Here is a 72,089-nt window from a genome sequence, read left to right on the forward strand (position 1 = left end):
CTTGGACCCCCACAATCTCCAGAATGGGGCTGTGAATCCCCCTGCAGCAGTGAGCGCTGGCTCAGCACATGCTCCATGCATTCTCTATATGATACTCAAGTCTATTGCTTGTGTATCTCCAGTGCTCCAATTTGAGAATGCATGCCTACATCACATTCCATGCAGAAGGGAGATTCAGGTAGTGTTGCTCGCGAATATTCGAAATTCGAGTTTTATTCGCGAATATCGCATATTCGCGAATTCGCGAATATTCGCGAATATAGCGCTATATATTCGTAATTACGAATATTCGTTTTTTTTTTTTTTTTGTTTTTCACAGTACACATCACAGTGATCATCCCTCTCTGTTTCCAGCTTATGTGAAGTAAGAAGGCTCTAATACTACTGTGTGAGACTGGTGTGCGATTTTTCGCATATGCGCAAATTTGCATATGCTAATTTTCCGCATATGCGAATTTTCGCGCATGTTATTTTTTGTATATGTAAATTTTCGCATATGTTAATTTTCGCACGTGCAAATATTCGCATATGCGAAAATAAAACGAGATTATTACGAATATGCGAATATTCGTCCATATATTCGCGAAGATTCGCGAATTCGAATATGGCCTATGCCGCTCAACACTAGATTCAGGCCCTCATTCAGCAGATCACGGGGGATTGGACCTCTAGAGCCGGAGGCATTATTACTAGAGATGAGCAAATCAAAGCAGACAAACCCGAACTCCTTACGAATTTCTGGATTTATTCGATTCGCAACAAATGCGAATATTGCCGCGATTCTATTGCACAAATAGCTTCATTAAACTCCAGTTTACAGCGGTCCAGGTCCAGGACACCTAAAATGGCGGATCCACATGTCATTACATGGGGCAGGGGATGTTGGGAAGGTGGGAATGCGAGGCGGGAAGCGAGGTAGGCGTGATGACCCTGAATCACATGCAGGATGCAGCCTATCAGCATTCATTGACCCCTGTGATGTTACAGCCCTATATAATCGGCAGCCATTTTGCGGCTGCTCATTTCATGCCATATACACTGCAGAGATAGCACGGACTGCGTGTCTGTGCGTGTACTACAGAGACGCTGAATTGATTATACTGCAGCGTTCCACTGCCAACTGCTAGTAACATCAGCGTTGTGGACAGTAGTGTTGCTCGCGAATATTCGCAATTCGAATATTATTCGCGAATATCGCATATTCGCGAATTCGCGAATTTCGCGAATATAGCGCTATATATTCGTAATTATGAATATTCGTTTGTTTTTTTTCTTCACAGTACACATCACAGTAATCACTCCTCTCAGCTTCCAGCTTGTGTGGTGTAAAGAAGGCTGTAATACTACTGTGTGAGACCGGCGCGCGAAAATTCGCATATGCAAAAATTAATATATACTAATTTTCGCATATGTGAATTTTCACATGTTAATTTTCGCATATGCGTATTTTTCGCATACGCGAAAATAAAACGAGAATATGCGAATATTCGCGAATATATGACGAATATTCGTCCATATATTCGCGAATATTCGCGAATTCGAATATGGCCTATGCCGCTCAACACTAGTGGACAGAGAGAAGTGCAGTGCTTGTTCTCACTGAGAAGGATTTTGATGCCAGCCATTTATCTCCCAGTCACTTTATTCAGCATTTTATCAGAGAGGGGCAGATAGCTTTTTTGTTGCCTCATATATATCAAGAAGCTGCCTGAACTTCATGAACTTTATCTGCTGCTTATACTAGTCTGTAGACGGTATAAAAACCAGTTCACACCATTCTTAACACTCTGTGACAGAGTGCAATTTGGGGTTTAATCCCTTTTTTTTGTGTTGCTGACACTGCTGGTGCTGTGCAAAAATAAGTTTTTTCAGCTGACCGTAGTGCTTTTTTCTGCCCTTATACGTGCATACCACATACCTACATCAAAGCAGTCTACTATTTTGTATCTGTAAATCTGTGACAAGTCTAGATACTGGGAAAGTAGATCCAGGCAAAAGTAGTCACCGGCTGGTGTTTTACGAAAATACGTTTTCCAAGTGTACTGTAGTGCATTTTTCTGCCCTCATACGTGCATACCACATACCTACATCTAAGTAGTGTACCATATTGTACCTGTTAATCTGTCAAGGGCCTACATACTGTGAAAGTCCAAGCAATAGTACTCTTCGGCTGGTGTTTTACAAAAATACTGAGTTTTTAATGCGTATTGTAGCGCATTTTTCTGCCCTCATCAGTGCATTCCGCATACCTACATCTAAGTAGTGTAGTATTTTATACTTGGTAATCTGTCAAGGGCCTAGATACTGTGAAAGGACAGCCAATAGTACACACCTACTGCTGTTCTAGACAAATGCTGTTTTAAGTGTAGGGAAGCGTATTGTACTCTCCTTATATACGCAATAAGTATGTCAGGAAGAGTATTGCCAGAATGTGCACACAGGAGTGGAAGAGGCCTAAATGAATCAGGTGAAGCTAGAGGTCGCAGCAGAGTAGGGGTGTGTGCCAGCCAGAGTCGCAGCGAGAGGTCTGAGCTCCCGGTGTCAGCTAGCAGTCGTGTTGCGACCAGCAACCCAGCAGCCGTGATTGTTTGGTTCATTCGGTCATCCACTTCATCTCAAATGACACTAGACACCCCCAGTCAACAGTCTGTTGGTTCCTCACACTCATCCCTCAGTTGGTATGGCCCTCATGCTGCTGCCACCTCCAGGCTCTTCCATTGTACTGCTCTATGGTCTCCTCATGCTATTACTACCACCTCCAGGCTCTGTCATTGTGCCGCAATATGGTCTCCTCATGCTGATGCTGCCACCTCTAGGCTCTCTCATTCTGCTGCTCTATGGTATCCTCATGCTAATGCTGCCACCTCCACACTCTGTCATTATGCCGCCATATGGTCTCCTCGTGCTGATGTTTCCACCTCCAGGCACTGTCATTGTGCCGCCATATGGTCTCCACATGCTGATGCTGCTACCTCCAGGCTCTCTAATTGTGCTGCTCTATGGTCTCCTCATGCTGATTCTGCCACCTCCAGGCTCTATAATTGTGCTGCTCTATGGTCTACTCATGCTGATGCTGCCACCTCCAGGCTCTATAATTGTGCTGCTCTATGGTCTCCTCATGCTGATGCTACCACCTCCAGGCTCTCTCATTGTGCTGCCATGGATACTGCAAAACATAATTAAAGGGGTTATCTAGGAAAAAAAACTTTTTTTTTAAAATATCAACTGTCTCCAGAAAGTTAAACAAATTTGTAAATTACTTCTATTAAAAATATTAATCCTTCCAGAACTTATGAGCTTCTGAAGTTGAGTTGTTATTTTCTTTCTAAGTGCTCTCTGATGACACGTGTCTCGGGAACCGCCCAATTAAGTAGCAAATCCCTATAGCAAACCTCTTCTAAACTGGGCGGTTCCCGAGACACGTGTCATCAGAGAGCACTTAGGCAGAAAAGAACAACTCAACTTCAGAAGCTCATAAGTGCTGAAAGGATTAAGTTTTTTTTCCTGGATTACCCCTTTAAGGTGCTGGTCCCCAGTTTCAGAAATTGCTTGCATTAGGGTCACTATCAGGACTCCTGATGCCACCTCCAGGCTGTGCCATTCAGCCACTATATGGTATCCTCATGCTTCAGCCACCTCCAGGCTGTGCCATTCAGACACTATATGGTCTCCATATATTGACTGTGTATTGTAGGAAACATGTGGCTATCCTTGAGTTACTCTCCCAGCATTATTGCCACGTTGATACCAGACCAGTAATATAAGGAATATTGCCAAGGACTAGCAGAAACAGGGAACTGTGGATACTGACCACCGGCTATTGGAATTGACTGACTATCCCAGGTAGTAGATTTAGCATTTTGAAGTTCCTCAGTTCCAGTAGGCTTTAAGTTGTTCATTCTTTGTTGTGGTTCTTCAGTTGCAGAATTAAGTTGTATCATGTTTTCCTGTTCCTCCGATGAGCTAATGTCACTGGAGCACACAATACTCATCTTGTCATCTAATGAAGGATCCTTTTCTTCAGGGAACGTATCTATCATTTTATTATTTTGAATGTCAGGTGGTATTCTGACAATTTTTGTGAAGCACTGGGGTCTCCCCATGCTTCAGCCAACTCCAGGCTGTGCCATTGAGACACTCTATGGTCTCCTCCTACCGATGCCACCTCCAGACTCTGTCATTGTGGTGACATGGGACCCCTTGTTAGATTAGTTCCTTTGTACCCACACGCCGGGGCCCAGGCCACTAAAACTTGAGACGGCAGGGACGGCGGTGTCGCGCTGTTCTTCACATAGTTTGCCTAAGCGCAAATGGTTGGAAACAATGGCTGGTCAGGGCAATGGAGATGCTGCGCCTACATCTCACGACCACATGAGCCCTGTGGTGGCTTGTTAGATTTGGCCCTTTGTACCCACATGCCGGGGTCCGGGACACTAATACTTGGGAGTTAAAAGTTCAATTTCAAAATCATTGATTTAAATTTCAAAATCTTAAATTTAAATTAAAAAATCATACGTTTCAATGGTCTCCTCATTCTGCAGCCAACTCCAGGCTGTGTCATTCAGGCAATATATGGTTTATTGATGCTGCTGCTGGGCCTAGGTCTGGGACTGAACATTTTGTGATGGTAGCACTAGCTTTCCAAAATCTTAATTTAAAATTTCAAAAATTCTTGTGTTTTTTCTTGGGGATTGTGAAGCCCTGGTGTGTACTCATGCTTCAGCTAACTCCAGGCTGTGTCACTCAGGCAATATATGGTTTACTGATGCCGCTGCTGGGCCTGGGTCTGAGAGTAAAATGTTGTTATGGTAGGTAGAAATAGCTATCCAAAATCTTTGGTTTAAATTTCTGAATTCATCTTCAGGGATTGAGAAGGCCTAGTGTCTACTCATGCTGCTGCCAACTCCTGGCTGTGCCATTAAGCAACTATATGGTCTCCTCATGCTGCCAGCACCTCCACGCTGTGTAATTCAGCCACTATATGGTCTCCTCATGCTTCAGCCTCATCCAAGCTGTGTCATTCAGCCACTATATGGTCTCTTCATGCTGCCAAATTCTCCACGCTGTGTCATTCAGCCACTATATGGTCTCCTCATGCTGCCAACACCTTCACACTGTGTCATTCAGCCACTATATGGTCTCCTCATGCTTCAACCTCATCCAAGCTGTGTCATTCAGCCACTATATGGTCTCCTCATGCTGCCAACACCTCCACGCTGTGTCATTCAGCCACTTTATGGTCTCCTCATGCTGCCAACACCTCCACGCTGTGTCATTCAGCCACTATATGATCTCCTCATGCTTCCAAAACCTCCACACTCTGTCATTCAGCCACTATATGGTCTCCTCATACTGATACCACCTCCAGGCTCTGCGGCAGTGATTCTAAAAGCGATGCCGGTAATCTGCATGTGCCGGGAACCAGCACACTCCATATGCGTGTTAGAACACAGCAAAGTGTTCTATACCCCTATTGAGGCTCTCTGTAGGCCAGAAATAGCTGTTTTTAATAAAGATTCACAGCGAATTAATTTTGATCGAAACAAATTTTTTCGAAAAATTCGGCAAATCGGCCGAATCGCATTTTTGAAAAGTTCGCTCATCTCTAATTAGTACTTATACAATGGATAGGGGATACATTTTTAAATGCTGGATGACCCCTATAATATTTATTTACATAGTTTTGAATGATACCCTTAATAATCCATCTTCTCTATAAGTCATGTGATCCCTATTTGCTTATTATGATAAATAAATATAAGACAATATAGAATAATTAAGTGCTATTGGTTGAAGGGGGTCATCTGGTATAGAGAGATCTCTGGGTCTGGGACACGTTAAAATTGCTATATTCCGCAGTCTCCCCTATGCTCAATGCACTTTAGACATTCAAAGATTGGTTGGTGACTGGTTTACGCACATTTATGTAAGCTACACTATTTCTAAAACTTGGCTTAAAGAGATACTTAAAGGGGTCTTTAGGATGAAATTGGGAGAAAAATGAGGGAGCGTCTAAATGTGAACTTAGTCTAGTGATGGTTATTTTGGGTAATACTCAGGGAATAGAAGGTGTAAAAATGTTATTGGTGTCTAAACTTGTTTTTATTGGAGCACTCCTAATAGTTAGGAATTGGTTTTCTAAGATTTTTCCCTCTAATAAGGTATGGGAATTTCAAGTAGAAAGAGACAAAAAATATGAGATTATACTATTGAAAGATAAAGGGGGTGGTTTCAACATAAAAAAGAAACTAAGATCTGGGAAGATTGGGGAGGATAAGTTAATTTAAAGGCATATTCCACTGGAAAACATTTTTTTATAAATCAACTGGTGCCAGAAAGTTAAACAGATTTACTTCTATTTAAAAATATTACCCTTTCCAGTACATGTCAGCTGCTGTATGTTCCAGAGGAAGTCCTTTTCTTTTTGAATTTCCTTTCTGTTTGACCACAGTGCTCTCTGCTGACACCTCTGTTGGTGTCAGGAACTGTCCAGAGTAGGAGAAAGTCCCCATAGCAAACCTATCCTGCTCCGGACAGTTCCTAAAATGGACAGAGGTGTCAGCAGAGAGCACTGTGGTCAGACAGAAAGGAAATTCAAAAAGAAAATTACTGGAAGGATTGAGATTTTTAAATATAGATAATTTACAAATCTGTTTCTGGAACTTTCTGGAACCACTTGATTAAAAAAAAAAAATATATATATATATATATATATATATATATATATTCCAGGGGAGTAACCCTTTAACCATTGTAGCAAGAAAGCACTTTCTGCCTGTTGTCTCAACCTCATCCTCATAGTCTGTAAGCCCTCACTCCTCCTGTTTGAATATTTAGTATGTAATATTGTAATGTCTGATACTTGTGCAGTGGAATCTGTTGGTGCTATATAAATAAATTATTATTATTAGTAGTAGTAGTAGTAGTATTAGTAGTAGTATTACTACCCTATTAAGGAATTATAAGTTGTTACTATTGACCAAACAGAGGGAAAATGAAACACAGGCCATGCACGTGCAGTGCTTTCTATTTACATGGTAGACAGTTTTCCTACTTTCTTGTGATCAATGGGGGTCCCGCAGACAGACTTCTATCAATCATCTTTTTATCCACTATGCTATGGTTACTCCTCACTCTCTTTACTATTTCTCTACTCTGTAATGTATGTTACAAAATTTTGCATGTTGGAAATACCCCTTTATTGTATTCCTCACTTTTTTATTAATATCTGAAAACATTTCTAAACATTTATATTGACTCTTCCCATAGAGAATAGAACTACAGGCTGCAGAAAGGTGTGCAAGGTCAATTGTCCATTGATGGGATACATATTACAATATATTGCAATACTAATATAGCGTATATTCACACATACTATTGATTTATGAAATTGTGATTAGCTATTTTTATGAATAGAGTTATATAAATTATAATTCTTTTGCAGTTTTCATCAATGTAAATAACGGTTGAGACTTAAAGGAAAACTGACAGATGGATCATCCCCCACTAACCTTAAATATATAAGTGATTAGTGTGGGTGATCCACACTAACTACTGATGTTCCCCAATTTAAGAAATAGCACAATCTTACAATATGCAAATTAAGTCTTAAATGCACTGGAGGTGGGTATGAAGAATATCTGCACTTTCAATGCCATCCCCATCTGTCAGTTTCCCTGTAAGTTACAACAGCCATTATTAAGTTTTAAAGCAGTACTCCGCTACTCAGCGTTTGGAACAAACTGTTCCGAACGCTGGAGCTGGCACTGGGATGTCATAGTCCCGCCCCCTCATGACATCACACCCCGCCCCTTCAATGCAAGTCTATGGGAGGGGATGTGATGGCTGCCACGCCCCCTCCCATAGACTAGCATTGAGGGGGCGGGGTGGGATGTCATGAGGGGGCAGGGCTATGACATCACCAGCTCCCGGCGCCGGCTCCAGCGTTCGGAACAGTGTGCGCCAAACCCTGAGCAGAGGAGTACTGCTTTAAAACTTAATTTACATTTTGCAAATTGTGCTTTATCTCAGGAATTGCTGAATGGATTTGGGGTAAGGAATACATCATTCTACTCAGGATAACCCGCACTAATTACCTTTATATTCAGGTTAGTGGGGTTCATCCATCTGTAAGTTTCCCTTTAACCCCTTGCCGCATATGGATGTTTAGAAATGTCCATAAGCAGCTCCCGAGGTATGACGCACGCTCAGCAGGTGAGCGCGCATCATACCCGGTGGGTCACGGTTGCTATAAGCAACCAGGACCCATGGCTAATGCTGGACATCGCCGATTGCAAGTTGATCGTCATGTCTAAAGTGAAAGTAAAAGATTCCTGGCAGCTCAGTCGGGCTGATCGGGACCATCACGGTAAAAACGTGATGTCCCCAATCAGCTAGAACGCAACAGGAGGGTGTCTTACACTCAGTCCAGGCTTGAGCAATCAACCGCCGATAACACTGATCCCTGCCATTGCATTGCATGATTTAACCCCTTCTCTAATAAAAGTTTGAATCACCCCCCTTTTCCCATAAAAAAAACTGTGTAAATAAAATTAAATATAAACAAATGTAGTATCGCCACATGCGTAAATGTCCGAACTATAAAAATATATTGTTAATTAATCAGCACGGTCAATGGCATTTGCGCAAAAAAATTCCAAAATCCCCCCAAAAACATACTGTTGGTCACTTTTTATACCATAAAAAATGAATAAAAAGCGATCAAAGAGTCCGATCAAAACAAAAATGGTACCGATAAAAACTACAGATCACGGCACAAAAAATTATCCCTCATACTGCCCCTTACATGGTAAAATAAAAAAGTTATAGGGGTCAGAAGAGGAGAATTTTAAACATATACATTTTCCTGCATGTAGTTATGATTTTTTTCAGAAGTTCGATAAAACAAACCTATATAAGTAGGGTATCATTTTAATCGCATGGACCTACAGAATAAAGACAAGGTGTAATTTTTACCGACAAATGTACTGTGTAGAAACGGAAGCCCCCAAAATGGTGTTTTTTCTTCTATTTTTTCGCACAATGATTTTTTTTTCTGTTTCGCCGTAGATTTTTGGGTAAAATGACTGATGTCATTACAAAGTAGAATTGGTGGCACAAAAAATAAGCCACTATATGGATTTTTAGGTTCAAAATTTAAAGGGTTATGATTTTTAAATGGTAAGTAGGGAAAAACAAAAGTGCAAAAATTAAAAATTGTCAAAGAGGGAAGGGGTTAATTATTTTTTACTTAGCCTTTAATGTTTTTTTTATCTTTCCAAACTTTCTTTGAACACAGTGTTTACCATTTCATGCATCGCATGCACTATAAAATAGAATGTACACAATTATTTTTATGTGTTCTGTGTGTCTGACACTAAGAATTCTAACAGCGTTGTGCCAATGGATATGCATAAGGATTTTCCTCGCTGAATGGAGCTAACCAATGGCTTTTTTGCGAATAGAAGTGAGCGTGAGAACAGTGCAGAAGAAAATCATCAGATTTTTCTCCAGTGCATGTAAATGGAGTATAAGATACCCAATTCACTTGCATTGGATGTGGAATGTTAGCGGATAAGGGTTTGTTTACAGAATGCACAAGAAGTCCTCATCAGATCCTGAACGTATGGGCATACCCTTGTTTCCCCCAATGGCTAATAAAGCATGTAACAGAAGCTAATTTTTTGATAATATTTTGTAGTCTACAGCTCGACTCCACATGTGTCCAACTGTTTAGTATGAATGCAGTAACTACTTTCAGATTTTTTTGAAAGTACAACTTATTATCTCCAGATTTACATTTATTTTAATGTTACATCTAGCAGATGTCTTTGTGTCTTTCGCATGTTATGTTTTGTTTTCATGCTCAATTACTTATAGACATACTGACCCTATGTTATATATTGTATGGGATATATAACTATGTATTTCTGTTTGCAAAAAAATAATAATGCCGAAGTAGAAATTGTTGGAATCAAATTAACTATGTGTAAACGAACAGATTTAAAAATATATATATATTTCTTTATTGAAAAGATAAACCAGTGTACATATATGGAGAGCTTACAATTTCATGAAAGAAACACAATATCACATACAGTTAACAATAGTATAGACAACTTTATAAATAATTGTCTATATTTTCCCCTGATAACCAATCCCATCCTCCCCCACAGGATGGAAAAGAAAAAAAAAGAATAAAATACATTTTTTTTATAAGAATTAAAGGGGTACTCCAGTGGAAAACAATTTTTATTAAATCAACTGGTGCCAGAAAGTTAAACAGATTTGTAAATTACTTCTATTAGAAAATCTTAATCCTTCCAGTACTTATCAGCTGTTGTATACTACAGAGGTAGTTGTATTTATTTCTGGATTTCTTTTCAGTCTGACCACAGTGCTTTCTGCTGACACATCTGTCTGTTTCAGGTACTGTCTAGAGCACGAGAGGTTTGCTATGGGGATTTGCTTGTTATCTTCACAATTCCTGACATGGACAGAGGTGTCAGCAGAGAGCATTAATGTCAGATTGAAAAGAACTCCAAAAAGAGGTATTAACCTATTAACCTATCAAAGTTGATCACAGCATCTAAAACGGGAGAAAACAGTTGCTGGTTAGCTCAGTGGGATGTCATTTTTAACCAAAAAGTGCACTGCATAGAATTGTAAGCCCCAAAAAGTTACAAAATGGCGTTTTTTATTTTATATTGTACCACAAATATTTTTTTTCTGGTTTCGCTGTAAATTTTATGGAGAAATAATTGATGTGATTACAAAGTACAATTGGTGGCGCAAAAAATAAGCCCTCATATGGGTCTGTAGGTGCAAAATTGAAAGCGTTATGATTTTTAGAAGGTGATGAGGAAAAAACAAAAGTGCAAAAATGGAAAAAACTCTGCATCCTTAAGGGGTTAATTTTCTTCCTTCCCCATAACAAAGAGTTAATCAGACTATTAATTTTTTTGAACCAAATTTATTTGATAGGAATTGGTGACTGTCAGCCATGGGCAAAGGTAAACTCAACCGTACATTAAAAAAAAAAAATGTCTTCAATTTTTTAATGGCCAGTTTTTAATTTAGCCCCCCAAAAAAGTCATTGACTAGAGTAGATACCTTTACACCCTATTACTCTATGCTATCTGTTTTTAAAGTATCTTAAAAGGACCAAAATTATCCTTTATATAGTTCTTGAGAGGAAGTAAATTTGATTTATTCCAATTAATTACTATCCCCGAGACGCTACCAACACGTTCAACTGCTGCAAAAATTGTGTAAATGTCCAGCTGGGGATTTTTAATAAATAGCAAAATGTAATCTGCATATGCAAGAACTTTCTGACGGGCACCACTCAGACCAAACCCTTTGTAGGGGACTATATCCTTCAACAAAATCTCCAGAGGTTCCACAAATAGTTTAAAAAAAGCAAAGGGGAGAGTGGGCAACCTCAACTGGTTCCTTTGTGTACTAGAAAGCTTTCTGTTAGATCCCCATTAATACGAACCCTTGCAATCTGATGGAAATATAAGCTTGTAATCATACTGACAAATTAAGGGCCCATTCCTAATTTATCAAGCATTTGCCAAAGGAAGGGTCTCTCCACCCAATCAAAGGATTTATCTTTATCCAGTGACAGGATGGATCACCAGGTCCATCCACCATCTGAACACCCGCAAATACCTAATGGATATTGTCAGATGTTAGCTGCAAGTCAATGGTGAACTGCAAAATGCCAGATCCACTTGGCGTTTTTCAGTTTGCCGTTTTTTAATCCTTTGGGCATTTTTCAGCTCTTTTTGGCTCCTTGGCAGTTTTTCAAAAATGACCTCTTGTTGAGACTTGGCATTTTTTTTGGGAAAATCTTGGCGTTTTTCTCCCATAGAAGTCTATCGGAGTGAAAAAGCGCCAAGAAAAACAACATGCGGGTTTAACTTTGGCGTTTTTGCTGGCAGTTTTTATTGTCTTTTGGACTTTAGCAATCCAAAAAAGTGATGGAGATGCCTTTTTTAATAAAGTTTCGTAGGGTACCATTAAAAAATATATATAAAAAAGATACAGTAGTCATGGAAAATTTGTATTTAATGAAATTTATCTTTTTTATAACTACATTTTTATTCATTTTTAAACAGGGGTCAATTAATTTTTTAGATTTTTTAGGTAGTACTACTACTCCCAGCATGAAATAGACTGTTCCATGCTGGGAGTAGTAGTACCTGTACTAATAGACAGATCGCAGCAGGTGTCACTTCTGACACCTGCTGCAATCCTCTGGTATAGGCTACAGATGGGGCGGGACACGGCTGCACTTTTCTGGTCCCCTGCCCGGCACTATACTCCGCTGTGATGTGATGTTCTCTTCACTTCACAGATTCATATTTCCTGCTGAGAGCTGTGATTGGCCAGATAGTGTTGGCCAGATAACCCTTTGGGCGGTATACACTATATACAGCTATATATAGATAGCTGTATATAGTGTATACAGAAGATGTAGTCCACTTACTTCCCTTCAGTCCTGGCTGGGTCCGTGTAGCTCCACCCCTAGTTATGATGTAATTAGGGGCAGAGCTACAGACAGAAGCCAGGCTGGTAAGGATGTGAAGCTCTCTTCATATTGGACGTTTTGTATAATGTGAACAGACCCTTCTGGCAGTGTCCTCCCAGACAAGGAGACTCCAGCTGTTGCTAAACCATAACTCTCAGCATGCTCAGACAGCCAAAGGCTGTTTAAGCATGCTGGGAGTTGTATGTAGTTTTGCAACATTTGTTGGCTCCCTGTCTGGGAGGAAATTGTATTATGGACGCTCTCCCCCACGGAGAGCGCCAAAAATGCACTAACCAATTTTTTGTGTTTTTTTTTCTTCTCGTTTCAGATCCGTGTATGCAGAGGATTACGGTAATTCAGTGGATTACGGCGGATGAACTGGATTTTTTTTCTTTTTAATAAAATGGCTAACAAGGGCAGTGGGGGAGTGTTTTTTTTAATATAATATTTTTTCCAATGTGTCGTGTTTTTTTTAGATTGAATTTTTAGACTAAGTACTGAAGGCTATCTTATTGATGGAATCCATTACTAAGCAGGGTTTAGCTTTAGCCCCAAGAACAGCTAGCATTAACCTCCAATTATTACCCCGGTACCCACTGCCACAGGGGTGCCGGGAAGAGCCGGTACCAACAGGCCTGGATCGTCACAAATGGTGCTCCTTGGCCTAGGTGGTAACAGGCTGGCGTTATTTAGGCTGAGGAGGGCCAGAAACAATGGTCCTCGCTCACCCTGGTAATGTTTTCCTCTAATTTTAGGTATATTGCCTGGCCTCTCTTGTCACATGGAGAATCATATCTCTATCAGATTAGCAAAGATATTTACTTAAATAGTTCTTGGGGGAGCACACTGAGGTGTTTTTTTTCCTTGGTATTCAATGTACCCTGACTCCGATAATCATGGTATCAGTAGATACACTACTTATTTGACTCATTGAGTCGCCTAGTGACTGGTTTGTTTTCTGTACTCCTACCAGGATCTCAACTAAGACCCTAAATGATATACTGTCTTTAGATCTCCTATCTGCATCCTAAACTTCAAGCACAGAGTACCGGGAGCCAGATGATACCACTGGCAATGTATCTTTTTTTACTTCTCCGTTTGGTGGTCATAAGTGGCGACTTTACATATCTATCCAACCTCCCCCAGTACCCTTAGGGGAGGCACCTATCCCTCCTGACTTTGTTGTATTTGCCTTAGAAGGCTTGTCAAGCCCATCAATTTAAATAATAAACTTTCCGAAGTCAGGTCTTCCCAGATGAATCTTAAAGCAATCGAAAGCAGTCTCCATTCCCAAAGTCTTGGATGTGAGGTGCAATAAAAACAGAGATTATAAAAAAAATAAGCAAGTATGCAGAGGTCACAGAAGGTCTTTTATCCTTCCTGGGAGTCACAGATTTTTATTCCCTGTTCAGCAGTTAACTCCAACAGTGAATGTAAAGATGATACACATCATACAATATTAGAGTGAAGGGATGCATTTTTGGGAGAAAAGCTGTACAATTGAAAAGAGACTCAAATACACTGTTGGGCCACCTCTAGCCTGAATACAAGATGAGATACAGTCGAGCATGGAGGTATATAGGTTTCATATGACATCCTGCAGCACATTTAAAAACCCAGGGGCTGCCGGGAGGCAGCGCACACAGGGACATCACTGATATCCCATGTCATGTGCCCATAGGAGTGAAGCAGTGAGTCATCTGCCACACAGGTGCAGCGGATCTACATACACCGGAGTTCCTGTCTTCAGAAATGTGAGTGTTAGAGTAAGATCAGGCCATGGATCCTGCTGAGGTACCCCTGCCTGATGTTGTGGATCTTTCCTGAATGATGCAGCCTTGAGCAGGCAGCAGCAGGAGTAGACACTAGGGCTTCACAATCCCTAAGATTAAAAGATGAATGTTAAAATTGAAATTGAAGAATTATGTTAGCTAGTGCTACCATAAAATATTTGTAGGTAATGTTCTAGGTCCAGCAGCATCAGTAAACCATATATTGGCTGAATGACACAGCCTGGAGGTGGTGAAAGCAGGAGGAGACCATATAGTGTCTGAATGGCACAGCCTGGAGGTGGCTGAAGCATGAGGAGACATATAGTGGCTGAATGGCACAGCCTGGAGGTGGCTGAAGCATGAGGAGACCATTGAAATTTAAGATTTTGAAATGTAAAATTTTGAAATTGAAATTTAGGATTTTGAAATTGAAATTTTAGCTAACAACCCTATGGTTTTCCCGAGCCTCTACTACACAGTGATTCTGTACTGCTGCAGTTGGTTGTACAACAACTGTAAAGCTAACAGGGGCCAATTAGCGTGAGTACAAAAAGCCGTAGTCACCTGATTACAGTAGTGGCTAATATAGGTTGCATACCAGAGCTTATTGTCCTCTCATAAGTGTAACCTGTGCATATATAGGTGGTGTACGTTTTCTTTTCTCTTGAAAAACTAATTTTGGCCTAGTTACTGTGAAAGGCCAGCCAAAGCTATACTCTTGTTTCTGTAGTCTTACACAGTTTTAAGCAGAGCATATTGTCCAGCTCTCATAGTTGTAAACTGTACGTACACTTACGTGGTATACCTTATTTTTTTCCTGAAAAAATTATTTTGGCGTAGTTACTGTGAAAGGCCAGCCAAAGCTACACCCTTGTTTCTGTAACTTTATACAGTTTCAACCAGTGGAAAGATGAATAACATGGCACTCTGGAAACTTCATGCAATATGCAGCTTTAATTCTGGGAGTGGGGTACACGAGGATGCACAACCAACAGACAGCGCTGTCTGTTGGTTGTGCATCCTCGTGTACCCTGCTCCCAGCAATAAAGCTGCATGTTGCATGAAGTTTCCACTCCACAGGTGAAGTGGTGCTGACTATTCATTTCACTTTGATTTATTATACAGTTTTAAGCTGAGCATATTATCCAGCTCTCATAAGTGTAAACTGTAGGTACACCTACATGGTGTACATTTTTTTTTTCCTGAAAAACTAATTTAGGCCTAGTTAATGTGAAAGGCAAGACAAAGCTACACCCTTGTTTCTGTAGCCTTATACAGTTTTAAGCTGATAATATTGTCCAGCTCTCATAGTTCAGGTTCAAAAAAGTATTTTATTAAACATAACTGCATCATAGACAATACATTTAAAAACACTAAAAAATTTGTCAGGTAAATGTGTAAACAGAGACTAGTCTGCCGAATGCAGAACAGGAGGTCCACAGAGTAACCTATGTAGGAGCTAAACAAAGCACGCTCTGGGGTATGTATAGGATGTACCCTAAAAAATACTGCAATTTGAAAAAAGTAATAAACCTAAGTAGTATACAGCAAGTAGGGGTAGAACAGTATTCACCTAGTGGGGACACAGCAGGACCTCCGAAACAACCCAACGTTTCGCTAAATCCGCTTCTTCCACCACAGCCTCTAGAATCGGATTTAGCGAAACATTGGATTGTGCCAGAGGTCCTGCTGTGTCTCCACTAGGTGAATACTTGAGGTATACTACTTAGGTTTATTACTTTGTTAATATTGCAGAATTTTTTAGGGTACGTCTTATACATACTCCGGAGCGTGCTTTGTTTAGCTCCTACATAGGTTACTCTGTGGACCTCCTGTTCTGCATTAGGCAGACTAGTCTCTGTATGTTTATTTGACTAAATTTTTAGTGTTTTTAAATGTATTGTGGCTATGATGCAGTTATGTTTAATAAAATGATTTTTTGAACCTGATCTACATACGCTTGTATTTCCCTTGTTTATTAAGCTATTGCGTAGGATCATTTATATTTGGCATATCTTGTATGTAAAAACAGTTCTCATAGTTGTAAACTGTACGTACATCTATGTGGTATAGTTTTTTTTTTCTTCCTGGAAAACTAACTTGGGCCTAGTTACTGTGAAAGGCCAGCCAAAGCTACCCACTTGTTTCTGTAGCCTTGTACAGTTTGTAGTGGAGCACATAGTCCTCCTCTTATAAGTTTACACTATACTTACACCTATGTGATGTCCTTTATATATTTTTCTGTTAAACTAATTTGGGCCTAGTTACTGTGAAAGGCCAGACAAAGCTACACAGTTGTTTCTGTAGTCTAAGACATGCACAGAGGAGTAGCAGAGGCCCAAATTCATCAGGCGCAGGCAGAGGTCACAGCAGAGTAGGGACGTGTGGCAGCAGGAGTCACAGCAAGAGGTCTGATCTCCCGGTGTCAGCTAGCAGTTGTGTCTCGACCAGCAACCCAGCAGCCGTGATTGATTGATTCACTTGTTCATCCACTTTATCCCAAGTGACATCCGACACCCCCAGTCAACAGTTGGTGGGTCCCTCAGACTCAACCCTCAGTTGGCATGGCCCTCATGCTGCTGCTGCCACCTCCAGGCTCTGTCATTTTGCCACCATATGGTCTCCTCATGCTGATGCTGCCACCTCCAGGCTCTCTCATTGTGCTGCCTTATGGTCTCCTCATCCTGATGCTGCAACCTCCAGGCTGTGTCATTGTGCTGCTATATGGTCTCCTCACGCCGATGCTGCCACCTCCAGGCTCTGTCATTGTGCCGCCATATGGTCTCCTCATGCTGATACTGCCACCTCCAGGATCTGTCATTGTGCTGCCATATGGTCTCCTCATGCTGATTTTACCACCTCCAAGCTCTCTCATTGTGCTACTATGGATACTGCAAAACATAATTAAGGTGCTGGTCCCCAGTTACAGAAATTCCTCCGCATTAGACCACAAGTAAGTATTGAGGATATGCATTAGCTAAAACTTTTCTTAGGATAAAATATATGGACCCAAACATTTTTTTAAATCTAACAAAAGGAAAAGTGTGCAAAAAACACCATGTGCCACCTACACCACCAAGTATTGATGCGATGTAAAGACCACTAAAAGGTGGAAGGGAACAACGTATGGTTCATTGTAAGAGGTGGGGGTAAAAACTTCCCCTGTAAGGCTCTACTCTCACATTATCAATTCCCTTCTTGTCAAGTGTTACTTGTCCTTTAAAAGGCAGTCCCACACAGGAACCTCTAACTATTTACAACTAAAAACCCTGGGAAATGGCAGTGCTTTTAGGTGCAAATAGGGAGAGGTTCCTGTGTGGGGCTACCCTTTTTAGGCCAAGTAACACTTGCCAATAAGCGACTTAAAGGTGTTATCCAGGACAAAACTATTTTTTATAAATCAACTGGCTCCAGAAAGTTAACCCCTTGGGGATAGAGCCCATTATAACCCAAAGGACGGGACCTTTTTTTGCAAATCTGACCTGTATCACTTTATGTATTAATAACTCTGGGATAGAACTATGTAAGTAGAAAATTTACCTTGATACTTGCATCATTTCTTGGTTAAAAATTCCCAAATTTCAGGAAAAATTTGAAAATTTTGCATTTTTCTAACTTTAAAGCACTCTGCTTGTAAGGAAAAGGGACAAATAAATTACATTGATTCAGATATACAATATGTTGACATGTTTTTACTTTTTGAAGACATCAGAGGGCTTCAAAGTATAGCAGCGATTTTCCAATTTTTCCCGAAAATGTCAAAATCCGAATTTTTCGGGGACCAGTTAAGTTTTGAAGTGAATTTGAGAGTCTTTATGTTGAAAATCCCCTATATTGGACCCCATTATGAAAACTGCACCCCTCAAAGTATTCAAAATAACATTCAAAAAGTTTGTGAACCCTTTAGGTGTTTCACAGGAATAGCAGCAAAATGGAGGAGAAAAATCTAAATCTCCATTTTTTTACACTAAAATGTTATTGTAGACCCATTTTATTTTATTTTTTTCATTTTTGCAAGGGGTAAAAGGTAAAAAGTCCCCCCAAAACTTTCTCTTGAGTAAGGAAATACCTCATACGTGGATGTAAAGTGCTCTGTGGGTGCACTAGACGGCTCAGAAGGGAAGGAGCGACATTGGGCTATTGGAGAGCAAATTTTGCTGAAATGGTTTCTGGGGGGCATGTCGCATTTAGGAAGCCCCCACGATGTCGGTACAGTAAAAAAAAAAAAAAAAAGAAAACACATGGCATACGTAACAAGGGGTACAGTGATCCTTCACCCCTTAACAACGCAGGACATAAATGTACATCCTGGTGAGCTAGTACTTAACGCACCAGGACGTACATTTACGTCCTATGCATAAGCATGCGCGGTAGGTCCCGGCTGCTGATAGTAGCTAGGGACCTGCCCGTAATGGCGGACATCCACGATGTCTGCCATTAACCCCTCAGATGCAGTGATCAATACAGATCACGGCATCTGCAGCATCGTGGTACTTTGAATGGATGATCAGATTGCCCGCAGTGCTGCCGCTGCAATACGGTCATCCAGCATGGCAGCCGGAGGTCCCCTCACCTGCCTCCGCTGCCTCCCACGTGCAGACCAGAGCAGAAGATGACCGATGATAATGATCAGTGCTAAGTCCTATACATAGCACTGAACAGTATTAGCAATCGAATGATTGCTATAAATAGTCCCATATGGGGACTATTAAAGTGTAAAATAAAAGTTAAAAAAAGTTTTTAAAAAATTTTTAAAAAATGAGAAAAATCCCCACCCCCAATAAAAATATAAATTGGCCCATTTTTCCTATTTCACCGCCAAAAAGTATAAAAAAAATATATACATATCTGGTATCGCTGCATGCGTAAATATCCCAACTGTTAAAATAAAATGTTAATGATACCGTAAATAAAAGTCCAAAATAGCTGCTTTTTTTTATAACATTTTATTCCCAAAAAAATTAATAAAAAAAGTACCGTATATAAGCCGACCCGAGTATAAGCCGAGACCCCTAATTTCAACCCAAAATCCCAGGAAAAGTTATTGACTCGAGTATAAGCCTAGGGTGGGAAATACCTCATCCCCCCCTGTCATCATCCAGACCCGTCATTAACATCCTCATCATCATCCCCTTGTCATCATCCCACACATCCCCCCTTCATCATCCCCTTATCATCCCACACATCCCCCCCTTCATCATCCCCTTGTCATCATCCCACACATCCCCCCTTCATCATCCCCTTATCATCCCACACATCCCCCCTTCATCATCCCCTTGTCATCATCCCACACATCCCCCCTTCATCATCCCCTTATCATCCCACACATCCCCCCTTCATCATCCCCTTGTAATCATCCCACACCCCCCCTTCATCATCCCCTTGTCATCATCCCCACCCCCCTTCATCATCCCCACACCCCCCCTTCATCATCCTCTTCTCATCATTCGCCCTCAGTGGTCTTCAACCTGCGGACCTCCAGAGGTTTCAAAACTACAACTCCCAGCAAGCCCGGGCAGCCATCGGCTGTCCGGGCTTGCTGGGAGTTGTAGTTTTGAAACCTCCGGAGGTCCGCAGGTTGAAGACTACTGCGGCCTTCAACATGCGGACCTCCAGAGGTTTCAAAACTACAACTCCCAGCAAGCCCGGGCAGCCATCGGCTGTCCGGGCTTGCTGGGAGTTGTAGTTTTGAAACCTCCGGAGGTCCGCAGGTTGAAGACCACTGCGGCCTTCAACATCATCCAGCCCCCTCTCACCCCCTTTAGTTCTGAGTACTCACCTCCGCTCGGCGCTGGTCCGGTCCTGCAGGGCTGTCCGGTGAGGAGGTGGTCCGGTGGGATAGTGGTTCCGGGCTGCTATCTTCACCGGGGGCGCCTCTTCTCCGCGCTTCCGGCCCGGAATAGAGCCGTTGCCTTGACAACGACGCATCTGCGTCGTTGTCAAGGCAACGTGACTATTCTGAGGCCGGGCCCGAAGCGCTTAGAAGAGGCCTCCCCGGTGAAGATAGCAGCCCGGAACCACTATCCCACCGGACGACCTCCTCACCGGACAGCCCTGCAGGACCGGACCAGCGCCGAGCGGAGGTGAGTACTCAGAACTAAAGGGGGGTGAGAGGGGGCTGGATGATGTTGAAGGCCGCAGTGGTCTTCAACCTGCGGACCTCCGGAGGTTTCAAAACTACAACTCCCAGCAAGCCCGGACAGCCGATGGCTGCCCTGGCTTGCTGGGAGTTGTAGTTTTGAAACCTCTGGAAGTCCGCAGGTTGAAGACCACTGCGGGTGGGGGAGTTCACTCGAGTATAAGCCGAGGGGGGTGTTTTCAGCACGAAAAATCGTGCTGAAAAACTCGGCTTATACTCGAGTATATACGGTATTAAAAGTTTTATATAAGCAAATATGGCATCAATAAAAAGTACAGAAAAATTTGCCCTCATACCGCCGCTTATACGGAAAAATGAAAAAGTTATAGATCTTCAAAATAGGGGGATTTTAAACGTACTAATTTGGTTAAACGGTTTGCGATTTTTTTTTTAAGTGTAACAGTAATAGAAAAGTGAATACCAAAGTCCTAAAAAAATACACCATACACTCCCATGTGCCCCAATGGCACCCATAGGGGAGTGTGTACTAATCCTGTCAAGGACAGGGGAACTCCATAAATGAATGTATACAGAGAAATTGGAGTTATAACACCACCTTAAGTATAAACGTATAAATCTTTATTGAAAATGTTTTACATAAAAAACATATAGATGCAAAAAAGTGAAGTATTGCAGTGGAAATCCAACACAAAGATATCTGGCGCAGAGTAAGAATAATACATACAAATGAGTACATAGAAATTGTCCACACCCTATATATAGCAATCTATGGAATAATACAGTTTAGCCACTGTGGGCTATCCATACAAATGCTGCATAATGATGTATCAAGATTAGCTAGTAATATAGCCCAGAACTGGTATATAGCCAGGTCTGAGAGTGCATAGTGAAACACAATGATATTGGGGACAACATGTCTATGTATTCAGTAAGAGTCAATGTGTAACCTACCCATGTGGGATAACGAACTCTGCGACCGACCCCTACGATCGTTTCGGTTTCCCTTTTTCAAGAGTACCTCTTGAAAAAGGGAAACCGAAACGATCGTAGGGGTCGGTCGCAGTTCGTTATCCCACATGGGTAGGTTACACATTGACTCTTACTGAATACTTAGACATGTTGTCCCCAATATCATTGTATTTCACTATGCTCTCTCAGACCTGGCTATATACCAGTTCTGGGCTATATTACTAGCTAATCTTGATACATCATTATGCAGCATTTGTATGGATAGCCCACAGTGGCTAAACTGTATTATTCCATAGATTGCTATATATAGGGTGTGGACAATTTCTATGTACTCATTTGTATGTATTATTCTTACTCTGCGCCAGATATCTTTGTGTTGGATTTCCACTGCAATACTTCACTTTTTTGCATCTATATGTTTTTTATGTAAAACATTTTCAATAAAGATTTATACGTTTATACTTAAGGTGGTGTTATAACTCCAATTTCTCTGTATACAGTAATAGAAAAGTGTATTATCATGGGTATCATTTTAATTGTATTGACCCAAAGAATAAAGAACATATGTCATTTTTACCGTAAATTGTACGGCGGGAAAACAAAACCTTCCAAAATTTGCAAAATTGCCGTTTTCTTTTTAATTTCCCCACACAAATAGTATTTTTTTGGTTGTGCCATACATTTTATGGTAAAGTGAGTGATGGCATTACAACGGACAACTGGTCACAGAAAAAACAAGCCCTCATACTAGTCTGTGGATGAAAATATAAAAGAGATATGATTTTTTGAAGGCGACGAGGAAAAGACTGAACGTAAAAATAAAATTGTCTGAGTCCTTTAAGGGGTACTCTACCCCTAGACATCTTATCCCCTATTCAAAGGATAGGGGATAAGATGTCTGATCGCGGGGGTCCCGCGGCTGGGGACCCCAGCAATATAGCATGCAGCACCCACCTGTATCTGCTTCCGGCAGCGCTGGAGGTTCTGGTTCCCGACCACAGAAACGGAAGATCGTGACATAACGACTCCGCCCCCATGTGACGTCACACCCTGTGCATTCACACGGGGGGGTGCCCCAAACCTTCAGCTTTTGCAAAACTACAACTCCCAGAATGCACTGACAGACCATATATGCTGAGAGTTGTAGTTTTGCAACAGCTGTAGGCACACTGTAGGGGAACCACTTAGTTAGGAAACAGACTCTAGCTCAACGATTCCAACCCGTGTGCCTTCAGCTGTTGCAAAACTACAACTCCCAGCATGTACGGTCCATCAGTGCATTCTGGGAGTTGTAGTTATGCAACAGCTGGAGGCACACGGGTTAGAGTCAATGAGTTAGGAAACAGACTCAGTGTTTCCCAACCAGTGATCCTCCAACTGTTGCAAAACTACAACTCCCAGCATGCCCAGACAGTCAGGAATGCTGGGCGTGTGGTTCTGCAATATCTGGCCCTTCAGATGTTGCAGAACTACAACTCCCAGCATGCCTGGACAGTCTGAGTGATACAGTTATGCAACGACTGGGGAAGAACTGTTTGGAGACCGCTAAGTAGTGGTCTCCAAACTGTCTCCAAAGTTGCCAGAGAGAAAAGAACAACTCAAATTCAGCAGCTGATAATTATTGGAGGATTAAGATTTTTTAATAGAAGTAATATACAAATCTGAAGAAAACAGGTAGATGCCAGCGATTAAGAAACTTCACCTTTATTAGAGCCACGTAAAATCATCGACATGGAGAGACTTCAATAAGACAAACGTTTAAAATTCCAGGAATCAGCGCCAAGCATGACGCGTTTCATGTCATGTAACCTTTCATCAGATGCATGGTGGAAAGCAGAGGGGTGGGGGAATAAATCCCAGCCTCCTAATGGAACAGGTGAGTAAAATTTCTATCTTACGAACCAGAGATTAACCCTGTCCGTTCCAAAAATAGAGGCACCCATCTGCTATACATAACAGGTACAAAATCATAAATCATTAAACACCTATAGCCATAGTTACAAGATAAGTGCAAACAATATATATGAAACCTGTATATTTTAAGGAGACACTAAGTGTATATTTAGAGGAAAAAGGTTGCCAAAACACTGATAATTATAAATAAAAATACAGTAGATAATAATATATATAAAGCATCAATGGCAACCTAAAATTAGTTAGTAGTGAAGAATGATGTCCGATTTTAAATTTAACCCATGTGGTTGAAATGTGCGCAAAGAGTAAATCCAAAAGATTTCCCTATTGCGTAATGATTTGATGCAGTTTCCACCTCTGTCATGTGAACAAACTATCTCAATAAGAGGGGGCGTGAAAGAGGAGTTTCAAAAACTGTGCTTATCTGTTGTGTGGAGTGGGTGCGACTGCCTATAGTCCACATTCATATTTTGGGTAAATCTTTCTCTGGTGCACATAGTGGGATAACTGTTAGAGTTTAAACACCCTTTTTAATTTTTTTTTTTTTCTCTGTTCCACCTCTAGGGGGAGGAGTAGATTGGGCACAGGTGTATAAATCTTAGCTTGGGACTCTTATTGAGAGCTTGCTCATCTGAGTGTTGCTGTGTAAGAGGGGGCGTGAAAGAGGAGTTTCAAAAACAGGAGGTTGAAAGCAGGTGGTTGAGATCGCTGTGAGTGTTAATTTCTGAACCCACAAGGTCTGTTTTTGCTTATACATTTGTGAAATCCCCATAACTAGATGGCCTCCATGTTGGAAAATGCAGTCCAATGTACATCCTGTTCAATGTATGCAATCCTTGAACAACAGTTTGAGGGTGCATATTGTTGTGCGAGATGTGTGCTAGATGTCCGTTTGGAAGCCCAGATCCTGCATCTAGAGGGGCGACTGGCAACAATGAGAAGCATTAACAACATGGAGAGGAGTCTCCTGCTCACTGAGCACGCACTCTCGGGAGTAGAGGTGGGGAAGGACAGTGGGACGGAGTTGCAGGACAGTCAGGCAGTTAGCTGGGTTACAGTTAGAAAGCGGGGTAGGGGAAAAAGTGTCAGGGAGGCTAGTCCTGAACTGGCACAATCCAACAAGTTTGCCCACTTGGCAGATGAGGGGGATGCCATTACAGAGCTAGCAGAACTGCAGCAGGATACTGCCTCTGACCGCCAGGGGGGTGTCTGCTCCAGTAAGGAGGGAGGGAGGAGTACAGGGCAGGCCAGACAGGTACTAGTGTTGGGGGACTCAATTATTAGGGGGACAGACAGGGCAATCTGTCACAAAGACCGGGATCACCGAACAGTGTGTTGTCTGTCTGGCGCACGAGTTCGGCACATCGCGGATCGGGTTGACAGGTTGCTGGGCGGGGCTGGAGAGGACCCAGCAGCCATGGTACATGTTGGCCCCAATGACAAAGTAAGAGGTAGGTGGAGTGTCCTTAAAAATGATTTCAGGGACTTAGGCCGCAAGCTTAAGGCAAGGACCTCCAAGGTAGTATTTTCTGAAATACTATCAGTACCACAAGCCACACCAGAGAGGCAGCTGGAGATCAGGTAGGTAAACAAGTGGCTCAGAAGCTGGTGTAGGAAGGAAGGGTTTGGGTTCATTAAGAACTGGGCTGACTTAGCTGTCGGTTACCGGCTCTACCGTAGGGACGGGCTGCACCTCAATGGGGAGGGTGCAGCTGTGCTTGGGGAGAAGATGGCTAGAAGGGTGGAGGAGTGTTTAAACTAGGGACTTGGGGGGAGGGAACCTACAGCAAAGAGGGGGAAGATAGTGTAGATAGAGAGGTGGGAATTATAAATGTACATGGGGGTGGAGCGGAGGGAGGGGTTAGAATAGTTAATAGGAATAGGCTTCATAGGAAAATAAAACTTACACCCTTGAATCCCATTAACCCCAATAACATAAAGGATGGAAATGTAAAGTGTATGTTCACAAATGCTAGAAGCCTAGCAAATAAAATTGGGGAGCTTGAGGCCTTGATACTGGAGGAACATATTGATATAGTTGGGGTCACTGAGACATGGCTGGACTCCTCGCATGACTGGGCTGTTAATCTGCAGGGGTTTACATTGTTTCGCAAGGATAGAATGAACAGAAAAGGTGGTGGAGTCTGTCTGTATGTTAGAAGTGGTATGAAAGTCAGTGTGAACGATGCCATAGTGTGTGATGATTCTGAGGAGGTGGAATCACTGTGGGTAGAATTACAAAAGGAGGGAAATACTGAAAAAATAATACTTGGTGTAATCTACAGACCCCCTAATATCACTGAAGAGATAGAAGGTCGGCTTCATAAACAAATATAGAGGGCCGCCCGGGCAGGTACAGTGGTAATAATGGGAGATTGTAACTATTCAGATATAGATTGGGGTCCGGGGTTGGCTAAAACTACAAAGGGGCGACAATTCCTAAATTTATTGCAGGATAATTTTATGGGCCAGTTTGTGGAGGACCCAACAAGAAGTGATGCCTTGTTGGATCTGATCATTTCCAACAACGCAGAGCTGGCTGGTAATGTAACTGTGCGGGAAAACCTTGGTAATAGCGACCACAATATAGTTACTTTTGACTTAAAATGTAGAAAACAAAGACAGGCGGGGAAGGCAAAAACATATAACTTTAAAAAGGCAAATTTCCCTGGGCTGAGGGCTGCACTACAGGACATAGACTGGGGGGAGGTGTTCTCAAATACTGATACAGAAGGTAAATGGGATATCTTTAAATCAACTCTAAATAACTATACAGCTAAATATATACCAAAGGGGAACAAATATAAACGATTAAAACTAAATCCTACATGGCTGACAAATGAGGTTAAAAGAGCAATAAACAACAAAAAAATAGCCTTCAAAAAATTCAAATCTGATGGGTCAGCTATAACATTTAAACAGTACAAAGAGCTTAATAAAATCTGTAAAAATGTAATAAAAACAGCAAAAATTCAAAACGAGAGACAGGTGGCCAAAGAAAGCAAAACTAATCCTAAATATTTTTTTAGATATATAAATGCAAAAAAAACAAGGACAGAGCATGTAGGACCCCTTAATAATGATAATGGGGAGGTTGTCACAGGCGATAAAGAGAAAGCGGAGCTAATGAATGGGTTCTTTAGTTCTGTATATACTAGGGAAGAAGGAGCTGACATTGGACAGTTCAGTGCTGGTAACACATCATGTAATGTACTGAACTGGCTTAATGTAGAGATGGTACAAGGTAAATTAAGTAAAGTAAATGTAAGCAAATCTCCAGGACCGGATGGACTACACCCAAGAGTTCTTAGAGAGGTGAGTTCAGTAATGTCTGTACCCCTGTTCATGATATTTAGAGATTCACTGGTGTCTGTTATTGTACCAAGGGACTGGCGCAAGGCGAATGTGGTGCCAATCTTCAAAAAGGGCTCTAGGTCTTCCCCAGGAAACTATAGACCGGTAAGTTTAACGTGCATTGTGGGTAAATTGTTTGAAGGACTTATAAGGGATTACATACTGTCACGATGCCGGCTGGCAGGAGGTGGATCCTCTGTGCCAGAGAGGGATAGCGAGGGCCGTGCTAGTGGACCGGTTCTAAGACACTACTGGTTTTCACCAGAGCCCGCCGCAAAGCGGGATGGTCTTGCTGCGGCGGTAGTGACCAGGTCGTATCCACTAGCAACGGCTCACCTCTCTGGCTGCTGAAGATGCTGAAGATAGGCGAGGTACAAGGGAGTAGGCAGAAGCAAGGTCGGACGTAGCAGAAGGTCGGGGGCAGGCGGCAAGATTCGTAGTCAGGGGAGATAGCAGGAGTTCTGGTACACTGGCTATTAAACACACAAAACGCTTTCACAAGGCACGATGGCAACAAGATCCGGCAAGGAAGTGCAAGGGAGGAGGTTAGATATAGTCAGGGACCAGGTGGGAGCCAATTAAGCTAATTGGGCCAGGCACCAATCATTGGTGCACTGGCCCTTTAAGTCTCAGGGAGCTGGCGCGCGCGCGCCCTAGAGAGCGGAGCCGCGCGCGCCAGCACATGACCGCAGGAGACGGGAACGGGTAAGTGACCTGGGATGCGATTCGCGAGCGGGCGCGTCCCGCTGTGCGAATCGCATCCCCAACGGCCGAGACAGAGCAGCGCTCCCGGTCAGCGGGACTGACCGGGAAGCTGCAGGGAGAAAGACGCCGTGAGCGCTCCGGGGAGGAGCGGGGACCCGGAGCGCTAGGCGTAACAGTACCCCCCCCCTTAGGTCTCCCCTTTTTTTTGTCCGGTGACTGCCTCCCCTGGGATGAGGACACCGGGAAGGAATGTATGGTTTCCTCAATGGCAGGCAGTACAGCAAGAGTAGGAATGGGGAGGGATGGCAGAGGGCGAGACCTGGCACGGGGCAGTGTGACACCAGGACGAGGGTCATGAGGGGACACAGAGGTTTGCCTGATGGGACTGGGAGGGGGGGAGAGGCATTTCCTGTGGCAGGCAGAGTCCTTAATGACCTTAGGGGGAGCGGATACAGGAGGAACCACAGGGTTACGGCAGGGATTACTGGGAACCGGTTGAAGGCAGTCCTTGGAACAAGAGGGACCCCAACTCTTGATCTCCCCAGTGGACCAATCCAGGGTTGGGGAATGGTGTTGAAGCCAGGGTAGTCCAAGGAGAATTTCGGAAGTGCAATTAGGAAGGACAAAAAATTTAATTTCCTCGTGATGAGGTCCGATGCACATTAGGAGGGGCTCCGTGCGGTAACGCACGGTGCAATCCAACCTGGCTCCGTTGACCGTGGAAATGTGGAGTGGCTTGACAAGACGGGTCACCGGAATGCGGAATTTATTCACTAAGGACTCCCGAATAAAATTCCCAGAAGCTCCAGAGTCCAGGCAGGCCACGGCTGAGAGGGGAGAGCTGGCTGAAGTAGAGATCCGAACAGGCACCGTGAGACGTGGAGAAGCCGACTTAGCATCAAGAGACGCCACACCCACGAGAGCTGAGTGCGAGCGTGCGTTTCCCAGGCGTGGAGGACGGATTGGGCAATCCACCAGAAAATGTTCAGTACTGGCACAGTACAGACAAAGATTCTCCTCCTTACGGCGATTCCTCTCTTCCAGGGTCAGGCGAGACCGATCCACTTGCATGGCCTCCTCGGCGGGAGGCCTAGGCGCAGATTGCAGTGGAGACTGTGGGAGAGGTGTCCAGAGATCTAAGTCTTTTTCCTGGCGGAGCTCTTGATGCCTCTCAGAAAAACGCATGTCAATGCGAGTGGCTAGATGAATGAGTTCATGAAGGCTAGCAGGAGTCTCTCGTGCGGCCAGAACATCTTTAATGTTGCTGGATAGGCCTTTTTTAAAGGTCGCGCAGAGAGCCTCATTATTCCAGGATAGTTCAGAAGCAAGAGTACGGAATTGTATGGCGTACTCGCCAACGGAGGAACTACCCTGGACCAGGTTCAGCAGGGCAGTCTCAGCAGAAGAGGCTCGGGCAGGTTCCTCAAAGACACTTCGAATTTCCGAGAAGAAGGAGTGTACAGAGGCAGTGACGGGGTCATTGCGGTCCCAGAGCGGTGTGGCCCATGACAGGGCTTTTCCGGACAGAAGGCTGACTACGAAAGCCACCTTAGACCTTTCAGTGGGAAACAGGTCCGACATCATCTCCAGATGCAGGGAACATTGGGAAAGAAAGCCACGGCAAAACTTAGAGTCCCCATTAAATTTGTCCGGCAAAGACAGGCGGAGGCTAGGAGTGGCCACTCGCTGCGGAAGGGGTGCAGGAGCTGGCGGAGGAGATGGTTGTTGCTGCTGAAGCTGAGACTGAACTTGCTGTAGCTGTGACTGTTGCTGCTGTAGCTGCGACTGGAGTTGCTGTGTCATGGTGGTCAAGTACGACAGCTGGTGCTCTTGTCGGGCGACCAATGTAGGGAGGTCGGCGGCAGCTGGCAGAGGAACTTCAGCGGGATCCATGGCCGGATCTACTGTCACGATGCCGGCTGGCAGGAGGTGGATCCTCTGTGCCAGAGAGGGATAGCGAGGGCCGTGCTAGTGGACCGGTTCTAAGACACTACTGGTTTTCACCAGAGCCCGCCGCAAAGCGGGATGGTCTTGCTGCGGCGGTAGTGACCAGGTCGTATCCACTAGCAACGGCTCACCTCTCTGGCTGCTGAAGATGCTGAAGATAGGCGAGGTACAAGGGAGTAGGCAGAAGCAAGGTCGGACGTAGCAGAAGGTCGGGGGCAGGCGGCAAGATTCGTAGTCAGGGGAGATAGCAGGAGTTCTGGTACACTGGCTATTAAACACACAAAACGCTTTCACAAGGCACGATGGCAACAAGATCCGGCAAGGAAGTGCAAGGGAGGAGGTTAGATATAGTCAGGGACCAGGTGGGAGCCAATTAAGCTAATTGGGCCAGGCACCAATCATTGGTGCACTGGCCCTTTAAGTCTCAGGGAGCTGGCGCGCGCGCGCCCTAGAGAGCGGAGCCGCGCGCGCCAGCACATGACCGCAGGAGACGGGAACGGGTAAGTGACCTGGGATGCGATTCGCGAGCGGGCGCGTCCCGCTGTGCGAATCGCATCCCCAACGGCCGAGACAGAGCAGCGCTCCCGGTCAGCGGGACTGACCGGGAAGCTGCAGGGAGAAAGACGCCGTGAGCGCTCCGGGGAGGAGCGGGGACCCGGAGCGCTAGGCGTAACACATACAGGAATACATAGGGGACAATTGTATTATAAGTGATAACCAGCATGGGTTTACTAAGGATAGAAGTTGTCAAACCAATCTAATTTGCTTTTATGAAGAGGTGAGTAGAAGCCTTGACAGAGGAATGGCTGTGGATATAGTTTTTCTGGATTTTGCTAAAGCATTTGATACTGTCCCTCATAGACGTCTGACAGGTAAGTTAAGGTCTTTGGGTTTGGAAATTTTAGTTTGTAACTGGATTGAACACTGGCTCATGGATCGTACCCAGAGAGTGGCGGCCAATGATTCGTACTCTGATTGGTCCCCGGTAATTAGTGGTGTACCCCAAGGTTCTGTACTGGGCCCGCTGTTGTTTAATTTATTTATCAATGATATAGAGGATGGCATTAACAGCTCTGTTTCTATCTTTGCATATGATACCAAGCTTTGTAGCACAGTACAGTCTATAGAGGATGTGCATAAGTTACATGATGACTTGGATAGACTAAGTGTCTGGGCATCCACTTGGCAAATGAGATTCAATGTGGATAAATGTAAAGTTATGCATCTGGGTACTAATAACCTGCATGCGTCGTATGTGTTAGGGGGGATTAAACTGGCAGAGTCACTGGTAGAGAAGGATCTGGGTGTACTTGTGGATCACAGACTACAGAATAGCATGCAATGTCAGGCTGCTGCTTTCAAAGCCAGCAGGATATTGTCATGTATCAAAAGAGGCATGGACTCGAGGGACAGGGACATAATACTCCCCCTTTATAAAGCATTGGTACGGCCTCACCTGGAATATGCTGTTCAGTTTTGGTCGCCTGTACATAAAAGGGACACTGTGGAGCTGGAAAGGGTGCAGAGACGTGCGACTAAACTAATATGGGGTATGGAACATCTTAGCTATGAGGAGCGATTAAAGGAATTACAATTGTTTAGTCTTGAGAAGAGACGTTTAAGGGGGGATATGATAAACGTATATAAGTATATTAATGGCCCATACAAAAAATATGGAGAAAAACTGTTCCAGGTTAAACCCCCCCCAAAGGACGAGGGGGCACTCCCTCCGTCTGGAGAAGAAAAAGTTTAGTCTCAAGGGGCGACACGCCTTCTTTACCATGAGAAATGTGAAGTTATGGAACAGTCTACCTCAGGAACTGGTCACAGCAGGAAAAATTAACAGCTTTAAAACAGGATTAGATACATTCCTGGAACAAAATAACATTAATGCTTATGAACAAATATAAAATCCCATCTCTTCCCCAATATCGCGCCACACCCCTACCATTTAATTCCCTGGTTGAACTTGATGGACATATGTCTTTTTTTGACCGTACTAACTATGTAACTATGTAATACCTGAGAAAGAAAAGTGGGCTACATTACCATCGTGAACATTTTTAAAATGTTTGGAGACATTTGATGCATTAGTGTAAGAACTGCTGCCAATAGCTCTAAGATGTTCCTGGATGCGTTTTTTCAAGGTTCTTTTAGTGCTGCCGATGTAGGATACATTGCAGCTATTACAATCTATTTTGTATATTACGTGAGTAGATTCACAGTTAATGAATTGTTTAATCGGCACAGAATTCGAATCAGGAATTGGAATCGTAGAGGTCTTGGCAGCATGTGCACACACAACGCATCTAGGTAAACCGCATTTGAAAAATCCATTTAATTTAATCCATGAACGAGAACCGGCAGTGGAAGCAAGGGGTAAGGCACTCGGAGATAAAAGACTGCTCGAAGTGAAAGTTCTCTCCCTCATTCACTTTCACTTCGAGCAGTGTCGGATATTATTTACAATTTTTCCACTTACAGTGAGGACTTGTGCCAGTTTGTTCTTGGGGCTTTGAATTATATATTAACCCATAATTTTTTTAAGTTTCAGGACCAATACTATGTTCAGAGGACAGGTGCCTCAATGGGGGCCAAATCCTCCCCTTCGGTGGCGAACATTTTTGTCCACTGGTGGGAGATGCAATATATATTTTCTGACATCAACCCCTTCTTTTCCAACATTGTTTGGTACGGAAGATATGTTGACGATGTCATCATAATTTGGTCGTCCTCTGAACACAGTGCTTCCTGTTTTGTTGACTACGTTAACAATAATCCTCATAATTTGTTTTTTACATCAACCTGGCACAGATCCGTCACTCCATTTCTGGACATTTTACTTGATAGTAGACAGGGACGTGTTCACACTTCCACATACAGTAAGTCGACTGCAGGTAACACCATCCTGCGCACAGAGTCATGTCACCCAAAACATACGGTTTTGGCCGTCCCGGTGGGTGAACTGACTCGTGCTCACAGAAATTGTTCCGCAGATGAATCTTTTCAAATAGAATCGGATAATATTTTTCATCGTTTGGGTCAGAGAGGTGACCAGCCCTGGTGTCTGAAGAGAGCCAAACAGAAAGTTTTACAAAAATCTAGAGACAGCCTTCTTACACCCAAACCTAATCAAACATTTTCGAACACGTTATCGAAGTCCACCTTTACCACTTCTTACAGTCTAGAATTTAATAGTATTAAATCTATTATTAATAAATTCTTACCTATCCTATGTCAGGACAGGATACAAAATAGATTGTAATAGCTGCAATGTATCCTACATAGGCAGCACTAAAAGAACCTTGAAAAAACGCATCCAGGAACATCTTAGAGCTATTGGCAGCAGTTCTTACACTAACGCATCAAATGTCTCCAAACATTTTAAAAATGTTCACAATGGTAATGTAGCCCACTTTTCTTTCTCAGGTATTGAGATAGTTTGTTCACATGACAGAGGTGGAAACCGCATCAAATCATTACGCAATAGGGAAATCTTTTGGATTTAGTCTTTGTGCACATTTCAACCACATGGGTTAAATTTAAAATCGGACGTCATTCTTCACTACTAACTAATTTTAGGTTGCCATTGATGCTTTATATATATATATTATTATCTACTGTATTTTTATTTATAATTATCAGTGTTTTGGCAACCTTTTTCCTCTAAATATACACGTTGTGTCTCCTTAAAATATACAGGTTTCATATGTATTGTTTGCACTTATCTTGTAACTATGGTTATAGGTGTTTAATGATTTATGATTTTGTACCTGTTATGTATAGCAGATGGGTGCCTCTATTTTTGGAACGGACAGGGTTAATCCCTGGTTTGTAAGATATAAATTTTACTCACCTGTTCCATTAGGAGGCTAGGATTTATTCCCCCACCCCTCTGCTTCCCACAATGCATCTGATGAAAGGTCACATGACCTGAAACGCGTCATGCTTGGCGCTGATTCCTGGAATTTTAAACGTTTGTCTTATTGAAATCTCTCCATGTCGATGATTTTACGTGGTTCTAATAAAGGTGAATTTTCTTAATCGCTGGCATCTACCTGCTTTCTTCATATCCTTGGAGGATTATATTGCTGTGCGGTGGCCGGGTGAGCTGACTATTTTCCTACTTTGCTCTAATTTACAAATCTGTTTAACTTTCTTGAGCCAGTTGATATAAAACAAAAAGTTTTTCCTGAATACCCTTTAATGCACTGTTAAAGGGTATTCAGGAAAAACTTTTTGTTTTATATCAACTGGCTCAAGAAAGTTAAACAGATTTGTAAATTACTTCTATTAAAAAATCTTAATCCTCCAATAATTATCAGCTGCTGAAGTTGAGTTGTTCTTTTCTCTCTTGGAGACAGTTTGGAGACCACTACTTAGCGGTCTCCAAACAGTTCTTCCCCAGTCGTTGCAGTTCCCCAGTAGGGAAGTTTTTACCCCCACCGGTTACAATGGACCATACTTTGTTCACTTCCACCTTTTAGAGGTCTTTGCATCACTTCAATACTTGGCGGTGTAGGTGGCACATGGTGTTTTCTGCACACCTTTCCTTTTGTTAAATAAAAATAAAATTTGGGTATATGGGTAAATATATTTTATGCTAAGAATATTATTAAAAGTTACGTTTTACGTAATGCATATCCTCAATACTTGTGCACAGTAACACTTTTACGAAAGAGACCATGGAACTTCGGAGAGACCGTGAATTTTGGTGGTTCTGATTGGGGAGAAGTCAATCACGATGCGTACATCAAGATAAAATTCCTTTAATGGTTAAGGTACAACGCGTTTCACTGCGCAGACACAGCTTCCTCAGGCATGACAAGTGCAGGTAATCTTAGGGTTATATACCACATAGTTAACCTTTCAAGTACCAGAAAAAATTAGTATACATATAAAAAATTATAAATTCGTACAAACTCCAATCAAAAAAAAAATTTTAAGAAAAAAGTTTGCAAAAACTGTTTACTTGCACTTGTCATGCCTGAGGAAGCTGCGCCTGCGCAGTGAAACCCGTTGCACCTTAACCATTAAAGGAATTTTATCTTGATTGACTTCTCCCCGATTAGCGCCACCAAAATTCCTGGTCTCTCCGAAGTTCCATGGTCTCTGCCACCTCCAGGCTGTTCCATTCAGCCACTATATGTTCTCCTCATGCTTCTGCCACCTCCAGGCTGTGTCATTCAGCCACTATATGGTCTCCTCCTGCTGCCGCCACCTCCAGGCTATTTCATTCTGCCACCATATGGTCTCCTCACACTGATGCCACCTCTAGGCTCTGTCATTGTGCCGCTCTGTGACAGTGATTCTAATAGCGATGCCTGTAATCTGCATGTCATACTGAATAACAGTATTATTTCACTAACACAGCACACTCCCTATGAGTGTTACAACAAGGCAAAGTGTTCTACACCCCTATTGAGGCTCTCTGTAGCCAAGAAATAGCCATTTTTAATAGCAATTTGCCACTAATAAATTCGGACCGAACCAAATTTTTTCAGGAAATTTGGAGAATCGTCCGAATCAAATTTTTTAAAAATTCACTCATCTTTAATTATTTTAGATTAAATAGTACCATTGAAAAATAAACATTATTGCTAAATAAATAAGCCTTTATATGGTTATGTTAGAAGGCATGGATTGAAATTTTTTATGGGAAGGGTTTAAAAATATATATTTGTCTTCCAGTGCAAGTTTTTTTTTGTTTATGCAATCACATTCTAATCCCAATTTTATATTTTATTGGTTTGAATTACCCAACCCATTAGCAGAAATTTAAAGTGCTTTTTTTATATTTAAAGTTTCATTTCATGTTATTTATAACCCAATTTTATTTAGCTTTTTTCTTCTTTCTTTTCTTACAAAACTTGTGGTCTACTTTTAAAGGGGTATTCCAGGATTTTTTTTTATTTGACTATGCTACAGGGGCTGTAAAGTTAGTGTAGTTCATAATATAGTGTCTGTATCTGTCAGTGATGGTTTTCTCACAATTCTTCTGTGATTTTCACACCAATATTTATTTTTAACAATGTGTATAATGAGAAACCGGCTACCTGGCACTACGTACAAGAAAATACAGCGAGGTTAAATGCAAATCTTCTAGTGGGAGTGATGCCGTACAGGTGGTGCTCTATCCTATATAGCACAATTCGCTTCCATACAATGCTTCCAAGAGTAAAATAAGGATGGCACTCACCAGGCTTCTGCTGTATAAACGTGGGTTTATTCATGAAACTGTACAAAGTGCATAGTGCAGCTAGATCTGCAGCGGGCGGTGACGCTGGGACCTCTCTCCGGGAAGGTGCAACAGCTGTTTCGTAGCTTACAGCTACTTCATTTATTTTTAACAGCATGCAAAATGACTGTTGTCTCAGATTTTTTGCAGGTTGCAATGAGACCTGACTCACTAGTCAGCTGATGACAGGGAGCCTGTCTGCTTCAGTGGGTGGAGGGATCGCTTGGTGGGAGAGAGGTCAATCTGCTAATGCAACAGCTGTAGGTACCCTCTTGCCCTCTTGCCACCATGTATTGTTTTTTGTTCCCAAAAATTTTAATTATATAAAAGCCCCTCCCCTAGTAAATATTTAAATCACCCCCCTTAATACATTTTACAAAATAATAAATAAGTAAACTAAAATAAATAAACATATTTGATATTGTTCAAATTATTCCTAACTATTAAAATATACTGTATATGACCTCGCATGGTGATCAACATAAACATAAAAAAAAAAATACTTTACACCAGCTAATTTTTTGTCACATCATATATCAGAAAAAAAACTAATAAAAACTGATAGAAAATTCCCATCAAAATCGGTACAAAAAATTTGCCTTCATACAGCCTCATATAGTGGTAGCTTGCGCAATATATGTTGGATCTTCTATACACCTCATTTTAGGAAAATGTTTTATTAAATGTATAACAATAAAATATTTACTTGACTTGTTTATATGGTTTGTGACAGATAGCATTTTTGAAAAACCTAGCCTTCAGCCCCTGTATTTAGCCTGCTATAGACTTACAACTCAGTGATTGGGGTTTCATATCTATATATATAAAACTCAATGTGTGTGTATGTATATATATATACATATATATATATGTATGTATGTATGTTCCACAAAAACTTCCAAACTTCTAAAGATATTAACATGAAACTTGGCACACATGTTAATTATATGTCAACAACAAACATAGGATAGGTAATTTAACCCTTACACAACCCCATTTGCCAGGGGCGCGGTTTATGTTTAAAGTCCCATACAAGTCAATGGGAAATATATGTTACTGCATAACTTCCAAACGGTTGGAGATATTTCGATTATACTTGGTCACATATTACTTATGATATAGGATAGTCAATTTAAACCTTAACCACCCCCATTTGTGAGTGTTGGGTTTTTTGTTTAAAGTCCCATGCAAATCAATGGGAAATGTATGTTCTCACATAATATCCATACGGCTGGAGATATTTCAATACCTGGTACACATATTACAGGTCGGGATATGAGGACGGGATGGGAGGTCAAGATAGGAGGTTCGAGATAGGAGGACGGGATGGTCGGGATAGGAGGTCGAAATAGGAGGTCAAGATAGGAGGTCGAGATAGGAGGACGAGATAGGAGGACGAGATAGGAGGACGGGACAGGAGGTCGGGATAGGAGGTCGGGATATGAGGACGAGAAAGGAGGACGGGATAGGAGGACGGGATAGGAGGTCGGGATAGGAGGTCGGGATAGGAGGACGGGATAGGAGGAAGGGATAGGAGGACGGGATAGGAGGTCAGGATAGGAGGTCGGGATATGAGGACGAGAAAGGAGGACAGGATTGGTGGACGGGATAGGAGGTCAAAATAGGAGGATGGGATAGGAGGTCGAGATAGGAGGTCAAGATATGAGGACGGGAAAGGAGGTCAGGATAGGAGGTTGAGATAAAAGGTCAAGATAGGAGGTCGGGATACGAGGTTGGGATAGGAGGTCGAGATAGGAGGTCAATATATGAGGACAGGAAAGGAGGATGGGATAGGAGGTCGGAATAGGAGGTCGAGATAGCAGGAGGGGATAGGAGGACGGGATAGGAGGACGGGATATGATGACGGGATAGGAGGACAGGATAAGAGGTTGGGATAGGAGGTCGGGTTAGGAGGTCGAGATAGGAGGTCGGGATAGGAGGTCGGATAGGAGGTCGACATAGGAGGTCAAGATAGGAGGTCGGGATAGGAGGACAGGATAGGAAGATGGGATAGGAGGACGGGATAGGAGGTTGGGATAGGAGGTCAGGATAGGAGGGCGGGATAGGAGGTTTGGATAGGAGGTCGGGATAGGAGGTCAGGATAAGGGGTTGGGATACGACAACAATATATGAGGACAGGATATGAAGTCAAAAGCTTCCTCTGTTGATTTTCCTCCACAAGAAGGATTAGGAAGGAAAAACCGGGCAACGACGAGTACTCAGCTAGTCTATATATATAAAACTCAACGTGTCTGTGTGTATGTGTATGTATGTATGTATGTATATGTATATATATGTATATATGTATATATGTATGTATGTTCCACAAAAACTTCCAAACGGCTAAAGATATTAACATGAAACTTGGCACACATGTTACTGATATGTCAACAACAAACATAGGATAGGTTATTTAACCCTTACTCACCTTTATTTGCCAGGGTCGGGGTTTTTGTTTAAAGTCCCATACAAGGCTATGGGAAATATATGTTACTGCATAATATTCAAAAGGCTGGAGATATTTTCATAATACTTGGTCACATGTTACTTAAATGTCCACTTAAAATATAGGATAGTTAATTTAACCCTTCATTACGCCCATTTGTGAGTGTCGGGGTTTTTGTTTAACCCCTTAAGGACCAAGGACGTACCAGTACGTCCTTGGTCCTGCTCTTCTGATATAACGCGGGGTTACACAGTAACCCCGCGTCATATCACGGCGGGCCCGGCGTCATAGTGAAGCCGGGACCCGCCTCTAATAGCGCGCAGCGCCGATCGCGGCGCCGCGCGCTATTAACCCTTTAGCCGCGCGCTCAGAGCTGAGCCGTGCGGCTAAAAGTGAAAGTGAAAGTTCCCGACTAGCTCAGTCGAGCTGTTCGGGATAGCCGCGGCTAATCGCGGCATCCCGAACAGCTGACAGGACAGCGGGAGGGCCCCTTCCTGCCTCCTCGCTGTCCGATCACCGAATGACTGCTCAGTGCCTGAGATCCAGGCATGAGCAGTCATGCGGCAGAATCGTTGATCACTGGTTTCTTATGAGAAACCAGTGATCAACATAGAAGATCAGTGTGTGCAGTGTTATAGGTCCCTATGGGACCTATAACACTGCAAAAAAAAAGTGAAAAAAAAGTGAATAAAGATCATTTAACTCCTCCCCTATTAAAAGTTTGAATCACCCCCCTTTTCCAATAATAAACATATGTGGTATCACCGCGTGCGGAAATGTCCGAATTATAAAAATATATCATTAATTAAACCGCTCGGTCAATGGCGTGCGCGCAAAAAAATTCCAAAGTCCAAAATAGTGCATTTTTGGTCACTTTTTATATCATTTAAAAATGAATAAAAAGTGATCAATAAGTCCTATCAATGCAAAAATGGTACCGTTAAAAACTTCAGATCACGGCGCAAAAAATTAGCCCTCATACCGCCCCATACACGGAAAAATAAAAAAGTTATAGGGGTCAGAAGATGACAATTTTAAACGTATTAATTTTCCTGCATGTAGTTATGATTTTTTCCAGAAGTCCAACAAAATCAAACCTATATAAGTAGGGTATCATTTTAATCGTATGGACCTACAGAATACATATCAGGTGTGATTTTTACCGAAAAATGTACTACGTAGAAACGGAAGCCCCCAAAAGTTACAAAACAGCGTTTTTTTTTTCAATTTTGTCGCACAATGATTTTTTTTCCCGCTTCACCATAGATTTTTGGGCAAAATGACTGACGTCATTACAAAGTAGAATTGGTGGAGCAAAAAATAAGCAATCATATGGATTTTTAGGTGTAAATTTGAAAGAGTTATGATTTTTTAAAGGCAAGGAGCAAAAAACAAAAATGCAAAAACGGAAAAACCCCCGGTCCTTAAGGGGTTAAAGTCCCATGCAAATCAATGGGAAATGTATGTTCTCACATAACTTCCGTACGGCTGGAGATATTTCAATACCTGGTACACATATTACAGGTCGGGATAGGAGGTCGGGATAGGAGGCCGGGATAGGAGGACCGGGATAAGGGCACCGGGATAGGAGGTCGGGATAGGAGGTCGGGATAGGAGGAGAGGATAGGAGGGGTGGGATAGGAGGACGGGAGGTGAGGTCAGGAGTGGAGGACGGGATAGGAGGATGGGATAGGAGGACAGGATAGGAGGTCGGGATAGGAGGTCAGGATAGGAGGTCGAGATAGGAGGTCAAGATAGATGGACTGGATAGGAGGACAGGATAGGAGGTCGGGATAGGAGGTCGGGATAGGAGGTTGGGATAGGAGGTCGGGATAGGAGGATGGGAAAGGAGGTCGGGATAGGAGGTTGGGATAGGAGGAGGGGACAGGAGGACGGGATAGGAGGTCGGAATATGAGGATGGGATATGAGGTAGAGATATGATGACGGGATAGGAGGTCGGCATATGAGGACAGGATATGGGGTTGGGATATGACAACAATATATGAGGACGGGATATGAAGTCAAAAGCTTCCTCCTTTGTTTATTTTCTCTCCAAAAAGGATTAGAAAGGAAAAAACGGGCAACGCCGGGTACTCCGCTAGTAGATAAATAAAGAATACATAATAAATATGGCATAGGTTATAGACTTGCATTGAGCGGGCGGGATATGGCGTCACGAGGGGGTGGAGCCCTGATGTCACAATACTCCGACCCCGTGTTCGTGAGTCATCAGACACAGAGCGATCTTCGCTCAGTGAGACTGATGATAGGGGGTGCTGCATGAGAGATTGCGGGGGTCCCCAGCGGCCTATTCTTTGGATAGGGGATAAGATGTCTAAGGCCGGAGTACCCCTTTAACCTTCTAAGCTAGACAATAACAACTAAGTACACATTGAAGACAGCAAAGATACTTCTATGTTTGGAAATAAAATAAATAAATAAAAGAAATTGTAGCTAAGCATTATTTCTTGGTATAATACCGTATATACTCGAGTATAAGCCGACCCGAGTATAAGCCGAGACCCCTAATTTCAACCCAAAATCCCAGGAAAAGTTATTGACTCGAGTATAAGCCTAGGGTGGGAAATACCTCATCCCCCCATGTAATCATCCAGACCCGTCATTAACATCCTCATCATCATCCCCTTGTCATCATCCCACACATAACCCCTTCATCATCCCCTTATCATCCCACACATCCCCCCTTCATCATCCCCTTATCATCCCACACATCCCCCCTTCATCATCCCCTTATCATCCCGCACATCCCCCCTTCATCATCCCCTTATCATCCCACACATCCCCCCTTCATCATCCCCTTATCATCCCACACATCCCCCCTTCATCATCCCCTTGTCATCATCCCACACATCCCCCCTTCATCATCCCCTTATCATCCCGCACATCCCCCCTTCATCATCCCCTTATCATCCCACACATCCCCCCTTCATCATCCCCTTGTCATCATCCCACACATCCCCCCTTCATCATCCCCTTATCATCCCGCACATCCCCCCTTCATCATCCCCTTGTAATCATCCCACACCCCCCCTTCATCATCCCCACCCCCCTTCATCATCCCCACACCCCCCCCCCTTCATCATCCTCTTCTCATCATTCGCCCTCAGTGGTCTTCAACCTGCGGACCTCCAGAGGTTTCAAAACTACAACTCCCAGCAAGCCCGGGCAGCCATCGGCTGTCCGGGCTTGCTGGGAGTTGTAGTTTTGAAACCTCCGGAGGTCCACAGGTTGAAGACCACTGCGGCCTTCAACATCATCCAGCCCCCTCTCACCCCCTTTAGTTCTGAGTACTCACCTCCGCTCGGCGCTGGTCCGGTCCTGCAGGGCTGTCCGGTGAGGAGGTGGTCCGGTGAGGAGGTGGTCCGGGCTGCTATCTTCACCGGGGGCGCCTCTTCTCCGCGCTTCCGGCCCGGAATAGAGGCGTTGCCTTGACAATGACGCAGAAGTACGTTGGCAATGAACGCACCTCTGCGTCGTTGTCACGGCAACGTGACTATTCTGAGGCCGGGCCCGAAGCGCTTAGAAGAGGCCTCCCCGGTGAAGATAGCAGCCCGGAACCAGTATCCCACCGGACCACCTCCTCTCCGGACAGTCCTGCGGCACCGGACCAGCGCCGAGCGGAGGTGAGTATTCAGAACTAAAGGGGGTGAGAGGGGGCTGGATGATGTTGAAGGCCGCAGTGGTCTTCAACCTGCGGACCTCCGGAGGTTTCAAAACTACAACTCCCAGCAAGCCCGGACAGGCGATGGCTGCCCGGGCTTGCTGGGAGATGTAGTTTTGAAACCTCTGGAAGTCCGCAGGTTGAAGACCACTGATGGTGGGGGAGTTCACTCGAGTATAAGCCGAGGGGGGTGTTTTCAGCACGAAAAATCGTGCTGAAAAACTCGGCTTATACTCGAGTATATACGGTATCTACAAGTTAAAAATATTAACCCCTTCCCGGCATCACATCGGTCAACTGGCAGAAGTCCCGCTGTTACCAGCGGGGGACAACTTCTGCAAGCCCCCCCAGGACCATCTGTGGATGGTCCTAGTCAGCGATCACTGTGATTGGTGCCTGTGGACCAATCACAGTAATCGCTTACTGGTGGGGTTAAAGTTCAGATCCACCGCTCTGCCCGCCCCTAGAAGTTGGGCAGAGTGGGGGAAGAGGATCCCGGGAGCATACCTGCCGGGACGGCGCGGCATTACAGACCGGCGACAGGCACACGTGGAGGCGGCTGCAGGCAAGTGGAAGCAGCAGTGAAAAACGCTGTAAAGTGATCTTCACTGCTGCTTCTAGGAATTTCAAAACTACAACTCCCAGCATGCCCATTCAGCCTTTGGCTGTCTGGGCATGCTGGGAGTTGTAGTTTTGCAACATCTTGAGGGCCGCAGTTTGGAGACCACTGTGCAACTCCCAGGAAGCCCAGACTGCCGAAGGGCGTGCTGGGAGTTGCAGTTTTGCAACAACTGGAGAAGAACAGTTGGGAGACCGCAAAGTAGTGGTGTCCAAACTGTAGCCCTCCAGATGTTGCAAAACTACAACTCCAAGCATGACCACGCTGCCCAGGCATGCTGGGAGTTGTAGTTCGGCAACATCTGAAGGGCCAGATGTTATAGAACTACAACTCTCAGCATGCCTGGACTGTCTGGGCTTGCTGGGAGTTGTAGTTTTGCAACATCTGGAAGAGCACAAATTGAAGACCACTGCACAGTGGTCCCCAAACTGCGGCCCTCCAGATGTTGCAAAACTACAACTTCCAGCATGCACGGACAGCCAAAGGGCATGCTGGGAGTTGTAGTTTTGCAACAAATTGAGGTTTGCCCCGCCCCCGCCCATGTGAATGTACAGGATACATTCACACAGGCGGGTTTACAGCAAATTTCAAGTTTGAGATGCAGCTAATTTTGCTAAACTTCCAGCGGGAAACTCACTGTGAACTTGACCGAGTGAATGTACCTTAAAAACACTACACAAAATATAAAGTAAAACACTACATGTACATATACCCCTACACAGTCCCCCCCCCCCCTCCTCCCCAATAACAATGAAAAACATCAGGTACGGCAGTGTTTCCAAAACAGAGCCTCCAGCTGTTGCAAAACAACAACTCCATGCATTGCCGGACAGTCATTGACTGTCCAGGCATGCTGGAAGTTTTGCAACAGCTGGAGGCACCCTCACTTCGGAGCCCTGTCGTATTCCAAGGCAACAGTTTAGGACCACATGTGGGTATTTCTGTACTCGGGAGAAATTTCCTAAGAAATTTTGAGGGTCTTTTTCTCCTTTTATCCCTTATGAAAAGGTAAAGTTGGGGTCTACTCCAGCATGTTATTGTAATTTTTTTTTATTTTTTACAGTAACTTGCTGGTGTTGCCCCATACTTTTTATTTTCACAAAAGGGAAAAGGGAAAAAAGACCTCCAAAATTTGTAACGTAATTTCTCCTGAGTACGGAAATACCACATATGTGGACGTAAAATGCACAGGGGTGGCTGACCGTTACAGCGGTTCTGACATAAACGCAAAAAAAGAAACACCCACATGTGACCCCATTTTGGAAACTACACCCCTTAAGGAATGTAACAAGGGGTATAGTGAGCCTTAACTACCCACAGGTGTTTGAAGAATTTTTGTTGAAAATGAAAATTTTTTATTTTAACTAAAATGCTGGTGTTATCCCAAATTTTTCATTTTCACAAGGGGTAATAGGAAAAAAGCCCCCAAAATTTGGAGCCCAATTTCTTCTGAGTATATAAATACCTCATACCGTATTTTTCGCCGTATAAGACGCACTCTTTTTTCCCCAAAACTGGGGGGAAAAAGTTGGTGCATCTTATACGGCGAATACACACCTATCGCAGCGGTCCCTGCAGCCATCAACGGTCGGGACTCGCGGCTAATACAGGACATCACCGATCGTGGTGATGCCCTGTATTAACCCTTCAGATGCGGCGATCAAAGCTGACCGCCGCATCTGAAGGGAAAGCGACACTAACCCGGCTGCATCGGGAGGGACCTTACCTGCCTCCTCGGTGTCTGCTCTGTGCCGGGATCCCCTGCATGGCCGGCGCTCTCCTTCGACGTCATCACGTCGTCTCACACACCGTCCCGTCGTCCAATAGGAGCGGCGTGCGTAGCGACATGATGACGAAGACGTGATCACGGCGATGGAGAGCGTGGATCCCGGGGAAGAAGACGTCCGGAGCGTCGGGGACACCAGTGGTCTTCAACCTGCGGACCTCCAGATCCAACGGCCAACGGCTGTTCGGGCATGCTGGGAGTTGTAGTTTTGCAACATCTGGAGGTCCGCAGGTTGAAGATCACTGTTGGGTTGAGAATCTTTTTTTTCTAGATTTTGCACCTTTAAAATTGGGTGCGTCTTATATGTCGGAGCGTCCTATAGGGCGAAAAATACGGTATGTGGATGTAAAGTGCTCTGCTGGCGAACTACAGGGCTCAGAAGAGAAGGAGCGCCATTTGGCTTTTGGAGAAAGAATTTGGCTGGAATTGAAGGCCTTGTGCGTTTACAAAACCCCCATGGTGCCAGAATGGTGGAACCCCCCCCCCACATGTGACCCCATTTTGGAAACTAAAACCCTCACAGAATTTAATAAGGGGTGCAGTGAGCATTTGCACCCCACAGGTGTCTGACAGATTTTGGAACAGTGGTCCATGAAAATGTAATTTTTCATTTTCACAGCCCGCTGTTCCAAAAGTCTGTCAAACACCAGGGGGGTGTAAATGCTCACTGCACCCCTTATTAAATTCTGTGAGGGGTTTAGTTTCCAAAATGGGGTCACATGTGGGCGGTCAACTGTTCTGGTACCATGGGGGCTTTGTAAAAGCAGATGGCCCCTGACTTCCATTCCAAACAAATTCTCTCTCCAAAAGCTCAGTTTCTTCTGAGCATTGTAGTGCGTCCACAGAGCACTTGACATCCACACACGGGGTATTTCCATACTCAGAAGAAATGGGGTTACACATTTTGAGGGTCATTTTCTCCTATTACCCCTTGTTAAAATAGTTAATTTGGGGGGGGGAAACACATCTGACATCTAACGAAAAGTCATCAAACACCTGTGGGGTATTAAGGCTCACTGTACTCCTTGCTACGTGCCTTGAGGGGTGTAGTTTCCAAAATAGTATGCCATGTGGGGTTTTCTTTTGCTGTTTTGGCACCACAGGGGCTTCCTAAATGTGACATGCCTCCCCAAAAACATTTCAGCAAAATTTGCTTTCAAAAAGCCAAATATGGCTCCTTCTCTTCTGAGCATTGTAGTACGCCAGCAGAGCACTTGACGTCCGTATATGGGGTATTTCCATACTCAGAAGAGATGGGGTTACAAATTTTGGGGGGCATTTTCTCCTATTACCTCCTGTAAAAATGGTAAATTTGGGGAAAGAAATGCATTTTAGTGAAAAAAAAAATTTTCTTCTCATTTACACGAAATTTAACGAAAAAGTTGTCAAACACCTGTGGGGTGTTAAGGCTAACTGTACCCACTTCTTACGTGCCTTGAGGGGTGTAGATTCCAAAATAGTATGCTATGTGTTTTTTTTTCTGTTAATAAACCATAGGGACTTCCTAAATGCCACATGCCCCCCTAAAACCATTTGAAAAATTCACTCTCCAAAATCCCATTGTCGCTCCTTCGCTTCTGAGCCCTCTATTGCGCCCGCCAAACACTTGACATACACATATGAGGTATTTCCTTACTCGAGAGAAATTGGGTTACACATTTTGGGGGGCATTTTCCTCTTTTACCCCTTGTAAAAATAAAAAAACTGGGTCAACAAGAACATGTTAGTGTAAAAAAAAAATGGGAATTTTGAATTTTCTCCTTCGATTTGCTACTATTACTGTGAAATACCTAAAGAGTTAACAAGTTCTGATGGTTAACATGTTTTTATAATGGGGTAATTTATGGGGTATTTCTAATATGAAGACCCCTCAAATCCACTTCAAAACTGAACTGGTCCCTGAAAAATTCCGATTTTGAAAATGTTGTAAAAATTGGAAAATTGCTGCTGAACTTTGAAGCCCTCTGCTGTCTTCCAAAAGTAAAAATATGTCAACTTTATGATGCAAAAATAAAGTAGACATATTGTATATGTTAATCAATATATAATTTATTTGGTATGTCTATTTTATTCTCAACCAGAGAGCTTCAAAGTTAGAGAAATGTAACATTTTCAAATTTTTCATGAAATTTTGGAATTTTTCACCAAGAAATTATGATAGTATCGACGAAAATTTACCACTATGATAAAGTAGAATATGTCACGAAAAAACTATCTCGAAATCAACTTCATAAGTAAAAGCATCCCAGAGTTATTAATGCTTAAAGTGACAATGGTCAGATGTGCAAAAAAATGGTCTTTAACCCCTTAAGGACTCAGGGTTTTTCCGTTTTTGCACTTTCATTTTTTCCTCCTTACCTTTTAAAAATAATAACCCTTTCAATTTTCCACCTAAAAATCCATATTATGGCTTGTTTTTTGCGTCGCCAATTCTACTTTGCCGTGACATTAGTCATTTTACCCAAAAATGCACGGCGAAACGGAAAAAAAAATCTTTGTGCGACAAAATCGAAAAAAAACACCATTTTGTAACTTTTGGGGGCTTCCGTTTCTACGCAGTGCATATTTCGGTAAAAATTACACCTTATCATTATTCTGTAGGTCCATACGGTTAAAATGATACCCTACTTATATAGGTTTGATTTTGTCGCACTTCTGGAAAAAATCATAACTACATGCAGGAAAATTTATACGTTTAAAAATGTCATCTTCTGACCCCTATAACTTTTTAATTTTTCCACGTACAGGGCGGTATCAGGACTCATTTTTTGCGCCGTGATCTGAAGTTTTTATCGGTATGATTTTTGTTTTGATCGGACTTTTTGATCACTTTTTATTCATTTTTTAATAGTATAAAAAGTGACCAAAATACGCTTTTTTGGACTTTGGAATTTTTTTGCGCGTACGCCATTAACCGTGCGGTTTCATTAATGATATATTTTTATAGTTCGGACATTTACGCACGCGGCGATACCACATATGTTTATTTATTTATTTTTTTTACACTGTTTTATTTTTTTTTATGGGAAAAGGATTCAAACTTTTATTAGGGAAGGGGTTAAATGACCTTTATTAACACTTTTTTTTTTTTTTTAAATTTCAGTGTTATAGGTCCCATATTGACCTATAACACTGCACACACTGATCTCTCATCCTGATCACAGGCGTGTATTAACACGCCTGTGATCAGTGTTATCGGCGCTTGACTGCTCATGCCTGGATCTCAGGCACGGAGCAGTCATTCGTCGATCGGACACTGAGGAGGCAGGTAAGGGCCCTCCCGGAGTCCGATCAGCTGTTCGGGATGCCGCGATTTCACCGCGGCGGTCCCGAACAGCCTGACTGAGCAGCCGGGTCACTTTCACTTTCACTTTAGAAGCGGCGGTCAGCTTTGACCGCCGCTTCTAAAGGGTTAATACCGCACATCGCCGCGATCGGCGATGTGTGGTATTAGCCGCGGGTCCCGGCCGTTGATGAGCGCCGGGACCGACGCGATATGATGCGGGATCGTGGCGCGATCCCGCTTCATATCACGGGAGCCGGCGCAGGATGTAAATATATGTCCTGCGTTGTTAAGGGGTTAAAGGGGTTATCCAGCAAAAAACTTTTTTTATATATATCAACTGGCTCCAGAAAGTAAAACAGATTTATAAATGACTTCTATTAAAAAATCTTAATCCTTTCAGTACTTATGAGCTTCTGAATTTGAGTTGTTCTTTTCTGTCTAAGTGCTCTCTGATGACACCTGTCTCGGGAACCAACCAGTTTAGAAGCAAATCCCCATAGCAAACCTCTTCTACTCTGTACAGTTCCAGAGACAAGCAGAGATGTCAGCAGAGAGCACTGTTGCCAGACAGAAAACAACAACTCAACTTCAGCAGCTGATAATTGTTGAAAGCATTAATAGATTAATAGAAGTAATTTACTAATTTGTTTAACTTTCTGGAGCCAGTTGATATAAAGAAAAAAGTTTTTTCCTGGAATACCCCTTTAAGGCCAAAATGACCTCGGTCCTTAAGCCATAGATAACCTTATAGAGACTGGAGATGGAAAAGTAGTGATGGTTGTCTCAAATTTGAATAAAATAGTGGTTACAATTTTTTACTGTTTTTAACTTGAGAGCAGTTTAAGCGTTAGCTCATACATAAAATCACATCTATCCTAGTTGAGATGGTCCAACCAGGTATTAACTGAGCTAGAATGGGCTGAAAGGGTTTACACATTTCTCATGTCTTATTAAATTCCTGGATACAGATGTATTGCAACTTGGCCAGATGTCCAGATCTATGTAGTTGCCTCTGTTCCTTAGAGAGGTTGTCAAGTAATTTTTTTTAACAAATTTTCAATAGCAAAGCCAACACTGTCCTGCAACTTCCAAACTTTGTTCAATATCATTACATAAGATTGTTGAAGTCTCTCTAAGCTATACGGAACTTTATCCACTGGATTACAAATTGCGCAATATTGCATTTGAAATCGCTGCCTATCCTTTTGATTGCATAATATGGACCTTTTTTACTTATCTGCATAATAATTTTTAATAATCTTTATTTTTTATATTCTATATTATTCATTTTATATTTGTTTGTATCTATTGACACTACTGCAAGGGCCCTGCAGGCAGTTGCCATGGACAATTACATCAATAAACATATATTTGATTTAATACAATATAATACAGGGTGGGCCATTCATATGGATACTCCTTAATAAAATGGGAATGGTTGGTGATATTAACTTCCTGTTTGTGGCACATTAGTATATGTGAGGGGGGAAACTTTTCAAGATGGGTGGTGACCATGGTGGCATTTTGAAGTCAGCCATTTTGAATCCAACTTTTGTTTTTTCAATAGGAAAAGGGTCATGTGACCCATCAAACTTATTGGGAATTTCACAAGAAAAACAATGATGTGCTTGGTTTTAACATAACGTTATTCTTTCATGAGTTATTTACAAGTTTCTGACCACTTATAAAATGTGTTCAATGTGCTGCCCATTGTGTTGGATAGTCAATGCAACCCTCTTCTCCCACTGTTCACACACTGATAGCAACACCGCAGGAGAAATGCTAGCACAGGCTTCCAGTATCCGTAGTTTCAGGTGCTGCACATCTCGTATCTTCACAGCATAGACAATTGTCTTCAGATGACCCCAAAGATAAAAGTTTAAGGGGGTCAGATTGGGAGACCTTGGGGGCCATTCAACTGGCCCACGACGACCAATCCACTTTCCAGGAAACTGTTCATCTAGGAATGCTCGGACCTGACACCCATAATGTGGTGGTGCACCATCTTGCTGGAAAAACTCAGGGAACGTGCCAGCTTCAGTGCATAAAGAGGGAAACACATCATTAGGTAGGAATTTCGTACATCCAGTGGTCTTGAGGTTTCCATTGATGAAGAATGGCCCCACTATCTTTGTACCCCATATACCACACCATACCATCAATGTTTGTGTTCCAACAGTCTTGAAGGGATCTATCCAATGTGGTTTGGTGTCAGACCAATAGCGGTGGTTTTGTTTGTTAACTTCACCATTCACATAAAAGTTTGCCTCCTCACTGAACAACATATTCTGCGTAAACTGAGGGTCCTGTTCCAATTTTTGTTTTGCCCATTCTGCAGCACCTGAAACTACGGATACTGGAAGCCTGTGCTAGCATTTCTCCTGCGGTGTTGCTATCAGTGTGTGAAGAGTGGGAGAAGAGGGTTGCATTGACAATCCAACACAATGGGCAGCACATTGAACACATTTTATAAGTGGTCAGAAACTTGTAAATAACTCATTAAAGAATAAAGCACATCATTGCTTTTCTTGTGAAATTCCAAATAAGTTTGATGTGTCACATGACCCTCTTCCTATTGAAAAAACAAAAGTTGGATTCAAAATGGCTGACTTCAAAATGGCCGCCATGGTCAACACCCATCTTGAAAAGTCCCCCCCCCCCCCCCTCACATATACTAATGTGCCACAAACAGGAAGTTAATATCACCAACCATTCCCATTTTATTAAGGTGTATCCATATAAATGGCCCACCCCATATATGTTGTTTCTACTTCAGTACCAACTGTGTACACACACATTTCTTTATATACACTCTCTCACCATTTTTTCAGAGCATACAAAAGACCAGATTTGAGGAAAGTGTTTCTCCTCTTACTTTCAAAATTTTCAATAGTAATAACTAATTAACACTATGGACACTTAAGCATACATAGTTTGTTATAAGATTTGGTATGGTACACTTATCTATCTCATCATACAGTGATAACAGGTTTATCAGTTATACTGATATACTTTTAATTTTAAATAGTGGCCATGCTGCCTGAAAAAGTAGAAAAACATTGTCCAGTCCCTGCTGCTGGCTGCTCCTGGTCAGTGATTGGCTGAGTGGGCCCCTTTTGTCAAGACATCTTCAGGAAGTGGTGAGAAGTGGGGACCAAGCACTGTGAGAACACCAGTGGCAGGGTATTTTGTCAAGTAGGTACGGTTTCATAGGCCCCCTCCTATACTTACCATGGCTCAGAAAAAGACATGCCACAGGACTGCACAAGGTTTTTGCCCGTGAGCCCATTGGGCCCCCAGTTAAAATGGCTGTTCTCATTGGTACCAAGCAGCATCCCCAATTATAAACTCCCCCTTCCCCCTCCCCATTGCAATTTCTTTTCTCTTTATGGAAAGAGGATATGTATAGCTTTATACTGAAATGTTCTGCAAGCTCTATGAAGGAGACTACATCACAGGTTACATCATATGCCAATAACCTGCATGACTGAATACACTCCTGAATTGTCAAAGAGGTGGGATCTTTTCCTTCTGGGCACCAAGCTCCCTACATTGACAGCTGCATTAATTTTCTGACTCGGTGCTAAAGCGATCAATCATAGATGAGAGGCAGGGCTAGGGACGCAATTTTCTTAACTTCAGGAGAAGACGGCCAGGACATTGAAAAGCAGTTTGTCAGTCTTACAAGTTGTATAACCAAAAGCACATGTATGGATCCCCTTGTTCATAGTTATTAAAGTTGTCAGAAGGTCAAAAATGCTAACAGATTCCCTGCCTAATATTGTTAAGCCCCCCCCCCCCCCCCCCCCCCCCGGGACAAAACAGTCCTGACCTGCCAAGATATGGATTCCACAATATCTCTTAACGTGCCCGGTGATTTCTGGAACAGAGACATTAACAGCAGTCTTTAACCCCTTAATGACAATGGACATAAATGTACGTCATGGTGCATTGGTACTTAACGCTCAGCCATGACATCTCTCCAGTACCAGGTTCTTCACCCTGGTGTGGGCAGGGTTCTTGAAATTAAGGACCGAGAGGACCGATGCTTCTAACCTTTGTCTTCTACTGGCTTGCCGGACCTCTGCCTCTGCTTCAGAAAATCTTTCGGCCTCAGTGGCTTCACCAACCACTGTCTTGTTCTCTGTAGCTTCAGAGGACCTCCGACAAGGGTCCATCTCAGTTTCAACTTTAGAGGACTTCCCACCTGGTTTCACCACAGTTTTGACTTCAGTGGACTTTCCACCTGGTTTCACCCCAGTCTTGACTTCAGTGGATTTCTCACATGGTTTCACCTCATCCCTTCCAGCTTTCTCTTCAGGGGCACCAGCTTCCTCAGGTTTGGCTTCAGAGTCTTTGGCTCCTTCATATTCTTGCGTAGAACCAGCTTCTATTACGGTTTGGCTCTTCTCTGCAGCTTCTTCAGGCTTACTCTTCTCTTCACCTGTAGCTTCAGTTGTGTCATTTTCTTTACTCACAGATTTTGAGGTTGACTCTGGTTTAGCTTCTGCTTCAGAGGATTTCTCTGCCTCAGCATTACCTTCAGAATTTTTGGTCTGCTCAGGTTCAGAGGATATCCTGCCTGACTTTTCCTTAGTCTCCACTTCAGAGGATTTCCCACCAGGTTTCAGCTCAGTCCTAGCTTCAGGGGCCTTCTTACAGGGCTTCACCTCAATCTCAGCATTAGAGGACTTTTTACCGGGCTTCAGAGAAAGCATCCCTGTATCCCGTACCTTCTGCCCCAGAAGCCTTTCTTGAGCCAATTCCACCATAGCTTGGTCTTTGCTCTCTTTAAGAACTTCCCAGTCCTCTTCCTTTTTCTCACATTTTTGCTGCTTACACTGGAGCTTAGCGGACTTCATCCTCTCACTGTCAAGTAACTCTGTCAAGTCCCTGACAGTATCTTCCGAAGACAGCAATTGTTTCCTCAACTGTTCATTGTCCGTCAGCACAGCCACCTGCTCGTAGAGTTGTGCTCCCAGCAAAACTAAGCCAGCTACGTGGGACCTTCTGCGCGTTTCGTTCTGCGCTTTTTTAAGAGCTTCATGTCATCTTCCAGCTTTATATATTTCAGCTGCTCACTCTTGAGCTTTGCGGAGATCATATTCTCACTGTACAGCAACTGTTTCTTGGTCTTCTCTAACTCATTGATAGATTTTCCACTCTCACCAATCTGTTCAGAGAGATCAGAGATCTCCTGTTGCAAATTCTTGTTTTCATGTTGCAGAGTCTCAACTTGTTCCAGGGCCTCCTCATACTGCTCACGGAGCAAGTCATGGTCATGATGAGTAGATTGAAGAGCATGTGCAAGGGTATTCTTCACCTTGACTTCCTCCTCAAGTTGTCTCTTATCTTTAGAGACACTCTCCAGATTGCTGGCAAGAGCATCAACTTCCATCTTCATTTAATTCTTCTCTTTTTCAATTTTTTCCATGGCTACCAGCTTAGCGTTGTGATCACTCCGCAGAGCCTGATATGCACCATGTAGAAGACTCACTTCTTCCTGGAATGACATCTGCTTGGCCAGACTCTCTACTTCACTCTCTTTGCTGGTCACAAGACCCTGGGAGCGGGACAGTTCATCCTGCAGAGCCACAAACTCACTTTTGTGATGCTCCATGACTTTTTCCAGCTGAAGCCTCTCTTCTTGCTCTTTCTTAAAGTCAGCAAGCGATTTGTCCCTTTCCTCTTTCAAGCGATGCACCTCTTTTTCTTTCTCCATCAACTTCACAGAAACCATCTGCAGGGATTCTTCCAGATTCTGGATCTGCTCCAGTTTTTTTCCAAGGCCAACTCGTCTTTTCCAAGACCTTTTACTGACAGTGGTCTCCTCACTTTCACGGTTAGACCTTGAGACATCCTCTGGTCCTCTGTCAGACACTCGTTCCAGCTCTTCTCCATCTCTAGATGAGGTCTCCCCCTTTTTCGGGGTTGCGGCCACTTTTGCCTTGTCATCGTCATCAACAACAGGTGCCATCGACACCTGACACTCTTCCTCTCCCACCATGTTGGCAACTCTGGAGACTCTCGCTAAACACTCCCGTCAGACCGGCAATCCCTTGGCGGTAAGTTTGTTGCCCCTAGCAACAACTTCAATGGCTCTTGGCACCAGCGAGTCCGGTTGATTCCCAAGCAGTTCCTCTGACTGTTCTTCAGCTCCCCTAGTGGTCTGGCACACTCCCACCTGAGATATACCTAGGGTCTGCTGACACTCCCCGTTCTCAGCCTCTGCTGAGTTACTGTCCCCTGCTATATGGTGTAAATCAAGTGTTGTGAGCCTATCAGGTGTTCCTGCTCTAGTCACTTGACTATCTTCCCACAACTGCTGAAAAAAACGGAAAATCCTTCCCCAGCACTACTTCATACTCTAAGGTAGGCTCTATTGCAACCTTGTGACTTATGTACCATAGGGAGTAGAAATACACACTGTCACGAACCGAGACGTGCGGGTGGTAGGATTATCTATAAAATCACTATTTGTCTACACTAGACCGAAAATAATGATAAAAAAAATCCCTCTTACACCACCCAATTAACTCGCTGCCACCACCTGCCTATTTCAAGCAGACAGGAAGCTATCAATCCAATCTGGATATGCTACAATTCCCAAATATAATCTACTATCCCCAGTAGTATATAAAAAACAGGAAAAAGATTAATCCAAATCTATAATGTAGCCGAACAAGTACATAAGACTATAACTTAAATCTCTCCAAGGACAATGTACGTCCATTTTACCAGACATAAGGCGGTACTTACAAAAGTTAGAGTTCTATCCCATGGGGTCTGGTAGTAAATGGTGTCTGGCATCCAAAATTAGATCTCGTCCCCCATGCAAGCGCGCCTAGTCCCCCCAGGTCTGCAGTTTGATATCCTGCTATGGACAAGAGACACCTCTATGTTCAGCCCCTGGGAAGGACAAGGAGGAGAGGTAGATGTTGCCACTCCCTTATGATACCTTTATGCCCAAAGAATAGGAAATGTCTTCTATCTTCTATCATGGGCCAGGCACCTTCATAATTTTCTAATATTTGGGTTCTCCATCAAATCCTCTTTTTAGGGGTACCTGACATGACCCCCTTATTGTGTATGATTTACCCAGTGCATACAGTTCGGGCAGGGATCAATACACAAGGGTCATGTGAGGACTTATTTTAAAGGTATTATGATGGAGAATCTAACCGTACAAGATAGGGGCTGCATACATACTACCCTGACCCCCATATTTAACATTTGGAAGATATGGCACTTCTACAGGGTGCTACATCCCAAACATTCCTTTGATCTATTGACATCAGGCCTTGGAGTCTGCTTGTCTGGGAAGGTGTCAAATTTACCATCCAGGCAAGCAGTGTCCATTGATTAGCACAGTTATGTTAATTGCCCCCAAATGGTCACTGGAAGCCATAGCTTAGACAGTCGTCTCTTGGCAGCTAGATCACAACAGGCTAGATTCTTTGAAATGCTAAGTAATGCAGATAGGTGTGTAATGGAATTAACAGTTGTACATACTTTTCAGAACTTTTCAGAACACGTATCACAAATGACAAGCAATCACAATGCAACATGAATACATATTTTGCCATGTTATATGACACACACATTAACTGTTTTATAACCCCAAATACCGGCTTGTATAGACATTGCAGCAGGGTACGGCTTTCTGCAGCTGGTTTTTACCAGACTTATTACACATTTTGGATCTAACAAAACCATCATCTTTTTACCTTCTATTTCCAGCTCACACAGGTTTTCTTTTGTCCTGCGAGAGGTGGCAACAGTACTCTTTACATCAGAACACATTAACATAAGTGTTTCAAGAAAAACATTATCAGCCTGCATGGGTTCACAATATACAGCACCATTCACACAGTCCAGTAGAGACCCCCCAGTCCTCACTACTTCCGGAACCGTTGTGTGCGACCTCTCAGGTGCGCACTCAGCATTCCACAGCTGCCAGAAATACGGAAAGTCTCTGCCCAGTACAATTTCAACTGTAAGTTCTGCACATACCTCCATCATATGGCTTACTGCCCCAAAACATGTATCAAAGGTAATTTGAACAGTCTTACCGGGCTCCGGGCAGGACTTCACAAAGGGAATTATTTCCGGCATTATCTGAAACACAGTCTTACGTCCATCCAAGTCCACCCACAGTGGGATTCCGCCCACCAACACCTCAGGGGACCTTGGCTTCATCCTGGCGACCACCGGTTGTGGCCCACGTCGGTTGCCCCCAGCAACGGCCTGCCGATGTCCTTTTTCCAGAGGAAAAAAATCTCGATCCGTTGCCCCTAGCAATGCTCCTCGACAGGCACCATCCTGTGCTCGAACTCCTCTGCTGGGCTACTCCGACTTGTAATCTTGCAGGGGGTTGCTCCTAGCAACGGCTCCTCTCCAACTCGTCCGTTGGTTGCCCTTAGCAACGGCGTGCCCGCTTCCTCCACCAAAATGTGCCGAATCGTCTTGGGGATTAGCTCTGGGTTCGTCCTGGTTACTTGCCACAGGACATGTTTCCTCGCAATAACTCGCCAGACAATGGTTATTCATGCAAGTCTGGCACCTTGCCAGCTTTATTTAGACAGGTTGCAGGGGAAAAACAAACATAACACAGGCACAAAATAAAATCCTAGACCGTCTGGTCACTGACTACACATATCAGCATGCCCTGACTACTATCTGGTGAGCTACCCTCAGCCAGTCAAACATATGACTCCTGCAACCTGCTACTCACAGTTCACACCACTTCTTGGACCACTCACAACTTCAGCTGTGTGCTTCCTCAACAGGGTCAAAGTGTCTCCCCCTACAGTGACAGGTTGTTTCCCAGGGAGAGCCCCAACTATTCTGTTTCATTTCCTTTTAAACACACTTTCCCTTCCTGATACCTCATTAACCCCTTCCCGACCTATGACATACCTGTACGTCATGGGTGGCAAGGTGTTCCCGACCCATGACATACAGGTACGTCATGGACATTACTGCCGCTACTCGCGGCATCCCGCAGCGCCCGGAAAGATGGTGGCTATCACTGATAGCCAGCCATCTTACCGTGCGACCCCGGGGGGTTTCATCCCCCACCCCCCCCAGCGATCGCTGCTATCAGCTGGTCAAATCTGACTAGCTGATAGCAGCGTTTCGCTATCAGAATACTTAGCAGCGCGGTGTGTGAGTTCCGATCACGGGGATCGGGACACACACCGCTCTGCTAAGTGTCCCTGACCCGTCCCCCGGCGTCACTTACCCGGCCATGCGGTGTCCCGAGCGGTCCCGGCGTCCTCCGTGCGATCCCGGCGTCCTCCGTGTGGTCCCGGCTGCGCTGCGTCCCGGCGGTGAGTTTCCGGCAGCAGGGCGGCATCTTCATTGGCAGCAGTGAGATCGCCGTAAAACGATCTCACTGCTGCCTCTGAGAGTTTCAAAACTGCAACTCCCAGCATGCCCAGACAGCCTTTGGCTTTCTGGGCATGCTGGGAGTTGTAGTTTTGCAACATCTGGAGGTCCACAGTTTGGAGACCACTGTATAATGGTCTCCAATCTGTGCTCTTCCAGATGTTGCAAAACTACAAATCTCAGCATGCTCAGTCTGTCCAGGCATGCTGGGAGTTGTAGTTCTCTAACATCTGGAAGAGCACAGATTGGAGACCATTATACAGTGGTCTCCAAACTGTGGACCTCCAGATGTTGCAAAACTACAACTCCCAGCATGCCCAGACTGCCCAAGCATGCTGGAAGTTGTAGTTCGGCAACATCTGATCCTTCAGATATTGCCGAACTACAACTTCCAGCATGCCTTGGCAGTCTGGGCATGCTGGGAGTTGTAGTTTTGCAACAACTGGAGGCACACTAGTTGGGAAACATTGTCCGTTTCCTACCTCAGTGCCTTCAGCTGTTGCAATTGTTGCAAAACTATAACTCCCAGCATGCACTGACAGACCATGCATGCTGGGAGTTGTAGTTTTGCAACAGCTGGAGGCACACTGGTTTGGAAACACTAAGTTTGGTTGCAAAACACTTGAAAGTTTATTAACTTAGTGTTTCCAAACCAGTGTTCCTCCAGCTGTTGCAAAACTACAACTCCCAGCATGCACGGACAGCCAAAGGGCATGCTCGGAGTTTGCAACAGCTGGATGTTTGCCCCCTCCCCCCAATGTGAATGTACAGGGTACACTCACATGGGCGGAGGTTTACAGTGAGTGCTGCAAGTTTGAGATGGCGCAAATTTTGCGCTGCAGCTCAAACTTCCAGCGGCAAACTTGCTGTGAACCTCTGCCCATGTGACTGTACCCTAAAAACACTACACTACACTGACACTAACCTAAAATAAAAAGTAAAAAACACTACATATACACATACCCCTACACAGCCCCCCTCCCCCAAAAAAATGAAAAACGTCTGGTACGCTACTGTTTCCAAAACGGAGCCTCCAGCTGTTGCAAAATAATAACTCCCAGTATTGCCGGACAGCCATTGACTGTCCAGGCATGCTGGGAGTTTTGCAACAGCTGGAGGCAACCTGTTTGGGAATCACTGGCGTAGAATACCCCTATGTCCACCCCTATGCAAATCCCTAATTCAGGCCTCAAATGCGCATGGCGCTCTCTCACTTTGGAACCCTGTCGTATTTCAGGGCAACAGTTTTGGGACACATATGGGGTATCGACGTACTCGGGAGAAATTGCCTTACAAATTTTGGGGGGCTTTTTCTTCTTTAACCCCTTATGAAAAGGTGAAGTTGGGGTCTACACCAGCATGTTAGTGTAAAAAAAAAAATTTTTTACACTGACATGCTGGTGTTGCCATATACTTTTCATTTTCACAAGAGGTAAAAGGGAAAAAAGACCGTCTAAATTTGTAACGCAATTTCTCCTGAGTACGTAGATACCCCATATGTGGGCGCAAAGTGCTCTGGGGGCGCACAACAAGGCCCAGAAGGGAGAGTGCACCATGTACATTTGAGGCGATTTGCACAGGGGTGGCGGATTGTTACAGCAGTTCTGACAAACGCAAAACAATAAATATCCACATGTGACCCCATTTTGGAAACTACACCCCTCACGGAATGTAATAAGGGGTGCAGTGAGCATTTACACCCCACTGGTGTATAACAGATTTTTGGAACAGTGGTCTGTGAAAATGAAAAATTAAATTTTTGATTTGCACAGTCCACTATTTCAAATATCTGTCAAACGCCAGTGGGGTGTAAATGCTCACTGCACCCCTTATTAAATTCCATGAGGGGTATAGTTTCCAAAATGGGGTCACATGTGGGGGGGGGGGTCCACTGTTCTGGCACCATAGGGGCTTCCTAAATGGGACATGCCCCCCAAAAACCCTTTCAGAAAAACTCACTCTCCAAAATCCCCTTGTCGCTCCTTCCCTTCTGAGCCCTCTACTGCGCCCGCCGAACACTTTACATACGCATATGAGGTATTTCCTTACTCAAGAGAAATTGGGTTACCAATTTTAGGGCGATTTCTCTCCTTTTACCCCTTGTAAAAATTCAAAAATTGGGTCTACAAGAAAATGCGAGTGTAAAAAATGAAGATTTAGAATTTTCTCCTTCACTTTGCTGCTATACCTGTGAAACACCTAAAGGGTTAAAACACTTACTGAATGTCATTTTGAATACTTTGGGGGGTGCAGTTTTTATAATGGGGTCATTTATGGGGTATTTCTAATATGAAGATCCTTAAAATCCACTTCCAACCTGAACTGGGCCCTGAAAAATTACGATTTTGAAAATCTTGAGAAAAATTGGAAAATTGCTGCGGAACTTTGAAGCCCTCTGGTGTCTTCCAAAAGTAAAAACTTGTCAATTTTTTTATGCAAACACAAAGTAGACATTTTGTATATGTGAATCAATATGTAATTTATTTGGAATATCCATTTTCCTTTCAAGCAGAGACTTTCAAAGTTAGAAAAATGCTAAATTTTCTAAATGTTCATGAAATTTTTAGATTTTTTACCAAGAAAGGATACAAATATCAGTGAAATTTTACCGATAACATAAAGTAGAATATGTCACGAAAAAACAATCTCGGAATCAGAATGATAAGTAAAAGCATTCCAGAGTTATTAATGTTTAAAGTGACAGTGGTCAGATTTTCAAAAAATGCCCAGGTCATGAAGGTGAAAATGGGCTGGGTCATGAAGGGGTTAATCAGGCCGCAGGTGGAGCATTCTCCAGAGTTAGCAAGTGAAATACACCCTTTCCTTGCCACACTGCCACAAAAGTTAAACCTAAGCAAAAGTGGTACCGATAAAAACTACAGATCATGGCGCAAAAAAAAATAGCCTTCAAACTGCCCCATATACATGAAAAAATTTGAGAGTTATAGGTGGTCAAAATAGGGCAATTTCAAACATACTAATTTTGTTAAAATAGTTTGAGATTTTTTTTTTAAAGCAGTACAATTATAGAAAAGCATATATCATTGGTATCATTTTAATTGTATTAACCCACAGAATAAAGAAAACATCTCATTTTTACTGTAAAGTGTACAGCGTGAAAACAAAACCTTCCAAAATGTTCTAAATTGCGGTATTCTTTCCAATTTTCCCACATTAATAATATTTATAAGGGGTTAAAGGGATACTCCGGTGGAAAACAAATTTTTTTTTTCCAACTAACTGGTGCCAGAAAGTTAAACAGTTTTGTAAATTATTTCTATTAAAAAATCTTAACCTTTCTAGTACTTATAAGCTGCTGTATTCTGCAGAGGAAGTGAAGTTATTCTTTTCTGTCTGACCACAGTGCTCTCTGCTGACACTTCTGTCCATGTCAGGAACTGTCCAGAGCAGGATAGATTTACTACGGGGATGGACAGTTCCTGACATGGACAGAGGTGTCAGCAGAGAGCACTCTGGTGAGGCAGAAAGGAATTACTCAACTTCCTCTGGAACATACTGCAGCTGATAAGTACTCTAAGGATTAAGATTTTTTTGATAAAAGTAATTTGCAAATCTGTATGACTTTCTGGAGTTATGGAGTTATTTTTCACTACTTTGCTTTGATCTTAAATCTGAAATTCCATAGTTTTTTAACCATTTTATGATGAAATGACTACAATACACAACACACTTTTCAAATATGACTCGCACAGAGTGCTGTAATATTTCTGGAGGAACCATTAACACCATACTTACTGTATGATCCAAAGATATTTTTGCTATCAATATTTATTACACCAAAGAGATCTGTCTTTGTAGCATTATTGCCCAAACTCTGCTCTGAGGAAGCAGCCATAGCCACAAGAGCTGAACTTTGAACTACAAGGCTTCCTAAAATAGAAATTCTTTGAATTCTCTAAAAAATTCTTTAAACTGAAAATAACTTGATACTTCTCTACTTTTTTTTTTTTTTTTAAATACTATGTTCATTCAGAGCTTATGTAACATATAAATCCACTTTATCATTTCTGACCTTTTACATACTGTGCAATAATTCTTAAGGATTTTAAAGGGCCATCATAAAAGTATGTATCTGTGTTATAGTTTGAAATATAAAGTGAAACTGTTATTTTAAAAATATATATGTCATAGTCATAATCTTCATGTTAAATAATTAACATAGAAATAATCTTCATGTTAAATTACTGTCATCGGTATAATCTTCATATCATATATTTTTCATAAATATAATATTAATGACCACATTAAATACATGAGGTAACTCAACATCTTCAAAATGTTAGTAAAAGAATGTTAACCAGCCTTACATATAAAATGAAAAATAAGAGGGTAGTTTACTTAGACTGGCATTTCACATTGCAGCCTGAACATATTGTTAAATGCACCAGAAACATAAAAATGCACCAAATTTATTAGGGGTGCCATCACATATATTCAGCAATCTGACTCAGTTTCCCTCCAGTGCCATAAAAAAGCACTGCAAGGAAAATGATCGGAAAATTATGATCCATTTGAATAGGACAGATCAGATTTATCCAGCATCTCAATTTGGACACTGGATCAGCCAGATGGGGGAAATCGTCTTGCAGTATTCCTCCGTCCAGCCTGCAGAAAAAAGTCTGGGTTCACATATGTCCGGTGTTCTAAATCTGTAAACAACTGATGCCACAACTGATGACAATATGCATCAGTTGCCATCAGTTGTTTTTGGACACTGGACAGGGGAACGCAACAAGCTGCAGTGCCCTGTCTGGTGCTGTCTGACGCGTCCAACCATCCGGCATCCAAATTGAGATGCTGGATGATTTTGAACTGTCCCATTCAAATGAATGGGATCAGTTTTACCATCACTAACCATCAGCTGTGACAGCAGTAACAGGTGATCTGTCTGATTAATGAACCGGATTGCCGGACATATATGACAGCACCCTAAGAGGTACTGCCCTTTTTCCACACAGTGATATCTATGGCAGCTGTGACCTGGCGTAGATTTCTGTTACAATGTACATACATTGCTGGTGTATATTAAAGTGAATACGAAGAGCCATTTTTTTCATTCCACCACACTAAACATTCTCAATTTGTTAAATGTAAAATTTTATAGAACCATTAAAAAATGCAACTCATCCTGCAAAAAACAAGCCCTCATACAGCGTTCTTATATATTTTTTTTCTCAACTGTATTAGTTATTGACGGTTTCCAATACAAGAAAAAAATTATGCAACCAACAAGATCAGATAGAGGATCAGATAACAGGATAGCAGTGAAGTTACCATAGAAAATCAGAAATGACACAATCATAATTAGAGATGAGCGAATATTTGAAAAATTTGATTCGGCCGATTTGCCGAATTTTCCTTAAAAAAATTGTTTCGGTCTGAATTTATTAGCAGGAATCGCTATTAAAAACAGCTATTTCTGGCCTACAGAGAGGCTCAATAGGGGTGTAGAACACTTTGCCTTGCTGTAACAAGCATAGGGCGTGTGCTGGGTTAGTGAAATAATACTGTTATTCACTATGACATGCAGATCAAAGGTGTCGCTATTAGAATCACTGTCACAGAGCGGCACAATGACAGAGCCTGGAGGTGGCATCAGTATGAGGATACCATATAGTGGCTGAATGACGAAGCACGGAGGTGGCGGCAGCATGAGGAGATCATATAGTGGCTGAATGACACAACATGGAGGTGGCGGCAGCATGAGGAGACCATATAGTGGCTGAATGACACAGCCTGAAGGTGGCAGCAGCATGAGGAAAACATATGGTGGCAGTATAAAACAGCTTGGAACTGGCATCAGCATGAGGAGAACATGTGGTGCAGAATGAGAAAGCCTGGAGCTGGCATCAGCATGAGGAGAACATATGGTGGCAGAATGAGGCAGCCTGGAGGTGGCAGCAGCAGCATAAGGAGTCCTGAAAGTTACCCGGTGACAGAGGGGTGCGGTGGGTGGCAATACCAGTACTCAGTGACGAAGGTGGGTGAAAAAAGGAGAACCAGAATAGTAACTGAGGTAAGTAGCTGAGCTGAGGTAGGCAGAAGAAAATGGTCTCTTTTGTAAAAGTGTTATTGTGCACAAGTAAGTATTGAGGATATGCATTACAGAAAACATAACTTTTAATAATATGCTTAGGATAAAATATATGGACCCAATTTTTTTTTTTAAATCAAACAAAAGGGCAGGTGTGCAAAAAACACCATGTACCACCTACACCACCAAGTATTGAAGTGATGCAAAGACCTCTAAAAGGTGTAAGTGAACAATGTATGGTCCATTGTAACCGGTGGGGGTAAAAACTTCTTCAGTAAGGCCCTACTCTCGCATTATTGATTTCTTTCTTGGCAAGTGTTACCCTAAAAAGGGCGGCCCCACACCGGAACCTCTCCCTATTTGCAGCTACAAACACTTCCATTTCCCAGAGTTTTTAGATGGAAATAGGGATTGGTTCCTGTGTGGGGCCGCCCTTTTTAAGACGAGTAAAAGTTTCCTCAATAAGGTGGAAGGGAACAACGTATTGTCCATTGTAGCAGGTGGGGTAAAACTTCCCCTATAAGGCCCTACTCTCATCCTCTTAATTCCCTTCTTATCAAGTGTTACTCACCCTATAAAGGGCGGCCCCACACAGGAAACTCTCTCTATTTCCACCTAAAAACCCTGGGAAATGACAGGGTTTGTAGGGGGAAATAGGGAGAGGTTCGTGTGTTGGGCTGCCCTTTTTAGGGTGAGTAACACTTGCCAAGAAGGGAATTAATAGTGCCAGAGTAGGGCCTTACAGGGGATGTTATGTTGTTCCCTTCCACCTTTCAGGGGTCTTTGCATCACATAAATACTTGGTGTTGTAGGTGGCACATGGTGTTTTTTTCACACATTTCCTTTTGTTTGATTTAAAAAAATTGGGGTACACATATTTTATTTTATCCTAAGAATATTATTAAAGGGGTATTCCGGGAATTTCTTTTATTTGACTATGCTACAGGGGCTGTAAAGTTAGTGTAGTTCACAATATAGTGTCCGTACCTGTGTGTGACGGTTTTCTTCTTATGTGATTTTCACCCCAATGTTTATTTTTAACAGCATACAAAATGACTGCTGTCTCTGATTTTTCCCAGCTTGCAACGCGGTCGAGACCTGACTCACTAGTCAGCTGATGACAGGGAGCCTGTCTGCTTCAATGGGTGGAGGGATCGCTTGGTGGGAGAGAGATCAATCTGCAACTAATGCAACAGCTGTCTGTAGGAATCCTGATTGAAGACCACAGGTCTGCCGCTCATTTATGTTTCAATGGGTGGGGTAGCTGATGTGTGGGAAGGAGGAAAACGGTATCATGGGATTTGTAGGCAAACAAGAAAACTGAAAACAGGAAATACAAGTTCACAGAAAGCTAGCCACAGTGTTACGGTAATCTCACAGCATAGCCATTTAGCCCAATACAAGCGCAGATCCTTCCTAAGCATGTCCATTACTGTCTGCAAGGTATGTACTAAAATCACCTTATGCTTGATAACCCCTTTAAAAGTTTAGTTTTAGCTCATGCATATCCTCAATACTTACTTGTGGTCCTATGCGGAGGAATGTCTGTAACTGGGAAGCATTGCCTTTAATATGTTTAGCACTATCCATATTTGTGAAGTGTTGGTGTGGCACCATGGTCACTCTACTCTGATGCATCAGGCATTGGTGGGTGCAAATCCTGGCTGGTCCATGCCTGATTCATCTTCACAAACGTCAGTCTCTCCAAATTTTTCATAGACAGACAAGTTCTCCTTGGGGATACTATGGCCCCTGCCGCACTAAACACCCATTCTGATGGCACACTACTGGCCAGGCAGGACAGCATTTCCAGGGCCAACTCTGCTAGTTGTGGCCACATATCAAGTTTGGCTGCCCAGAAGTCCAGCGGCTCTTCAAGGTGTGTTGGCATGGTCATGTCAAAGTATACCAAAACCTGCTGGTTCAGGTCCTGCTTCACGTTTGCAAAAACAAAAAGAAAAATAGCCAGCAAAACTACCTAATACACGGGTGCACGATGCTGTGGTACATACAGAGTATACAAAAAAGAATGTTGCAGCAGCACTCATTCAAGAAATGGAGGCTCTCAGCACACTTTTTGATCAAAACGTGTCTCCCATCCACCACATGGAGGTGGCCTCATTTCAGATGGGATCCTAACACTCATTTCACTCACCTCTGCTGGGAACATGGCCTCTGACTGGGTGACATGCTGGATCCCCTATCAATTAAAAAAAAAAACTCCTGTGAAACAGGGAGGGGTGCACGGCTACACAGCAAAAACAAAAGGAAAAACCTTCTTTTTTGTATACTCTGTTTTTGCCACAGCAGCGGGCACCCATGTATTAGGTAGTTGTGCTGGCTATTTTACTTTTTGTTTTTTGCTGTGCAGTTTAGGGGGAGTGGCACGCTTTGTAGCTATGCACCCCTCCCTATTTCACAGGAGGTTTTTTAAATTGATAGTGGATCTAGCATGTCACCCAGTCAGAGGCTATATGCCCAGCAGAGGTGAGTCAAATGAGTGTTAGGGTCCCATAAGCCACCTCCGCATGGTGGATGGGGGACACGTTTTAATCAAAAAGTGAGCCAAGAACCTAAATTTTTGGTGAGCGCAGTCTCTTTTTCTTGATACTTCATTCATCGCTCTATATACAGACTTTGCACCTCCTATATTGGCATCTATACGGGCATACACATGCACTCCACCATAGCTCGTTTATACTGACATCGTAGCCTTAGTCCTGCTAGTGCCGTGTCATTCCATACCTCTGCTGTATAGGTGTGTACTTTTGCCTGGCCTTTCACAGTATCTAGGCCCTTAAGACTTTAACAGAAACAAAATGGTACACCACTTAAATGTAAGTATGTGGTTACACTTAATAGAGGACAATATGCTTTTAGTGCTCTGCTCACCCTAACTGGCTGGCTACTATTAGCTTTCCAGTTGTTGTACACACCAGTGCTGCAGCACACAGACGCTGTGTACTGCCCCCAAAATGACACTTTCTCTCTCAATCTCACTCCCTTCCCTATCAGTGCTTCTAGCCGGATTTGGGCTTGAGGTGAATCGCTGCTGTAAAAAAGCTTTTCTATGCAACACATTGCTCTCTGACCCTCTCTGCAATAGAACGCTGATGTGACTGGGGGTGAATCGCTGCTGTAAAAATGCTTTTCTGTGCAACACACACTGCTGTCTGTCCCTCTCTCTCTCTCTTTCTCTCTGCAATAAAAGGCTGAAGGAACTGGCTGCAAGATGGCTACTGTGTATATAGGGCTGTGAAATCACAGGGGTGGCTGGCTGCTGATAGGCTGCATGCTGCATGGGATTCAGGGTCATCTCGCCGACCCTTGTTCCCACCTTCCCAGGATTCCTTGCCCCGTGTCCTCACATGTGGATCCGCCTTTTTAGATGCCCGGCCCCTGGAGCCTAGACCGCACTAAATGTAGTTTAATGAAGCAATTTGCGCGATTTGCGTGATCGAATTGCAGCGATGTTCGCATTAATTGAGTATCAAATTTTTCTGAAATTCGTAACAAATTCGGATTTGTCAGATTCAATTTGCTCATCCCTAATCATAATATAAAGATCAAATAGAATAAGAGCCTAGCTTGCATATTGATGGATACATAAATGTTTAGGACCTCTACAAATTAGAGTCTAATTTCTGCTCAGTATAGCAGAGCAGGACCATAATCTATGAAATAAAGAGCCAATAGAGCTCTGACATCCTCAGCATAGAGGAGAGATAGCAGAATTATGTGGTCCCGCTCTATCAACAATTTATTCTGAGTAACTTTCTACCAAGTGCAAACTGAGGTCTTAGAGGCCCTGTCCTTTATAATCCTCTATTTCTCAAGAAATCTGGGGGGAGCAGGGGGCAACCCATACTTAGAGGCAATAATTCGAAATATATATATAGTAATGGCATGTGGACCAAAAAGAGATGTACAAGCAGGGGCTTTGGATGTCATAAAAAGTGTTGAGTTGCATAATATGCAAATATGCAAAATAAAATGGTACTGCCAAGCCCTCATGAATCTTCTATGCAAACCTGATTTAGGGATTTTAGGGATTTTATGGCACGTTGCATCCTAAATGTCTCAAGAAAGTTAAGAAGTTTTAGGAATATTGTTATTTTCACAGTGGCAATAAGGCCAAAAAAGAGTTTCACTAAGAATCAATGAGGTTGAGCAATAAAGGGACGGGTCCAAGTCAAAAGAACTTCACCCACAAAACACGTTAATTTTAAAAGCCCTATCAACCTGTAATATTCAAATGTCCCTTAACAAACCAGAAAAGGGGTTTGATTCCCCAAGATTATTGGGGAAATTGGACACCCCTGTCATGTGCCATTGAACAGAGGGAATCTATTTGGAGTATGGCAGAAGTACAATCATTGTATTGTAGTCAGAAATAGGTCCAAAATGAAAAATTAGCATGAAGCAGCAAACTTGAAGGGCCATCTCATCCCATTCTATAAAATGCCTTTACAGCATCCAAACTAAGCACCAAGGCCCACTCTGGTTGCCTATAAGCCACATCAATTGGATCAATACCTTTACAAGCATTATCACCTCCCTGACAGCAGGTAATAAAGCCCAATTAAAAAACAAAATTGTGGCTCCATATTGGTTCCTGCACTCCACCTATTCCACTAGATGTTTTTAAGTAAGGAATAGCTTGATCTTTCAGATCTTTCAGATGCCCAGAAATTGTAGGCTTAGTGCTAGCTTAAGAGAGGCATATCTATCATATAGGGTCTGTCCCAACTGAGGTCACCTTATCATGGTGAGATGGTACACACTATTTGGCCAAATGGTATGCTAATAACCTCTTATTTTCTCTATCGCAGTACTGCAATGAAAATTATTTTATATGACACATGTATCTTAGCGCTAGCAGTGTGCTGCTGCAATTCTTTTGTTTTTAATAAAGCCCACATAACTTTTATGATATAAGTTAGGAAGTGCCAATACATTAAATTATCTAGAGTTGTAGTAATTAAGGAAAGAATTGTAAAGAATTTTAAAGAAGGATGGGTCTATCATCAGTACACTTTGGGAGATCCCTGCCAGGTTTGGGAATCAGGGTTATGAAGGAAAAAAGCATAGAAACATGAAAATCATGACCATACAAAACGATTTATACAGAGGTAAGAAGTAGAAGATCATAAGATTATTATACAGTGCCTTGCAAATGTATTCACCCCTTGACTTGTTTTGTATTTTGGTGCCTTACAACTAGTGATGTCGCGAACATAAAATTTTGGTTCGCGAACGCGAACTTTCACAAATGTTCGCGAACCGGGCGAACCGCCATTGACTTCAATGGGCAGGCGAATTTTAAAACCCACAGGGACTCTTTCTGGCCACAATAGTGATTTAAAAGTTGTTTAAAGGGGACTAACACCTGGACTGTGGCGTGCTGGAGGGGGATCCATGGCAAAACTCCCATGGAAAATTACATAGTTGATGCAGAGTCTGGGTTTAATCCATAAAGGGCATAAATCACCTATTATTCCTAAATGGTTTGGAATAACGTGCTTTAGCCCCCTTTAGGCATCACATAGTTAGATTCCCTTCTTTAGACAGCACATAGATTCCCCCATATTAGGCAGCACATAGTTAGAGCCTCCCTTTAGGCAGCACATAGTTAGATCCCGTTTAAGGCATCACATAGTTAGATTCCCCCATAAGATTCCCCCATATTAGGCAACACATAGTTAGATTCCCCATGTTAGTCAGCACATAAGATTCCCCCATATTAGGCAGCACATAGTTGGAGCCCCCCTTGAGGCAGCACATAGTGGGATTTGAACCCAAGGCCCCAGCACTGCAAGGCAGCAGTGCTAACCTCTGAGCCACCATTCTACCCTTAGCATACATCTAATATCCACGGTTGCTAAAATGGACAGAGATGTCAACAGAGAGTACCAGAAAAATTAGGCATGTACACATGTCTGAAAAATTTGGTATTGTCGCAGCCGCTGCTGTAGCAGCGGCCAGAAAATTTTCTGTTTGTTTCGCCAGGCAGAAAGTGCCCTAAAACATTGCGGCTTGAACCCTAGTTGGTGACGGATTAGTCACGCAAGTCATCCGGCATTCAGAGTTCAAATACAGCAGCGTGTGGACCATTTTTAGTCCAAGGCAGCTCATCTGATAAGGCCTTGTTCAGTCAAATGTATCGCACAGTGTCAGTCCCTTCGGGATCCATCCCTCATTCATCTTAAGAAAGGTGAGGTAATCCAGACTTTTTTGACCAAGGCGACTCCTCTTCTCAGTGACAATACCTCCTGCTGCACTGAAGGTCTTTTCTGACAGGACACTTGAAACGGGACAGGCCAGAAGTTTGAGTGCAAATTGGGATAGCTCAGGCCACAGGTCAAGCTGGCAAACCCAGCAGTCAAGGGGTTCATCGCTCCTCAGAGTGTCGATATCTGCGGTCAAGGCCAGGTAGTCTGCTACCTGTCGGTCAAGTCATTCTCTGATGGTGGACCCCGAAGGGCTGGGGCGATGCGTAGGACTTTAAAAGCTCCGCATGTCCTTGATCAATAGCATGTCTGTACAGCATCCTGTTCTTGCCGGCGTGTTCGTGGGAGGAGGAGGAGGATTACTTTGACCTCTTCCCCTGTTAAATCCCTGTTGTGCTGTGACATGACCCTTATACGCTGTGTACAGCATACTTCTTAATTTATTTTGGACCTGCTGAATCCTTTCCGCCTTGCTGTAATGCGGTAAAATGTCAGGCACTTTATGTTTATACCAGGGGTCTAGTAACGTGGACACCCAGTACAGGTCATTCTCCTTCATCCTTTTTATACGAGGGTCCCTCAACAGGCACGACAGCATGAAAGACCCCATTTGCACACTGGTCCACCTGTGCGTTCAGGGCCGACAGGAGCGCTGGTGCGGTGTGACTCTCCGCTTTGAGGCAAGTCAACACCAAGAGGGCGTGACACTGCCGTATCCGGGATGTGGAATAGCACCTGGGGAGCTGGGAGGGTGCCGGTGATGTGGAGCAAGATGCAGCAGTGGAAGAGGACTTGGCCGAGGATGTTATGGAAGAGGATGGAGTAGGAGGAGTAGAGGAGGTGGCAGCAGGCCTGCCTGCAAGTCGTGGTGGTGTCACCAACTCCTCTGCAGAGCCACGCATTTCATGCTTGGCAGCCGCCACCAGGTCTACCCAATGTGGAGTGTAGGTGATATACCTGCCCTGACCATGCTTTGCAGACCAGGTATCAGAAGTCAGATGGACCCTTGCCCCTACACTGTTTGCCAGACATGTCATAATTTCCTTTTGCACAATGGAGTAAAGGTTGGGGATTGCCTTTTGTGCAAAAAATTTTTTGCCCGGGTACCTTCCACTGCGGTGTCCCAATGGCTACAATTTTTTTAAAGGCCTCAGACTCCACCAGCTTGTATGGTAAAAGTTGGCGGGCTAGCAATTCCGACAAGCCAGCTGTCAGACGCCGGGCTAGGGGGTGACTTTGAGACATTGTCTTCTTGCGCTCAAACATCTCCTTGACAGACACCTGACTGTGGGCAGATGAGCAGGAACTGCTCAAGGCGAGAGACAGAGAGGCGGATGGTTGAGAGGGGGCAAGGAGGGCAGCAATGGTTGACCTGGCTGAAGATGCTGGACCAGGAGGAGGATGGCGGCTTTAACTTTGTGTACTGCTTGTACTGACGTGTTGATCCCATAGGCGTTTGTGATGTGACATCATGTGCCTTCACAAAGCAGTTGTGCCTAGGTGAGTGTTGGACTTCCCACGACTCAGTTTCTTCTGGCACAGGTTGCAAATGGCCTTGCTGTTGTCAGAGGCAGACAAAAAATGCCACACTGCTGATCTCTGCGATGATGGCATTCTGGTGGTGGCAACAGCATGCGTTGATTGGCGTCCCGTCTGGCTGACCCCGGGTGCCGATGCATGTTGTCTGACTGTGCCACTAGCTCCTTGCAACGACCTCCCCCTGCTTCCAACTCGTCTCCTCCTCCTCTCTGTCTCCCCATCTGAACTTTCCCCCTCTTCTTCTCTTCTAGCGGGCACCCATGTAGCATCCACGGACACATCGTCATCATCAACACCTTCACCGCTATCTGACACCTCAAGAAAGGAAGCAGCAGCGGGTACAACATCATCATCACACCGTACGTCCATGTGTGTAATGCTGCCTGGCTGAGACATATCCCTGTTAACTACATCCTCTGGCAAGAATGGTTGCGCATCACTTATGTCTTCAAACTGATTTGTAAATAACTCCTCTGACGGATCAAGTAAAGCTGCTGTGGTGCTAGTGTTGGTGGTGGCGGCAGGCGGGCAAGTGGTAGCATGAGAGGTACCCGAAGCTAAGCTAGAGGAGGAGAAGGACGGTGCATCAAGGTTCCAAGCGGAAGCTGTAGTAGATTGGGTGTCTTGTGATAGCCAATCAACTAAGTCCTCAGAACTTTGGGGGTTCAGGGTACGTGGCCCCTGAACACTGGCCATTCTAGGGCCAAAGGAAATCCCAGCACCACGATGGCCCCTGCGGGGTGGCCTTCCTCTGCCTGTCATTTTTTGGGTTAAATTTGCACAAGTATCACACCAAATGTGATTTGCACTAGGGTGACACAATTTGCCCTGCAGGCAAAAAAACTGGCAACTGTGACGTGAACTGACAGTGACGACTGATTTAATTTAACAGCCAAAAAAGTTTTTTTTTTTAATTTGCACAACTGTCACACCTAATGTGATTTGCACTAGGATGACACAATTTGCCCTGCAGGCAAAAAAACTGGCAACTGTGACGTGAACTGACAGTGACAACTGATTTTATTTAACAGCCAAAAAAAGTATTTTTATTTTTTGTTTTAATTTGCACAACTGTCACACCTAATGTGTTTTGCACTAGGTGACACAATTTGTGTCACGATGCCGGCTGGCAGGTAGTGGATCCTCTGTGCCAGAGAGGGATTGGCGTGGACCGTGCTAGTGGATCGGTTCTAAGTCACTACTGGTTTTCACCAGAGCCCGCCGCAAAGCGGGATGGTCTTGCTGCGGCGGTAGTGACCAGGTCGTATCCACTAGCAACGGCTCAACCTCTCTGGCTGCTGAAGATAGGCGCGGTACAAGGGAGTAGACAGAAGCAAGGTCGGACGTAGCAGAAGGTCGGGGCAGGCAGCAAGGATCGTAGTCAGGGGCAACGGCAGGAGGTCTGGAACACAGGCTAGGAACACACAAGGAAACGCTTTCACTGGCACTAAGGCAACAAGATCCGGCAAGGAAGTGCAGGGGAAGTGAGGTGATATAGGGAAGTGCACAGGTGATCAG

The sequence above is a fragment of the Hyla sarda genome, chromosome 5 (genome assembly GCF_029499605.1).
Source record: "Hyla sarda isolate aHylSar1 chromosome 5, aHylSar1.hap1, whole genome shotgun sequence".
NCBI classification, from domain to species: domain Eukaryota; kingdom Metazoa; phylum Chordata; class Amphibia; order Anura; family Hylidae; genus Hyla; species Hyla sarda.